Below are 72089 nucleotides of genomic sequence, written 5' to 3'. Positions count from 1 at the left end.
AGTGCCACCCACAACAACTGAGGTTCATTTGGAAACACAAGTGTATTCATCAAGGTGTTAGCATGCCATAAGGTAAAAGTGAAATGCATGTCATTCCCAGTCCTGCCTGCAGATGGTGCCCCAGGCCATTTCAAAATCCTGATGCGCTCAGTCTCTCACATATTACTGTTTTTTCTCCACAAAGACATATTATTTTACCTTTTATGAGGTAAAATGTCAATGCTGCAGTACCCAAGAGAGTGTTTTTCAAAAGTAAGTTGTTCAAAAGAAGTTTTAGCGGCCCGAATAATGCACGGGAGCTTTAATCAGAGCTGAGAGGAATGATAACACTCGCTCTGAATCACTGGGGCATTTCTGCGCGGATTTATCATTCACTTTTGAATGGAGCGTGGCAGATAAAAGATCGGTGTGTGTGATGGAATCAAGGAGCAGGGGAAAAAAAGCTTTTGAAGGGAAGAGAAGAAGGCAGGCAAACGGAAAACATCCTAAGCCAGGGAATAAATCAAGTATGAAATCTATAAAAGAAGCGAGAAGGTTAAAATGATCTGAGAAAAACGTCTTTGATTTCGAAGAGAAACTGAACTGCTCCAACGGGACGGCAGAAGGGCCTGTCCTGTTGAGTATCAAAATGATCTAGTTTCCTATAGATCATTCTGTGAAACTGACCTTTCACAGAAGCCCCGCCCCCTTAGCCAATGCAATACCAACTCAATATCACCCAGATCAAGGCACAATGTGTTGCAATGTGAAACAGAGGAATATATATATATATATATATATATATAATATGCAAAGAAGGGGACACTATTAAGCTAATTCAGAACGCTGAGCTACTTTAATGTAGCAAAACTGCTAAAGAGCTACTTGTGCTTCAGTGGTCTTAGGTGACATTTCAATGCAATTAAAGAAAATAACTTGACTTTACTGTTTATTTATAATACTGTATGTATAATTTTTTTGCAGTCTGTCTTCTGTACATTCAGAACAAAAATAAAACATTTTTATTACCCATCACACAAATTAAGGAATTAAGGACCAGTGAGAAACGCATCAACATTTCTACTTCAGGTTAATCAGTCCACGGAATATTTTGCCAGTTGCGCTGTGGACCATTCAAGAGCACTTTCACAAAGTTGAATCGTTTGGGAGGAACACACAACGTCATGTGTGTGAACATGTTTCACGTTTACGGCCAGGCCCATAAACATCTCTTTCTCTCAAGACACAACCATTGTTTAGGCCCTGATGGGGTTAATAAAGTTTATAGTTTGACCTGTGAGAGCCTAAGGCTTAAAGGAACAGGCCACAGTTTTTCCATACTGACACATGTTCTCACTGTCACTCTGCTGCTCCTCTTTCCACCCCTCTCCTGCAGTGACTTTTGTTTTGCAAAATAAGCATGCACAACTATGTGATGGCCCTCCTCCGAAGAGGAATAAAATAATAATTAAAAAATGAGCCGTGAAGCAGAGGACCTGATTAAATATGATTATAATAAATTAAATTTGTCTTAAATTTAGTCGACTAAATTTACTTGCAATTTTAGTCGACTAAAACTAGACAAAAATTGAAGATATTTTTTTGACTAAAACTGACTAAAAACTTTGACTAAAATTGAATTACATGTTCATCAAAGGACTAAGACTTAAACTAAATTAAAGTATGTTGTCAAAATTAACACTGCACTGTAAAGACTCGTTCAAAAGAGCTGGATCGTTCGCGACTGACACATCACTAGCAAAAACCTCATTTTGAGAAAACCAGCCCTGAAGTTGCACGAGTGCACATACGCCAAAACATTTCCCAGGTCTTGTGACTTCCAGAAAGAAAATGACCATATATGCATTGTAGCGTCAGCTGAGGGACCCTTCGCAGGACACATGGACACACTTATGAACGGGGTAAGTTTTTTTAAGGGAGAACGCGAGCTAATAATCTCCACATTGACCACTGCAGGGGAAAGTCATTGTTTTCACCTGCCGCGTCTCGTCTTAATGACAGTGTTGCTCCTGGTTTTGCACTGGTTGCTATAGTGATTAGCCTCGTCGGCCAGTCACAAGATAGCCGGCACGTTTGCCACGTCAAGTCCGATCTAGTGTTTCATTAAATATCTGCCCTCTAGTGAACTGCTCATGTGCGGGATCACCAACAGTGAAAAATAACTTTCAACGTGCGTTTATGAAACACAGAACTGTCCTAATTCATTGAGAGTGTACTAATATTTAACATTGTCTCTTGGTTTGGTCATTTAACGGTCAAAGACAAAGCTAAACTTGGCAGAGTTGAACAGGGCCACAACAAACCAATTTGTCTCAGCATTACAATAAAGCAGTGCATCGTGTCTGCACAGATGACGATAGCCATCCATTGTCCCAATACTTTGAGCTCCTTCCATCAGGGCAGAGATACAGACCCCCTTGTGCCAAGAAAAGTGTATACAGGAATTCTTTTGTTCCCTTTGCCATCAAGGAGCTGAACTAATGTCATTCAGTCAGTCTGTTCCTATTCTTTTGATGAAGTGAATCTGCTGCTGCTGTGTCTGCAATGAACTGATTTTATAATGAACTTTGCTGGGTAAATGTATCGAATGTGTGAGCAAGCCAAAGTTTTTCTATTCTACTCTACTCTACTCTACTCTACTCTACTCTACTCTACTCTACTCTACTCTACTCTACTCTACTCTACTCTACTCTACTCTACTCTACTCTACTCTACTCTATTCTATTCATCCAACATCAGATCACAACAGTTTTATTCCTACTGGTGCCTGCAGAGGGAGCACCAGGAGAAGTCCCAACCAGTTCTGCCCTTTCTGTCGCTGTCTTATCCCTTCAAATGCAATTTTTGAAATGTTATAATATGAAAATATAATTTTACAAAAATTTGATCAAATGCAGAATATAAACGCTGGGGCGCCCAGAACAGTAGGCCTCATTCACGACACATTCTTACGCACAAAATAGTTCGGTCTTAGGAAGGTTTTTGGCATTCACAAATCTTGTTCTTAACTGAAACGTTCGTTTGTCAGAACAAATACTAAAAGCCGTCAGGTGGACTCTGTGTGTAATCTAATCACTTCAATTACAGGTGCTCTGTGATGGTCTCAGAGGTCTGTTAAGAGACTATTGTGGAGCAGAAGCATCATGGTTATTGAGAAGTATAAAGCTGGGTTAGATTATAAAAAGATTTCCAAAGCTTTGAACATCTCTCAAAGTACAGTTAAATACATCATCCAGGAATGGAAAGAGTCTGGCATCACTGCAAACCTACCAAGACCCGGCCGTCCTCCTAAACTTACTGACCGAACAAGGACAGCACTGACCACAGCTGTTACCAAGAAGCCTCTTATGACCCTGGATGAACTGCAGAGAGCTACAGCTCAGGTGGGGGAAACTGTCCACAGAACAACTATTGGTCGTACACTGCACAAATCTGGCCTTTATGGCAGAGCGGCATTTTTGAAAGAAAACCATAAATCCCATTTGCTTTTCACCAGAAACCACATGGGGGATATAGCAAACATGTGGAAGAAGGTGCTTTGGTCAGATGAGATCAAAATTTAACTTTTTGGCCTAAATGCAAAATGCTACGTTTGGTGTAAAAGTAACACTGCACATCACCCTGAAAACACCATCCCCACTGTTAAACATGGTGGTGGAAGCATCATGCTCGGGGGGTGCTTTTCTTCAAACACAGGGCAGTCTTGGACGAAAACATGTTGGGGTCTGTGCAAGACTTGAAACTGGGGCTGAGGTTCACCTTCCAGCAAGACAACAACCCTAAACATAAAGCCAGGGCCACAATGGAATGGTTGAACACAAAAAGTATCCATGTGTAAGAATGTCCAAGTCAAAGTGCAGACATAAATTCAATCGAGAATCTGTGGAAAGATCTGAAAACAGCGGTTCACAAGCGCTCTGCATCTGATCTAACTGAGCTTGAGCTGTTTTACAAAGAAGAATGGGTAAAAAAATCCAGTCTCAAGATGTGCAGGACTGGTACAGACAAACCCCAACAGACTTGCAGCTGTAATTGCAGCAAAAGGTGGTTCCATAAAGTATTAACTCAGGGGGTGTAGATGCTTTGACAAACCCCACTTTTCAGTTATCTATTTCTAAAAAAAAATTCAAAATCATGTATACATTTCATGTCACCTCCCGATTGTGTGTCACTTAGTGTGTGTCTTTACATAACATTTCAATTATATATATGTATGTTTGTGGACCATAGTGTGGCAAAATGTTGAAAAGTTAAAGAGGGGCGGATACTTATGCAACCCATTGTATATATTTGTACATATGAGATCTGAATTATTTCCATAAAACATGTAAATATAATAGGGATGCACAGTAATGTCGGCCGACGATAATTATCTGCATTTTTGACACCATCCCCAATTAGGGCTGTCACGGTATGAAAATTTTACCTCACGGTTATTGTGACCAAAATTATCACGGTTTTTGGTACTATCGCGGTATTTTTTTTAAATGTGTGTTAATATGTTCAGAAAGCATTGATAGTCCTACACAAACTGAAATCGTTTCAAAAAAGTTTAACAGTGCTTATTACATTAATAAAAATACAGACAAAGCCTTTTCACATCAAAGTAAAGGAACTATAACGATGTGTTGTTGATCGTTTCGAGGGTGTTCCATGTACTATTTATAACGTCAGAAACGAAGATAAACCGTCTATATCAGGAAAATTGTTGTTGTCCTTTCAGTGAGCTTTCACTTTGCAGATTTGGGAAAATGCCATCATTATTAAATTCATAAAACTGCGGCGAGAGTGAATCTATTGCAATCTGCCACCGGGAGCCCCGTAACGCACTGTGCCATCGTGCGGAGGTATCCGCAACATGTTTATGTCGCGGATACCTCGACATAAACATGTCGAGGTATCCGCATAAACATGTCGAGACCCGGCCTTCGGCCGGGCCTCGCCAGTCTCCACATTTGATATTCTGAGATTGTGAGTGATTACAAAGAAATGTCCAACCCGTCACACAGTTCAGCTGTAGACCAGTGGTTCCCAACCCATTCCAAAAACTATGGCCACTACAAATGTGTAAAATAATGAATGCTAAATTTTTTTTCAAACAAACTGCAATTGGAGTGTTTGATGCACCCGTGCTCCTTTCTTATAAACTACAACGACAATATTTTCGCTAAACTCGAGGAACAGGATTGAAGAGACAGTGGAATAATTATGGATAAATATTAGGGGTTCAGCTCTAACGGTTTGGTTCACGGTGCAGGACCCGTGGTTTGGTGCATCACGGTAGTGTGCACTAAAAAAAGTAATAAGTTGGTTTTGAACTGAAATAGCCTAATGATCGTTGTTAGACAGTATTTATAACCTTACAATAAAATTGGCAATGCTTTCAAAGCTGCTTTAGAATAAAATGTACCTCTGGGCTCACAATACGTGAAAGCAAAATAGAAAACAAATGGTCCAGCAGCAACGTAAAAAAAAAAGAAAAAAACTACGCAGTGCAGGCCATGCGCTCGTTAAGTGGTAGTTTCATTTTCGCTTTTACTCACACGGAGGATAAATCAGTCGGAGCAGCACGTTTGATTAGAGGCTCGTGTTTGAGCAGGTTTTGGGCACGCACGCACACACATACACACACGCCCACACACGCACACATCGCCCTGTTTGGATGCGCGCGCACACATACATACACACACGCACGAACACACACACACATGCGTGCACACACATCGCCCTGTTTGGATGCGTGCACACGCACGGCAGTCAGATCTCGTGCACTCGCGTTTTTGTGACAGTGGGTTGTCCTCGGACAGCAGCACCGCGGTCCATATGGACCCGTGGCCAGGCGGATGTAATAATAATAATAAGAGTAATAATGCATTATAGCGCCTTTCCAGACGCTCAAAGTCGCCTAACAATTTGGTGCATTATTCATGGACAGGCAACCAGTCTGCGCACATCAGCCCCCAACACCAACCACGTACACACTCAGTACTGTCGCCAGGCTTCCTGGTGTTCCCAAACGGTCTCCCATCCCAGTCCTAACCAGGCCCTTCCCTGCTTAGCTTCCGAGGAACGGTCTCCCATCCCAGTTCTAACCAGGCACTTCCCTGCTTAGCTTCAAAGTCGGTATGGGAAATAAACATGGCGGCGCCCAGGCGGCGGCCATTGAGATTGCGTTTTCTATAATAGATAATTAATATACTTATAATTATAATTAATTATAAGCTCAAATGGCATTGAATCTGAGGCTCCAGTTCGCTGCCTTTCTCTCGGCTCCTCCGCCCCGCTTCTCCTGCAGCCTGGAGCTGGGGCCGACGAGGCTGGGGGCGGGGCCGACGAGGCCGGGGGCGGAGCCCAAGTGACTGGAGGCGGGGCCGACGAGGCCGGGGGTGGGGCCGTCGAGGCCGGGGGCAGGGCCGACGAAGCCGGGGGGCGGGCGGAGCCCAAGTGACTGGAGGCGGGGCCGACGAGGCAGGGCCGACGTCGGGGCGGAGCTGACGAGGCCGGGGGCGGAGCCCAAGTGACTGGAGGCGGAGCCAACGAGGGCGGAGGCGGGGCCGACGAGGCCGGGGGCCGGGCCGACGAGGCCGGGGCGATGAGGCTTCCGCTGAAACGGCGGAGCCCAAGCGACTGGAGGCGGGGCCGACGAGGCTGGGGGCGGTGCCGACGAGGCCGGGGGCGGAGCCCAAGTGACTGGAGGCGGGGCTGACGAGGCCGGAGGCAGGGCCGACGTCGGGGCGGGGCCGACGAGGCCGGGGGCGGAGCCCAAGTGACTGGAGGCGGAGCCGACGAGGCCGGAGGCGGGGCCGACGAGGCCGGGGGCCGATGAGGCCGGGGGCCGGGCCGACGAGGCCGGGCCGACGAGGCCGGGGGCCGGGCCGACGAGGCTTCCGCTGAAACGGCGGAGCCCAAGCGACTGGAGGCGGGGCCGACGAGGCTGGGGGCGGGGCCGACGAGGCCAGAGGCGGGGCCGACGAGGCTGACGAGGCCGGGGCGGGGCCAAAACGGCAGAGGGGGGGGGCTTCCGCTAAAATGGGCGGAGCCCAAGCGACTGGAGGCGGGGCCGACGAGGCCAGGACTGTTGAGTACGAAGTCAAGTCCAGAGAAGCGGTTCCAACCGGTAGCCAGCTTGGAGAACCACTGGATGAACCGGCGGGAGCAGCATGAGCCTTAGATGCAACGGACTGACCTGGCAACCCGGTGCCGAGAAAGGAAACCGAAGGCCTGAGGCCTGTCGGAAAAGCGGGCTGGAAATTAGCCGAGGTATCTGGCAAACCCGGGGCAGGCTAAGGCCTGCGCCGCGCCCGCTAGAATGGCCGAAAAGTGCAGAAGGTGGACCCAGCAGAGCCCAACCTTGAGAACAGAAAGAAGAAGAGGGCAACCCGGTGCCTGAGGTAGATGCAAGAGGAATAGAGCCCGACGCAGTGCCAGGTGACGAGGCACGAGGGCCGAAAGTGAAAACAAGCTGTGAAACCATAGGCAAATCCGTGGTGAAAGGGATAGGTGGAGAGATAACTGGCAACACGCAGTCTGTAGTTGCAGCGCCAGGGGCGCTGTTGACGTGGCTCCCAGAGGGAGCCGGCTGCGACCTAGAGAGAGGTCAACCCGGAAGTGGAAGCTCGGGAGCGGTGATCGCGAGGAGGCTGCTCGCTGGAGCCAAACAACAACCGAAACAGCGCGAGGCGGTCCGCAGCGCTCTCTGCAATCCCGCCACCGTGGTCTTGGCGCTTTTGACCGAGTACGAGGAGAGCTCCGAGTCGGCGGAGAGCGGCGGCTAGGCTGGCGGCTAGCCCCGGAGCTAACCCTGGAGCTTGCGCTAGAAGGAGGGGAGCCGTCATGCTGGCCTGGATGAGTGCGGCGGGGAGAACGTGCGGGAGACCTGGGAGGAACAGATTGTGGCGTGGCGGGGCTTGACGAGCCACGCCGAGGAGGAGAAGGACAGAAACGACTCCTCCGGGCAGGCCGACGCCTGCCGGTAACCGGTGTTGGCGGGACCGAGTCCGGAGCGGCGCTCCCCACGGGGGAAAACTGGGTATCCGGGACTGGCTGTAAGAATTCATCGTCCGACGGGTTGAGGGAGAGTTGATCCATACCGTGCGGAGGGGACAGCACCTGGGACTCAAACCGGAAACGGAACAGAGACGGGACGGAAGCTAGACGGCCGGAAACTCCGAACGAGAGGACGAGGTTAGTAATCGGGGGGCTTAAATAGGCCGGCGGGCGGAAGAGGCGTATGGGAGGTGTGGTCCGGCTCTCGAACCTCAGATAAATATAAATACTTATCTCCATTAAAATACGAAGAGTATTTCAGAGAAACAACGCTGTGCAGGCGCTCTCTGTGAAGGAAGAGTTTTTTTTAACTTTTTACATCAAAGTCACAACATTTTCACCAAAACAATATGTGAAAAAGACGAGAAATCGCTATAAATGAGAGAAGTTTTATTAAATGAGCCACGTACATAATGGAGGACTTTGACTTTACTCCGCAGATGTCGAATTGCTCCTAAGATATTATTTTGCCTTACAATATAGTACCCTTTTTTATCCGCTTAGAAAATTGATATGTTTAATTTGTGTAATTTAAATAGGGAAAATGTGAAACAGCTTCGTCGCTTCAAACTTCACCCCGTTTGCTAACATTTGCGTGCAGAAAGACCAGGTACACATCAACTTGTCTAAGCTCAGGTAAGCACATATCTCAGTATGTAAAAACAGTGGCCTGTTCCTTTAATGGCGAGTAAAGTACTGATGTATTACCGCTGAAACCTCTCAATGTCGCTGCTGCCACATCTGTTTAAAGGACTGACCTGCGAGAAAAGAACCCTTTTGCGATGTACAGGTTATATCTATTTAAACATTTTGTAAGAGGAGCAAAGTCGCCCAAAGAATAGGAGGATACTTGAGTACGTGGCACCGATGACATTTTGTTGTTGTTGGTTATCACTGTGGCAGTTTCCTGACACCACCTTCGTAAGTGCGGGTCTTAAGAGCTTCTTCACATGTTCATGAATGAGGCCTGTTGATTTGAAGCCTCCGTCGAGCACATTCCTTCTTTAATATCTTCTTTTCTGAACAGAGACAACTGCTGAAGTGCTAAAACAACCTTCTGGTCCGTCGCGTAGCTGCAGAATGATCACTTATTTTTACACAATTGGCAAGTCAAAGCACATATTGACCTGCTGTGGAATTGCTCCGGTGTTTTCTGATGCACTAAACAGAATCCATTTTTATTACTCGCCATTACACAGCGCAACATTTCTCTCCTGTCATCATTCTCCTGGTTTACAGTCTTTCTGTTTATTGAAGCGATATATATTTACCCTCAGCTTCACTAGGACCAAGACAAAACAATGCTTTCTAAACGCTGGACATCCTCTAAAGGGGACATATGACTCATGATCAAAATGTTTGAGCTGTAAAGTGTTCTGACATATAAAACAGACCGGAGTCGTATTCAGTCTCATTAACTTCCTTAACTCATCGACTGCCAGTCATTTTCAAACCAGAGAGCTCCCCACTGCCAGAGGTTTATCAGGATTTTGACTGTTTTTTCAAGACCCACAGAAAAGTGTGTCTACACCAAACCCACCAAAAGAAAGATCTCTCTTCTTTCATCGAGGGCTGAAACGACTAATCGATTATTGAAATAGTCGACAACAATTTTAATAATCGATTCATCACTTTCTGATTCAAATAGAGCAAAAATGATCGACTTTGTTTTTCATTGTTAGTGTAGTGTTTTGTACATTGTAAATTTCATGAATATCTGTTTGTGTCTCATCCAATCAGAAGCAGAATTAGCGCTAAGAGCCTCTAACAAACATTTACTTTAAGTTTACTCCATCAACACGTCCTTAAGCGGCCCCACTTTAGCGTTATTGGATAAAAAAATAGAAAAAAATCTACTTTTCCTACACCATTCACAGCCAATCATAAAAAATAATTGATGACAAAATAATCGTTAGTTGCAGCTCTACTTTCATCCAAAAAAAGTTTGTCTGTACCTCTTTACATTCTTTAGTAATCGTCCATAGAAAATAGGTGAAATCGCCCAAAATGCTGGTTTCTGACAAAAAGCCAAAAACAAGCTTTTTATAATCAAGCAGAACAGTCACTTTGATGCTTTTTTGCTTTAGTCACGCCTCAAACATCTGAACAGTGGATCCATCTATAAAACTGACACACACTCTCCGGTGAAGGTGCCTCTCTCTCATGTGGCTATGATGAAAGGCGCCGCCGGACGCTATGCCCGGATGTGGGTTCAGGGTTAGCATAGCAAAGCAATTTTTTTTTTTGGTTTCCTTCCTTGATCCCCGTTTTCCACCATTACTACGAAAACCGCCCCAACCAAACCTGTTCATCAGCACACATGGACGATACACAGTAATCCCTGGCACCTGCTGCAGGATCCACGTTATAGGTGTGAATGCCGCTTATTCATTTGGTCTAACCAGCATCTCGATATGCCACAGCTATGAGGGCGACGGATTCTCACTACACACATTTGTGAAGAATATTTGAGAGAAATGGGTCTATTGTGTTTATAGAGAATGTTTAATCTCTTGGAGTTCAGCACATGAAAAACGGGAGTAAAAACCAAAATGTTGAGCAAAATATTGTTACCCTCATCATAGACATACCAAAAATGGTGTTTTGTTGCTTTCAGTAACCATTAATCCTCTTCCGCGCATCAAAGGCTGGCCCACACTCCAGGAGTCAGGCTGCCTGGTCTGCCATGCTATTTCAAAGACATGTAGTCTGGGAGCGAGCGCGATCTCAGCCATTTCCCGGTGAGATTGACAGACGGGATCAACCAACTACAGGCCACCGTTTTTCCACACTGACATGTGTTCTTCCCTGAGCTTAGACGAGTTGATACACCAGTCTGGTCTTTGTGCGTGCCGAACGACCAAAGATGTTGTTAGCATTTGGACCCTCCCACTGTATTTCTATAGCTCCAAACGGGACAGGTACGCATTAACTCGTCTAAGCTCAGGTAAGAACATATATCGATCTGGAAAAAACGTGGCCTGTTCCTTTAAAGTTTTGGAAGAGTGTGGTGACCACTTCCGTCTCTTGGTGTGATGAACTCCCGCCTCTTGGTCCATGAGTGACCAATATGAGAAGGTTCTGAACGCAGCCGATGGAGGGGCGCGTGATCAGTGGAGCTCCACTTTTCCACAGGAAATGGCGTCACCTCTGCAGGAACACGCTAGCTTAAACTAATCCAAACTAAACCTAACCCTAATCCTATCCTTAAGGATAGCGGAGGTTATAAAAAGTGTTTGAATGAGATTTAGTTAAATAAATGTCGCAGGGGTCATTTCCTGTGGAGGTCTGGAGCTCCATGGAGCACGTGACACTCCGTAGCTGCGTTCAGACCCTCTTGACCGATATTGGTAAAACAGGGAAATGATTGACTGTGAGCAGCTGTCAGGACGGTTCATCAGTCAGTAGGAGACAATGCGATGTTTTGAATTGTGATTGAGCTGAGGGTTATTTTACAGGTCTGTCCTGTTCATGTTCACCAATCACTACAGGGAAAGCAACATCTATTTCTTGGCACATTGAGTTGCCTTGTGTATGAAAAGTGTGCTCTAAATAAACATGCCTTGCCTTTTCTTCTTTTAAATACAAAAAGATACACTCATGTATACAATAAATAATCAATTTGAGTGGGGAACAGATCTACTCACTTACACTTGCATTGTACTCTACAGGCTCAAGATGACAAGTTTCTCAAAGTGCAACAACATATAATCTGTGGTGGAAAGCCACAGCTGCCCCGGGGTAGACTGACGGAGCCAAAGTTTCCAGTTTGCGCCTTCGGCCCTTCCCAACAACGTCACTCGCTCGCACACTGGCCAGGCAGGTCAAGTGTCTTGCCCAAGGACACGACGATCGTCTGCACTCGCTGGGATTTCAAACCGCCGAAATAAAAGGAACAGGCCACCGTTTTTCCATACTGAGATATGTTCTTACCTGAGCTTAGACGAGTTGATACGTAACTGTCTGATCTTTATACATGCCCGTGGAAGAGCGTGTTCGCTTCTAGCTTCACCCCCATTTGGAGCCATAGGAATACACTGGGAGAGGCCAAATGCAAACAACATCTTTGTTCTTTTTGCATGACTGAGGGCACACCGTTTTTACATACTGAGATATGTTACCTATGTTACGCCGACTGTAACAAGTGAATTTCTCCTTTGTGAGATCAATAAAGGTTTATCTTATCTTATCTTATCTTATCTTATCTTACCTGAGCTTAGACGAGTTGATACGTACTTGTCTGGTCTTAGTATGGTAGCTTCCAACTTCACCCCGTTTGGAGCCATAGGAATACATTGGGGGAGGCCAAATGCTAACAACATCTTTGGTCTTTTTGCGTGATTGGGCGCACGCACAAAGACAAGAAATATACGCAACAACTCGTCTAAGCTCAGGTAAGAACATATCTCAGTGTGGAAAAACGGTGGCCTGTTCCTTTAATGCGTTTAAGTGTGACATCACTCACAATAAGAAGCTGCTTCTGGGACCAAACTGTTGAACGTTCCATAGACAAAGACAACAAAAAACACAACTTTATCTCAATCTCCTGCTGAAATAACAACAGATAAAAGACTGTTTTACACCTAATTGGAATCGTATATCTCACCATTCCTCCAGGCATAATGACGATATCTTTCATAATTAAAATAAGCCTTCATTGTTTATGGGGAAAACAAAGATAATTAATGTCAGAAAAGGCTGAGGAGAATTCAGAGTAAATGTAATTGTGTTGCAATCAGTTTAAAAAGAGCCTCGAGGTCGGCTCTACAGCAGGTTAAAATCAGCTCAATCTCATTACAGTGAATAGGGCTAAAGTTACGTTGGATCCGGTAGTAGGGTGATGACATCATCACTTAACAAACGTATAGAGAAAGCTTTGTCTTTGAGTTCACCCCATAAAATACAACAGCAAAAAACAAAAGTACTGCTGTATTTTGTTTAACCTTTTTTTCCCGCCTCTAACAAGCTAATTAAAAAACTAAACAAGATCCAAAATCTTCGTAAGTAATATATCAAAGGAAAACCACAATTATAAACTTGTCTGTCCATTATTTAGATTCCGTCGCCCTAAAGGTGCATTATGTAAAATTTTTTGGAGAAAAACTCTTGATATTTGTGCATAATTGACCTTTTAATGACCCAATGGCTATGTGGGTGGTCAGCATGGCGCCTTTACTTTGGATCATGGTGGCCTCCATATCGCTCCAGGATCAACTGCTTTGTAGGTTTTCTTGTGAGAGGGTCCGACAGCAGTGAAACCCTACCAGAAACTCTTGAAAACAATTGATCCTGGAGCGTCCTAGAGGCCACTGTGACGAAAAGTAAAGGCGGTATGTTAACCGCCCACACAGGGGTCACTGAAAGGTTAAATATACACTGACAAAAAAAAAAAAAAAATTGAAAATCACATAAAAAGTTCCATAATGCACCTTTAAGTTAGTAAAATACCAACCCGGGCTAAAGTGTCCAAAAACTAACAGGACCTTTAAACCGATCGTGACATCAGCAGGTGTCACAATCCAACATGCAAGAAACCAAACACATCCCCAGGTCTTTTTTTAGATCAGGGAACAACACGTACACGATGGTCAAAATACTAATTTTGCTCAGCGGGGACCAGAATGTGATATTTCAGTGTTCGGAATCAATTCTAATCCAACATTCCAATAATTTAAAGATTAAATGCACAAATGTGAGGACTCTGTAACAATCAGAAAAAGAAAAATGTTTTGTTGACCAATGTGAATTTTTTTTTTTATTAAGGCTCCAATTCCACATGATCGTAGCGTCGTAAATGTCACAGTATTTAAACTTTTGTACTAAAATCATTTCAGATCATAATATGTCATCTCAAATCAGAAAAAAAAAAAAAAAAAAAAACACTGGTACACAATTAGGCATCGTAACTGACCGTGCGCTGATGCTGCCGGTGCCAGTGTCCCTGAACAAATTCCACCCGCGACCCGCGTCTCCAAGAAAGTTCCCCCCCGGCTCTCCCCGTCCGCGCTGCGCCAAACCCGGTCCGTATCCGTAGAGCGGCGCGCGGCGAGGAGCATCCTCACCCTCCCGTCTCCTCTTCTCCTCTGTCCCCACATGTGTGCGCGCCGCTTTCCCCTCGCCTCCCGCTCCGCCAGGGTGAAGCGCCTGCGCACCGGAGGCGCCGCGCTTTCACGGCCGCGCTGTTTTACGCCTGCAGACACATGGATGTTTTGGCGCCACGACAGGAGCGGAAGGGGCAGTCGTTCCTACGCTTGGATCAACAGCAGTGACTAGAATCCTCTTATTTATCGAGGTGTAGTGGCGCTTAAGTTTTGCCTTCTTCATCACTGCCAGCCCTCGCCACATACCAGGCACACTGGCCGGCCGTTCACTTCTCCTTAAACAAATGAAAAAAGCATGTTGACTGATTCCCAAATATCTGACGCCTTTTCCATAACTTTAAAGTTACTTGTGTATATGTTGTTTTGTTTGACCTTCTTACAACCTCTTTCTGACAAGCCGGAGCATCTGCATCGGATTTTAAAGCTTCACCTCAACACAACCCTCACCCCAAGACAACCCTCACCCCAACACACCCCTCACTCCAAACACACCCCTCACCTCAACACAACCCTCACCCCAACACACCCCTCACTCCCAACACAACCCTCACTCCCAACACACCCCTCACCTCAACACAACCCTCACCCCAACACACCCCTCACTCCCAAAACACCCCTCACTCCAACACATCCTTCACCCCAACACAACCCTCACCCCAACACACCCCTCACCTCAACACAACCCTCACCCCAACACACCCCTCACTCCAACACATCCTTCACCCCAACACACCCCTCACTCCCAACACACCCCTCACTCCCAACACACCCCTCACCTCAACACAACCCTCACCCCAAGACAACCCTCATCCCAACACATCCCTTACTCCAACACACCCCTCACCTCAACACACTCCTCAGTCCCAACACACCCCTCACCCCAACACACCCCTCACCTCAACACAACCCTCACCTCAACACACTCCTCAGTCCCAACACACCCCTCACTCCAACACACCCCTCACCCCAACACACCCCTCACCTCAACACACTCCTCAGTCCCAACACACCCCTCACTCCAACACATCCTTCACCTCAACACAACCCTCACCCCAAGACAACCCTCACCCAAACACACCCCTCACCTCAACACACTCCTCAGTCCAACACACCCCTCACTCCAACCCACCCTTCACCCCAACACACCCCTCATCCCAACACAACCCTCACCCCAACACACCCCTCAGTCCCAACACACCCCTCAACCCAACACATTCCTCACTCCCAACACACCCCTCACCCCAACACACTCCTCACTCCAAACACAACCCTCACTCCAAACACACCCCTCACCCCAACACACCCTCACTCCCAACACACCCCTCACCTCAACACACCCCTCACTCCCAACACAACCCTCACTCCCAACACACCCCTCACCCCAACACACTCCTCACTCCCAACACACCCCTTACTCCCAACACACCCCTCACTCCCAACACACCCCTCACCTCAACACAACCCTCACCCCAACACAACCCTCACCCCAACACACCCCTCACCCCAAGACAACCCTCACCCCAACACAACCCTCACCCCAACACACCCCTCACTCCCAACACACCCCTCACCTCAACACAACCCTCAACCCAACACAACCCTCACCCCAACACACCCCTCACTCCCAACACACCCCTCAGTCCAACACATCCTTCACCTCAACACACCCATCACCCCCAACACACCCCTCACTCCCAACACACCCCTCACCCCAACACACCCATCACCCCCAACACACCCGACTCCCAACACACCCTTCACCCCAACACACCCCTCACCCCAACACACCCCAACATCTTTTTAGATTAAAAAAAGATTTCCAAAGCTTTGAACATCTCTCAAAGTACAGTTAAGAGGTCACATAGAGGCCACATGGAGACTTCTGGTAAACAATAAACGGGACTTCTTATGGTTTTCTTTTAAAAATGGCTTATTCTAGCCACTCCGCTATAAGGCCAAATTTGTGCAGTGTAAGACTAATAGTTGTTCTGTGGACAGTTTCCCCCACCTGAGCTGTAGCTCTCTGCAGTTCATCCAGGGTCATCATAGAGTTCTTGGTAACAGCTGTGGTCAGTGCTGTCCTTGTTCGGTCAGTAAGTTTAGGAGGACGGCCGGGTCTTGGCAGGTTTGCAGTGATGTCAAACTCTTTCCATTCCTGGATGGTGTATTTAACTGTACTTTGAGAGATGTTCAAAGCTTTGGAAATCCTTTTATAACCTAACCCAGCTTTATTACTTCTCAATAACTTTATCCTGGACCTGCCTGGTGTGTTCTTGGACTTCATGATTCTTCTTCTCCACAACAGTCTCTGAACAGAGACTATTGTTAAGAGAACTGACATTAGATTACACACAGGTAGACTCTAGTCATTGGGTCAACATGTGATCATTCAGAAATCATCAGGAAACTTCCGAAGGCAATTGTTTGCACTAAAAGGAAAGGGTGCCTATACTTTTGCACATCACACTTTTCAGTTTTTTATTTATAACAAAAAATCTAAATTATGTATAAATTTCATTTCACTTCACGATTGTGTGTCACTTAGTGTGTCTTTCACATAAAATGTCAATGAAATATATTTATGTTTATGGTCCATAGTATGGCAAAATGTGGAAAAGTTAAAGGGGTGCCCAAACCTTTGCATACCACTGTATGGCAGCCTCAAAACAGCAGCTCCTCCGGTCTGCAGCTTCACATTATGCTGCTGTGCGCCACAGACACCAGCACGCACAGAGGGAAGGAGGAGCCAGGCGACCAGCGCTCCAAGGAAAATCCTACAGCCAACGTGATCAATCACAGCGCCCGTCAGTCATCCTCCGGCCGAGAATGGGAAGAAATGGATTGATTTGCCATTGGCCAAATGGCTTATTGACCTGAGGCCAAGGGCCCAGGCGGCAGGCAAGATGTTCACTGACCATACAACTTTTTTATTTTTTTCCTTTAAATCATGAATTATTTGGTAGTGAACACATCAATTAATTATTGTTCTTGTAAACAGTAAAAAGTGCGCAATGTAGCGATAACTTCATAGATTTCTTGTAAACTTTCTGCTGTTGCTCTAACGCTGCATGACTGAATGAATATTTAGGACAAAGCTCATACTTTTATTGAATGAAACATCACACAGCAGTCCCGATCAAAAGTTTAAAACCAGTTGAAAAATGGCAAAAATTCAAATTTTTCTTGGTTAGATCTTGACAAGGTTCCAAGTCAATATGCAACAAGAAGAAAGGGGAGTGAGACAAAACATTTTTTGAGCAAAGCTTTTATTGAAAATAGTTTTGCAGCTGATCAAAAGTTGATTTAAAAAGCCACATTTGAGGAAAAATGTGGATTCAGTGTGTAGCATGTGGGTGACCTATTGCCCTCTTCACCGTGGTTACCGCATTCCAGAGATAACCAAAACCCCCACTTCAAGACGCGTCTTCACTCTTGTGAATGGCCTACCAGATTGAACACAGTTCGGGACAAGAAAAAGACTGTGACGATCTTTCCTTTAGACTTCACAACCAGACGAGAACTCTTTATTGACCTTCGAATTGGACTAAAGACTGAATCTCAAACATCCGATTTGAGTAATAAGCCAATTCTTTAATTCATGGACAGTGAGAATGAACTCAACCAATCTGTTCTAATGATGAATTCTTCCCCAGGTCAACAAAGACGCAATGTACAAACATACTGTCGAAATGTTGTTTGGAAAGTTGTGAAGTTGTTAATGTGTTTATCGCAATAGAAATGTATTTCTTGAATTCTCTCCCAAAGACATTCCCACTTGGGATCGTCATATCGAGTTACGGACTGAATTCGACCGATTGGTCGAATCCACGGAGAAAAAGGGGCCGCCCCCTTGGTATAAAGGAAGGAGAAATAGCCAGAAACTCCCCTTACCCTTGCTTTTCTTTTCTGAAACCGCTTCTGAGTTGAGTTGGAAGGAGGAGGAGAAAGAGACGGCAGGATGAGCACATGGCTAACATCCCCCGCTGAACTCTGACCTCTCCTTTGTCTCAGATGGACCACAAGAACTTTAAGTTTGAGCCCGTCAGTTGACGTGATTTTGTAACTACCAGTTACTTCTTTTAAGAACATTTGCATTTTTCCTACAAGACAACAACATTTTTGATCGCTGAGCTTTCAGCGAAACCAATTTGAGTCTTGCTTGACGTTCAAGGCCAGAGGAGCTGCAGACAAGGCCGCGCCGGCATCAGTTGGAGAATCACCACCCAGAACGCCGGACGCCTGACCACAGTTGGAGTGGAAAGCCTTTCTCTCACGGTCGTAAGCTCATAGACCTAGCTCAATAAGACTCACATAACTTCTCAGAAAACCACCTTATTGACTTTCAGATACAATTTTAGAACATTTTATCTGATTATTCATCCTGTTAGCCTTCTAGGTTATTCTGTTTGCACTTTAATATTTAATGCCGTCTGTTAATTGATTTTGATCATTAAACCTCCATAAACCACAGTTTGCTTTGGTAATGTCTGTGTTTATTATTCCAGAATAAGGGTCCATGTGTACGTCCAAGACCTCATTTCCTTCAGATAAATCTGTAGTTTAGCCTCCTATTCTTACTTTTATTTTGTTCGCTTTTAGAACTGGTGCCCCGTTAAATTTTAAGGCTAATCTACAACCTATTAATTAATTAATATACAAATTAATTGATTAATAAACCCTCATACCCTACATCTATTTGGCGCCCCCGTGTGAGCCGTCATAAACTCTATCTGTTATTAATGATCACTGATCATTCCAAAGCAAACTTTGAGGTTCAATCTTATCAAAAAGTTGTTGAAAAAGAAAGAAAAATGCATTTTTAAAAGTGTCCATTGGAAACAAAACTCTCTGCGCAACTCTCTCTCAATGCTACCGTTACAGGTCGCAGCACATTATTTTAAATGTGACTTTCAAACATGCATGTTCTCCTTGTGCTATCAAAAGCACAATTCTCAAAGGCCTTAAGGTAATCAAATTTTAATAGCTGCGAATTTTCCAGTATTAAAAATTACCTGTATTTTGCAGTAAGTAATATAATTTGTCTGCGAGTTTTCCAGAAATTGTAACTTGAAACTGCACTGGTGTTAAACTGTTCTCCCCTCCTGATACAGATAACACCCTAGACCCCCTCCCTACAGCTCTGGTCAAGAGGAGATGCCTCCACTGGCAGCTTTTGGCGCCAGAATGAGTCAATCATTCCCCAGAGTGGGCCGGTCTTAATGACATCACTTCCTTAGAGCCCGCCTACCGAAGGCTGTGCCACTATCTCTGCCCCCTACCGTGAAGGAGGAGACAGAGGCAGAAGTGATTTTAAGTGAGCTTTGATCACAACGCTCTCTTCCAAGTAAGTAAGCTTTACTTGAGTAACTTAGACAATAAAACTTAAACTATATACACATTCAGTTGTACCTTAGTTTACTGTTGTTTTATTGAAAATAAAGCCAAAACATTGTCCTTTTCCATCTTTAACAGTTACTGTACTGTTCTTCCTTCTCAAGACTAACACTTGTCTTCGGCTTTAACTGGTCTTTTCTGATTGGGTCTAACTTAATGACTTGTTTTGTGGCCACACTACAAGCTCTTATTTGCCTTTATCTAGACCAATGCTCAGCCTTGCAATTTAAATTGCAATCTCAAATTGTAACGCATAAAATTTTACAATCTTTAAGCTAAAGGGCTCAATTCAAATTTACCCTCTCTAAGTAAAACTTAGTGAATTTTCATCCACCTCTTGAAATCAATTTTAACTGACTGACTGCTGGACAGTCATCAATCAGTTAAGTCAAATTTTGATATTGAATTTAATTAATTAATTTGATTTTAATTCAATAATCACTCTCCAAAATGTCCATGTCCTTTCTTCTCATTCATTTTGTCCCATTCTCCTTTCATGTCTTGCTTCATTCCATCTATCAACCCTGGTTTTAGTTAAGCACAATTAAAACTGGTTTGTTTCATTGTGACCCACAGAAGGTCAAGTCAGACTTTAAAGTTGTCTGAGTTTTGATAAAGCAACATGCCTCCAGGAAACCTAGCCGCTGTCTACAGACCAGGCCAGGGAGACGTCCTTGACTGTGTAGACAAAATGCAGGGAACAGATCCCTCTGAACTTGAATCCATAATTACATCTTTAGTAAGTATAACATCACTTACAGGAAAACAAGAGGAGAATCTGACATTGTTAGCTAAAATGGCAGTTGCAATGCATTTACAACTTAAACAAACACAAGAAGCATTAACTGACACAAGGAGACAAAATGATGAACTTACATCACAAAATGCCTCTCTCCAAGAAGAGAATGCAAAGCTTATGAATGACAAAGAAACTAAACATCTAGAAAACCAACAGCAAGAGGTAGGACAAAAACTCTTCGAGCAAGAGCAAGAACTGAAATTTGCAGATTCAGAACTTGACAAAACTAGCAGAACCCTCTCGGAACGAGAAGAGGAGCTAGTGACAGCCCATGCTGAGCTAGACAGGACGACTCAGAACCTTAACAGGTCTGAGTGCCTTCTCAATAAAGCCACCCTAGAGGTAAGAGATTTAAAATCGGAAATTTTGATTCTCCAAGAAAACCAAGAAAAGGACAAAACAAAACTAACTCACATTCAGAGCCAGCTTACAGCAGCTCAGATTAAAATAGATCACACGACGCTACGGCGCACGATCAGTGAGGAAGAAAAGAGCTTTAAAAGAGAGCAAGAAGATCCTCCTGAACAAGGAGTGAGATCTCAAGTGTATCCCCTGGGAACACTTCAGGAGAAAACAAATAAGTTCTTCAGGGACTTTTCTCCTCCACCTGCTTTAACATTGAACCCCAAGCCACCGCACCTGCAGCGGTTGGACAGGCTCATCTCTGAGCCACCTGATCAATGTTATGCTTCACAGGAAACAAACGATCCCGTCAAGATCTCCACTGGTGAGTTTGAGCGTGGATATCGTGTTCCAATCAAAGATCTTGACAAAATTGCACAACATGTCATTCGCTTTGATCCCAAGTCTGATGGTGCTAACGACACAAGCACCTACTTAAATGACATTGACTTTTACCTGCGTAGATTTCCAGACTCTACGGCAGAAGATAGAATTTACCTAATCAGGTTTACTTCAAGTAGAAATGTGGGAAGTTTCATTGATAGACAGGCCCGTCACACAAAGGCAGACTATGGTCGCCTTTGCCAAGCTCTCACAAAAGAGTTCTCAAACTGCCTGACTACTGGCCTAACTGCAGCCTTAAATGTGAAGCAGACTCGACAAGAGTCTCCACAGGCTTATTACTGCAGACTGCGCGATGCCTACTTTAGTTCAAACGAACTTGAGATGGAGGAAGACCTCCACTTTAAAACACTTTTTGTTCTAAATCTTCATCCCACAACAAAGTACCACCTTGGCATCACCGCAGATCCCGCTACTCAAACAAGCTACCAGCTTCGTGAACTAGCGATGCGTGCTTTCATGAAACACAAACAATCGATGATAAAACATCCAGAACCTTCCCCAGTTCTTAATCTCGAGTTAAAGAACTCACAACAGATAAGAACTCAAAACTGCAAGTCAAGCAGTTCAAACATGCGTTCTTCTCCAGCAGAGAAACGCAAAAGTGAAGTAAAACCGGCCCAATGTCAACAGACAAATGAGAAGCATAAGCAAACGCTGCTCTCCAGCCCTGAACTTGAGTGTAGGCAAAACCCCGCCTATGGCAAACAGTGCCAAACAAAACAGCATCTCCAACAGGGGGGTCATTACACTCATCACAGTAAGAACAGAGAAAATCGGGATAGCACAAAGCATCTCCGAATACACAAACATTCTCAATTCTTCTCGTCAGGAGAACATGAAAGAAATCAGAATCATGGCTTTCAAAACCAAGTCAGTGAACTTGACAGCTCAACTGATCTGACTCACTTCAGTGATGAAAATGACACTTTTATTGAACAAACTCCAGACAATGATGGTAAAGCTGAGCTATCCTCATTAGCCTCTTTAATCCATTAGAGCTGTGATAAAATGTCAATTAAACAACCTTTCAAACGTTTTCTGTGTAATCTCACTGAAAAAGGTTTGGCTGGAAAATTTTACATGCCAACCACTATTGAGAATGCTCTCCAAGAGGAAGCAATCCTTGACACAGGTGCTGACGTCAGCATAATGTCAACCTCTCTTTTTAGTGAAATTCAGGAAGCACTACAACATAAAAGAAGAAAAATAAATCTTCACTCTTGCTTCCTTGAAATCCAGCCATATGCAGACATTCAAACTGCATTCACAGAAATGGCGTACATTCGCTTGACAATTGGACCGATGACAGTGGTCCATCCATTCTTTGTGTCTCCACTTGATATGATGCCTCTCCTTATCGGAAAGGATCTCCTCAATCGATTTGAGCCTCTTATTGATTTCAAAGAATCAATACTCTATGCACAGGTGCTGAAACCTTGGCCTTTCTCACATCCAGGAAACTATGGTGAGATCTTTCAGTGTGCCACTCTAACACATACACCTGTCCCAAAACATAAGGACTACAAACACAAGAAGTCAGGTTCTGACCCACCTCAGTCTCAGAATAACGTCTGGAGACCCCAAACCAACTTCTTGTACAAGGACACAGCTCTACCTGAGCTGAACTGTCCACAAATGCACCCAGAGAAGACTCAAGGTCACCCTTGTGACCCCAGACAAAACAATGAACTTCAAAGTTCATTGAAGATCTTATCCAAGCAGGCAGTCGTTGATGACAACGCTTTAAAGGCTAGCCTAGAACCCCAACTCACCCAGCCAGGTTCTGTTCAGCCTTTTCCCACCCTTCCCACCCTATCTTCCATTGTGGCCCCTCACGCTGCCTCATTGACCACCTCAACCCCCTCCTCCACCCTTTCTGAGCTTCCCTGCTCATTCTTATCAGACCTTGCCTCACCTCGGTCTGATGCTTTCTCCAATGTCGTCCCTAACACAGACGCTGCTTGTGAACGATCCTTACCTCATGTTTTCGGCCTTTGGTCCCGCCAACGGATCCAGCCTGGCCCGGACACACTCACTTCTCTTATGCTCATGGTGCACCCGAACCACAGGGGGGTAGCGCTGGCTCAAGTACATAAATCCTCTCTGTCGGCCCACAAAGGCACTCAGACAATGCGAGAAATAAGGCAAAAGGAATCCTGCTGCCCACATGCATGTACAAATGCATATGATAAAGGCACGATTAACAGGTCAACCTGCAGCCAATGTCAGACATCAGGTCTGAAGAAATGGGTAAAGCCCACAAACCAAATGTTTGGAGACAAACAGAACGATCTCCAAAAACAGAGACACTTAACACCTGCCATTACCAAACCAGTATGGCATGGTAAGTTATCAGGGAACAAGGTAAGTTATCGCAACTGCCTCCAAGCTCTGAAACAAAACATCTAGTCCACTGGACAGATGAACTTGGTGCTCCAGATGCACACTTGTAAATAAACAGGAAACACAGCTCCTGTTTGTAAATAGACACTAGCCAGTCTATTCAGTGTCAATAGCAATCACTAAAGTTTTTCAATAGCAATTCCTTCTCTAACCAAAGGGGGGAGCTACTTTAAACTTTTCACTAACCTCTGCTATCCTCTATGCATGCTGTCATAACTATTGAGGCTTTGTTTTCAGTTTGATTGCAGTTAAACTCTGGACAACAGAATACAATTCAATCAGCAGTCAGTTGTCAATGCTCAAGTATCGCTTAAGACTCTCCAATCCATTGTGCAAAATCTTTTGTTGTAAAGAAAATCTTGGTGAACTCGCAGCCTTAGATATCAGCAACTCTAGAGACTTTGTTTTCAATGGACCGCCTCAGTAAATTTAGCGCTTCTACCGCTTTTCCAAATTTAGGTGTCAAACCTGAACCCTTAGGACTTAAGTCGTGCATAGTTGCACACAATGCAACACATATAGCCTTTAGCTAACATTGTAGCCACAGCAACAAACACGTAAGGCTAAACCTAGTCTGTAAATAGACTAGCCTATTGCTACACACATTTAGCCTAATATTGCCACACGGTTAGCAAACTCCTGAGCCAACTCTGTGTCAATGGACATCGGGCATCGTCTTCAGTCAACGGCCATCCCATCACATCACGGAAATGGCGTGCCAACCTCCGCCGTAGGGTGGAGCCTGCCACGAAGGGGGGACTGTAGCATGTGGGTGACCTATTGCCCTCTTCACCGTGGTTACCGCATTCCAGAGATAACCAAAACCCCCACTTCAAGACGCGTCTTCACTCTTGTGAATGGCCTACCAGATTGAACACAGTTCGGGACAAGAAAAAGACTGTGACGATCTTTCCTTTAGACTTCACAACCAGACGAGAACTCTTTATTGACCTTCGAATTGGACTAAAGACTGAATCTCAAACATCCGATTTGAGTAATAAGCCAATTCTTTAATTCATGGACAGTGAGAATGAACTCAACCAATCTGTTCTAATGATGAATTCTTCCCCAGGTCAACAAAGACGCAATGTACAAACATACTGTCGAAATGTTGTTTGGAAAGTTGTGAAGTTGTTAATGTGTTTATCGCAATAGAAATGTATTTCTTGAATTCTCTCCCAAAGACATTCCCACTTGGGATCGTCATATCGAGTTACGGACTGAATTCGACCGATTGGTCGAATCCACGGAGAAAAAGGGGCCGCCCCCTTGGTATAAAGGAAGGAGAAATAGCCAGAAACTCCCCTTACCCTTGCTTTTCTTTTCTGAAACCGCTTCTGAGTTGAGTTGGAAGGAGGAGGAGAAAGAGACGGCAGGATGAGCACATGGCTAACATCCCCCGCTGAACTCTGACCTCTCCTTTGTCTCAGATGGACCACAAGAACTTTAAGTTTGAGCCCGTCAGTTGACGTGATTTTGTAACTACCAGTTACTTCTTTTAAGAACATTTGCATTTTTCCTACAAGACAACAACATTTTTGATCGCTGAGCTTTCAGCGAAACCAATTTGAGTCTTGCTTGACGCCCAAGGCCAGAGGAGCTGCAGACAAGGCCGCGCCGGCATCAGTTGGAGAATCACCACCCAGAACGCCGGACGCCTGACCACAGTTGGAGTGGAAAGCCTTTCTCTCACGGTCGTAAGCTCATAGACCTAGCTCAATAAGACTCACATAACTTCTCAGAAAACCACCTTATTGACTTTCAGATACAATTTTAGAACATTTTATCTGATTATTCATCCTGTTAGCCTTCTAGGTTATTCTGTTTGCACTTTAATATTTAATGCCGTCTGTTAATTGATTTTGATCATTAAACCTCCATAAACCACAGTTTGCTTTGGTAATGTCTGTGTTTATTATTCCAGAATAAGGGTCCATGTGTACGTCCAAGACCTCATTTCCTTCAGATAAATCTGTAGTTTAGCCTCCTATTCTTACTTTTATTTTGTTCGCTTTTAGAACTGGTGCCCCGTTAAATTTTAAGGCTAATCTACAACCTATTAATTAATTAATATACAAATTAATTGATTAATAAACCCTCATACCCTACAAGTGCCTTTTTCTGAGTATTCACACTGTCAAGACGTCCTGGTTTGGTTGTTGAGCTGCACTTTTTTGCCTTTTTCTGTGAACTGCATTAGTGGTTTCTGTGTTACATTCTTTTACTGGATGCTTTTGTACGTCTGTCTTTTTTTTGTGGGGTTTGGCTGATTATTTTTACTGCAAAAGTCCATAATGGTCTTCTGGACATTTTTTCTTCTGAAACACTGAAGAGGCACCAAGAGCCCCCACACCTGCAGCACAGTGGCCTTCATTTGGGTCGAGCATCGTCCAGTGTTTTGACGGACAACTAATCGGATCCTTTGGCTCAGTGTTGGGGACATTTTTGGGGGTCTTCCACTTGACTTTTTTTGTTTGTTTTGTCCTTTAATCTTACCAGACCATGGGCGTAGAGGTTGACTGTAACAGGGGACGTCCTGAGGCTCCTGGCCTCAATGTGTTGCTGTCATATCCCTGGCTGTTCTTCTCTCCTCCTCCCCTTCACTGTGGGTGTGTGTTGGGTGGAGTTACATGGGCAGAGTCCTTCTCTCCCAGCTGCTGGCTGATTCCCTATCACCTGCAAGTCATCTACAATCCAGACTTCATATACTCCGGTTCAACTTCCACTCCTTGCCAGTTCATCAAACTACAACTGTGATTTCAGCCAAGCCTCCAGCCCTGCTAGACACCTTGGCTCAACCAGCCCCCAGCCCATACTTACCTGCTCCCCCCGGACCTCCGGCCTGATACCTACCTGCTCCCCCCTGGACCTCCGGCCTGATACCTACCTGCTCCCCCCTGGACCTCCGGCCTGATACCTACCTGCTCCCCCCCTGGACCTCCGGCCTGACCCCTACCTGCTCCCCCCTGGACCTCCGGGCCTGACACCTACCTGCTTCCCCTTGGACCTCCGGCCTGATACCTACCTGCTTCCCCTTGGACCTCCGGGCCTGACACCTACCTGCTCTCCCCTGGACCTCTGGGCCTGATACCTACCTGCTTCCCCCTGGACCTCCGGGCCTGATACCTACCTGCTCTCCACTGGACCTCCGGGCCTGATACCTACCTGCTCCCCCCTGGACCTCCGGCCTGATACCTACCTGCTCCCCCCTGGACCTCCGGCCTGATACCTACCTGCTCCCCCCTGGACCTCCGGCCTGATACCTACCTGCTCCCCCCTGGACCTCCGGCCTGATACCTACCTGCTCCCCCCTGGACCTCCGGCCTGATACCTACCTGCTCCGCCCTGGACCTCCGGGCCTGACACCTACCTGCTCCCCCTGGACCTCCGGGCCTGACACCTACCTGCTCTGCCCCATCTTAATAATTAAAATAAATCTTCTTAAACCTTTGGCTTGGTTCTGCTCTTGAGTTCAACCCGGGTTTCGTTTCGTAACAGTTGCTCGCCTTCCACAGAGTTGGAACCCAAGACAGGGCACCTGGCCTGCATGGACCAACAATGCTTTCTTCTAGAAAACCGATACATTTAAAAAGGTAAAGCTAATGCTATGCTAACATTAGCATATCATAAATTGCATCAAAAAAGGTCACAAAACACCATTACAATGATTTTCATGACATGATAGCTGGACAGACAGAGAAAGGCAGGCTAGTAAAACCTACACTTCATTCACAAAATAGTGCTCAGCAATAGCATGAGCATTTTTTCAGATTCGTCCGGCCAGGTGTTTACCAGTGTTGGGGGTAAGGGGCAACTTAGTCATGCATTAGAGTACTATTATGTTTTCACATCAAATCAGCATGGCAGAGTTTGCAGTGAGCGTGTTCACATCGTGGAAATACTTACATTATTTTCAACTTACTGGAGACAAGGACAATACAGCGCTGGAGGCAAAGCTAAAGAGGAAAACCCCGATGAAGCTCGCCCCGGCCTCATAAACAACAACACGTAGCTTTGGGCAGTATTGGTCCTCCCAAGCTAATTGACAAACTCTCATTGGTTTTGTGGTTGAGGGAAGCTGTACAAGTAATCTAAATAACGTTGAGTATGTTTATTATTACCAATTCACACACCCTCGCCACCCCTTATCACCTCATGCCCCCCCTCGTCACCTCGTGCTGCCCCCTGGTCACCTCCTGCCACCCCCTCATCACCTCGTGCTCCCCGTCGTCATGTATGCTGCTTGGAACTTCGCATTTAATGTGTCATTTTTTTGTTCCACTGATGTAAAGGGTGTCCAGAAAGGCAGAAATGAAATGTATGATTATGATTATTTCATTGTTATTTGCTGTTTTAGTGCTATGACTCCTGTTGTCGTCGTCGTTTTGATGTGTTTGAAGTATCATTTATCTTCGTTTATATTTTGCACGTCACAGGTTTTGACCAGTGTCTCAAAGCGCGACAGTAGGCCGCTGTTCGATGACCACCCACAGCTGCCCAGGGGCTGATTGACATTAACATGGCTGCCAATCTCCGCCTCCTCTCCAATCATCACCAATCACTCTCACGCGGCGCAGAGCAGTGTCGCACCGCAGGACACCGCACAGTCATCAAAGTTAATATCTGTCCAAACTGAGTCGCACATCACTTTTAATACAGTTCATGAGCGATGACAATTTGTAATACATTCAAGATGAGACGCTGCAAGTGAAGAGGGAAAAATATATATTTAGTGATATCAATTTGAAACTTCTGCAATAGAATACTGGCATGACTATGAAACTTCTGCAATAGAATACTGGCATGAATATGACAAAAAAATGTATTGCAAGTTTTCTGTCATTTTATGTTTTCATAGACCCAGATTTTAAATGATGGTTTTGTTTTGTATGTGTATTAGTTACTAAGATTTTTGGATCGAATATCGCTTTTTTTGTGTTCAAAGCTCAATAAATCAGGTTAGGGATTAGATATAATAAAATCCCTCTGAAAAAACCTTCAAAATATTGCTAAGTCCACGACCGGACGTCTGGAGTCTGTAGGAACCACGAAAGAGGTGAAGTCGTTGCATGAATAGGGATGGGTACCGACTGAAAAGCTCCGGTTGGGGGTGGTATCGAAAAAATTCTTTCGGTGCCAACTTTCAGTTCTTTTTACTAAAGTACTAAGGACTAAAACCCAGAGCTAAACTAAGCCAGGACTAAACCAGGACTGAATAAGAAACTTGAGTTTTTAGGCAAATTGAAGAAAGGCGTCTTTACCTTTAGCGACAGACCCGGAGGCGGAGCTTATAGGCTACAAGCAGCTGCAGAGAGGGGAATGTCAAAGATTGTTTGTGGAAACGTGAGCGCTCACTCTGTATTAGACATTGTTGGTCCAGTTTTGGTAAATTATTAGTGGCAGAGTGAGCGCTCACACCATGTAACGATCTTTGTCTATGTCGGACAGAGCAGTGTGTTTAGAAAAGTTTAGCTCAGACTTATGTCACAATTTGTCCATGTTTTTGTATCTGTCCCTATCAAATAAACCAAATAAAAAAAAATAAAAAAAGCGGTGCCTGATGTGGATCTGTCTCTGCAGCTCAGGAGGTAATAATGTCCTTTCTCTCTTTTTATCACTGCTTAAGCGGAAATTGTGCTCAAAACACGAAGTTACAGGCGACGCTGCTGCGGCCTGTGTAGCCTCTGCTGTGCTGTTTTCGGTCTTTTTCCTGAACGATACTTTTTTATACACGTTATTTTAGTTGAATTAAAATAACAGAGGCATCGAAAAAAGTACCATTAACCTCTTAACTCCCGCCTGAACCGAGAGGATTTTTCTCCTCACGTCATCAGATTTTCTTTTTCATCATTTTTTGTTGGGTGTTCAACTCATTTTTGTCACATTTTAGTAATTTTTTTTGTCAAATTTTAGTATTTTTTTTGTCATATTTTTGTCACATTTTTTCTATTTTTTTTATCACATTTTTGTCATTTTTTTGTCACATTTTTTTCATTTTTTTCATCATTTTTTAATCAAATTTTTATCAAATTTTTGTCACATTTTGTCATTTTTTGTCACATTTTTGTCATTTTTTCTTCCATTTTTTGTCAATTTCTTGTGACATTTTTGTCACATTTCCATCATTGTTTTCGTCTCAGTTTTGTTCCTATTTTCACAGCTTTTTTCCAGACGCTTTTGGACTGGGGTAAAGCCAAACTGGAGAAAATGTTCAAGTGGGAGTTAAGTGGTTTAGGCACCAGTACCGAAAAAGCAGGTATCGTTAAAGTAGTGGTATTGGGGGGAAAAAACACTACTCTACACTACTATGCAAGAGTGGAGCAAAAACCTCATTTGGAGAAATTCGGCCTGAAAGTCTTTTAACTTGTGTGCGTGAGTAAATTTCTGCTCTATTTTGCCCATGGGATTTTCCCAGAAAGGAAATGACCATATTTGGATTATAGCGTCATGACACGTGGATGGAAGGTGTAGAATGAGCTCAGACCTGTTCACCACAACTGCCGTCATGCACGAGCTTAATATAGAAGCTGCAGTTACGCGTACAACCTGCGGTGGCAGTAGTGAGCATAAAATGACCAACTTGTATTTAGTCTCTTTAAAGGGGCTAGACGCAAGTTAGCCATTTTATACTCACTACTGCCACCTCAGGTCATACGTGTAACTGCAGCTTCTATATTAAGCTCGTGCATGGCGGCACTTCAGACCCGAAGTAACACAGTTTTTAGTGACAGTGCAGGATTTTAGAGGCAGTTGTGGTGAACAGGTCTGAGCTCATTCTACATATTAGGACATGGCTGGAACATGTGGGGGGAGGAAAATACTAAATTTTAACATTTTTAAACTCTGTATAGTCCCTTTAAAGGAAAAAACTAGCTAAAAATCTCAACATTGACCACTGCGTGAAAAAATGTATATTTTCACCCGCCGTGTCTCGAAAACAAGAAACTAGACCTTCAGGGTTAGGCGGGTTTAGAAGCTCCCAAGCTCCTGAATGGATCATATTTAACGTTACTTTGATGATGGGAGTGGACAAGTCTACCGAGAGCATTTTCAACAGCTTTACCCAAATCTAAAAGATTCAAAACTTTTTTTGTTGTCTTGCCGCCGCGTTTATGCCATGTGTTGTCTGCTTTTCGTAGGTTTTTTTTTTGTCTTGTTTTTGCTTTCTCATTGTTGCTTCTCCTGCACCTTTTTGTTGCTTTTTTTTGGCTCTTTTTTTTAATACATTTTTGTGTAATCACTTTTTTTCTCACTCTTTGGTTGTATTTTCATTCTCGTTTTTTGTTGCTGTTTTTCTATGTCATGACCTTTATCACCTTTATGTCGTGTTTTTGTGGCTTTTTTTTTATTGCGTTATTGTTGCTTTTCCGGCACGTTTTTGTTGTTTTTTTGTCTCTTTTTTTAATACATTTTTTTTGTAATCACTTTTATTGTCATTTTTTTCTCGCTCTTTGGTTGTATTTTTATTCTCGTTTTGTTGCTTTTTTCTGTCATAACCTTTATGTCGTGTTTTTGTAGCTCTTTTTTTATTGCGTTATTGTTGCTTTTCCGGCACGTTTTTGTTGCTCTTTGTTTGCTTCTTTGTTGTGTGTTTTTCACCCTCATTTTCACCGCTATTGTGACCCTATTTTCAACAAGCTTTTAGATTTGGGTATGGCCAAGCTGGAGAAAATGTGCTCCGTTGAGGTGGGGGTTAAGAGGTTAACTTTTCACAAAAGGTCAAGTTAAAGGCAAACCAAGGAGGAACTGGACGAGCTCGGCTAAAGAACCGGAAGAAGCAGAACAGATTCATGAGCGCGGCAGGACAGCATGACGCCCTCCAGGTGAACCCGAATTAGACGACCCCCTGTGGTCTTTAAAGAGCAGAATCTTACTATTATAAGACATGCGCTGAAACCAGGGGACCATAGTTATCAGCTGGAGTGAGATTTCAGAAGAATAGAGCAGGCATGGCTCAGTTTGCTCTTAAAGCATTCACGTGTTACAATTCCTCTCATCTCCTTTGCTTTTTTATCTTCACACAAATGCTTTTCCAGTTCAGGGTGAGGATGATGATAAGGCGCCGGATGCTCGATTACAGAAAGGGAACACTGTGATGGAGAGTATTTTTATTACTTCCATGTTACAACAGTGGGGTGTGGACAGAAGAACCCTGACAACGTTTGTGTATGGTTCGCAGACGGAATCATTTTATAAGATCCTCACCTTTAAAGCAGTACTAAGTAACGTGTTGACCTTAATAAATCCTTTTCGTAGTTTCGTAGGGTGCGGAGAAAGCAATACACACTAATGGAATCACGAAGAAGAAGCTAACAGGCTAACGGGCAAAGCTAACTGCGGGCCAACGTCACTTTAAACAGTATTTACAGCCAAGTTTGAGTGAAAAAAAATATTTCCATTGTATAATTGGATGCACAGTAACCCTCTCTCCCTTCGCCTTTCCTGTCAGCGTAGTATTTGCTCTCCAAGACGATTAATAAGTTAAAAAAATCGTAACTTGCTACTACACCTGCAGTTGCGCTTATGGCCTCTAGGGGGAAGAGTTACTTAGTACTGCTTTAACATGCTGATGTGGTGCGGTACCCGGAGCATGAGGTATAAGAGTGGACTCCAGAGAAACGTGAACATGAGCAGCCACAGAGGTCTGCACGAGGAGCGCCATAAATGAGCCTTTCCATCCGCTCAACGACCAGTTCCAACTACTGAGACACAGAGTCATATCAGCAGCTCTTCAAACCTGTGCGGCACATGCGTCAAGTAGGGATGGGCGGATCGATACCAAATGGCTACTTTTTTAAGTATCGATATTGGGCAAAAAGTATCGATACTAATTTGCAAAGGTAAAAGGAAGGAGGGGCAGCAATTATCAACACAAAAGGATGATTTATTTCTTTGTTCTGAGCCAAAACAGTCCACAACAGCAAAGGATTGAACTGAACCTGTCATATCATTCTGGTTTAGGTTCTGTTTGTAATTTAAGTATTCATTTTAAATGTTGTTAATGCATTTAATTTCACATTAACATCGTTTAATTAACCAGTTAAAGCAATATAATTTTAATGGACCACTTAATTATATAAAATAACCAGTTTTAGAAATGTATATTGATTGAAATACATTCACCCATATGAAATAACCAATATCGGTATCGACAAAAAAGACCCCAAAACTATCGGCATCGTATCGATTCAAAAAAATTAGGTGTTGCCCATCCCTAGTGTCAAGGTCAAATATGTAATTTTCTTTGAGTTAACAAATCAATGAGGTAAAGTCACTGTAGGTGCTGTAGATACAGGTGTTGTTGTTGTTTACATTTTGCACTATAATGCTGCAATTGTTAATATTCTTCTACTAAAACAAAGGTCTTGCCATAGTTAACATTTGCTTTAATATAGCATGTTATTTGCATAGATAGAATCAAATTTACACATTTTTTACATGCATTCATGACATTTCCACATGCTTCCATACGTATAGGGCTGTCACGATAATTACTATATCGACTTATCGTTCAATTTAAAAAAAACAGATACAATCCCGTTTTGGGCTTGATATTTATCGTCTGTACATTTATTAGCATTTCCCCCATTCTTTCTTTGTAAAACTTAGATTTTTCACTGAAGCAAATTGAGTTTCAGTATATTTCATGTTAATTGGAGCTTGTGTGGTATTTTAGGATATGATGATGCACTTTTAGAGCAAAGGTTTACTGTCGTTTTCATGCCTGGGAGTTGACAGTATCTAGTATCATTAGAGTCAATAATATCGTTAATCACGATACTTTCCTGCCTCAATATATTGAACTTCAAATTTGTTATCATGATAAGGCCTACATACATAATACTGTAGATAAACCCGAAAAGGAGAACTTGTAAAACTTACAAGTTCCCACCCCTGTGAGTATCATCATTTCATTAATGTTATTGGAGTTATTGGATTAGTTTTCTTCTTTTTTATTTATTTATTTTCTTCTTTCTTTATATATTTTTTCCAGTAATGCACATTGGCTTGTAGTTTTAAACAATTATGAGTACAATGCTTGAATTTGCGTTTTCTTTTCCAACTAAGTATACCAATCACATTTTTTTGTTGTCTTTCATGTGGCAACATGTCAATATAGTGGTAGAAAGATACAGCACCACCCGCACAACAACCTCACTACATCACCAGCCCCCCAGCACGCCACCGTCCCACCACACCCAGGACCAGCCACAACCATCACGCGACCGGTCACCACCCTGCCATCACCCACCGTCCCACCACACCCAGGACCAGCCACAACCATCACGCGACCGGTCACCACCCTGCCATCACCCACCGTCCCACCACACCCAGGACCAGCCACAGCCATCACACGACCGGTCACCACCCTGCCATCACCCACCGTCCCTCCACACCCAGGACCAGCCACAACCATCACGCGACCGGTCACCACCCTGCCATCACCCACCGTCCCACCACACCCAGGACCAGCCACAACCATCACACGACCGGTCACCACCCTGCCATCACCCACCGTCCCACCACACCCAGGACCAGCCACAACCATCACGCGACCGGTCACCACCCTGCCATCACCCACCGTCCCAACACACCCAGGACCAGCTACAACCATCACACGACCGGTCACCACCCTGCCATCACCCACCGTCCCACCACACCCAGGACCAGCCACAGCCATCACACGACCGGTCACCACCCTGCCATCACCCACCGTCCCACCACACCCAGGACCAGCCACAGCCATCACGCGACCGGTCACCACCCTGCCATCACCCACCGTCCCACCACACCCAGGACCAGCCACAGCCATCACGCGACCGGTCACCACCCTGCCATCACCCACCGTCCCACCACACCCAGGACCAGCCACAGCCATCACACGACCGGTCACCACCCTGCCATCACCCACCGTCCCTCCACACCCAGGACCAGCCACAACCATCACGCGACCGGTCACCACCCTGCCATCACCCACCGTCCCACCACACCCAGGACCAGCCACAACCATCACACGACCGGTCACCACCCTGCCATCACCCACCGTCCCACCACACCCAGGACCAGCCACAACCATCACGCGACCGGTCACCACCCTGCCATCACCCACCGTCCCAACACACCCAGGACCAGCTACAACCATCACACGACCGGTCACCACCCTGCCATCACCCACCGTCCCACCACACCCAGGACCAGCCACAGCCATCACACGACCGGTCACCACCCTGCCATCACCCACCGTCCCACCACACCCAGGACCAGCCACAGCCATCACGCGACCGGTCACCACCCTGCCATCACCCACCGTCCCACCACACCCAGGACCAGCCACAGCCATCACGCGACCGGTCACCACCCTGCCATCACCCACCGTCCCACCACACCCAGGACCAGCCACAGCCATCACGCGACCGGTCACCACCCTGCCATCACCCACCGTCCCACCACACCCAGGACCAGCCACAGCCATCACGCGACCGGTCACCACCCTGCCATCACCCACCGTCCCAACACACCCAGGACCAGCTACAACCACCAGCTCCTTCAGTGGTTACTTCCTTTCACAAAAACAGTTGCTATAACAGATAAACAGTTTACATACGAGAAATATACTCTAACACATCATTACATATACATATGTACAAAAAATATGATACAAAAAATGGTCATTCGTAAGTACTTCAATAGATCACAGTCTATTGTCAAGCTCTTCTGTGTATTGCCAAAAAATGCTGAGGAATGTCATCGTTTTAGGAAAAGTTGCAGAGACTATTTGAAATGCTTTCATGACAAAGCCCCGTTCACTTTTTTCGCGAAAGCATTTCCTCTTTGTGTTAGCGCCTCCTGTGAGCGGGAATTCCCCTGTTGTCAATGGAAGAGAGTGAAGAGAAAATACAGAAAGAAAGAAAGAAAGACAGAGGAGTGTGGTGCCTTTCCACTCTGGGACTTCTAAAAGGTCATTTACAGAGGCCTTGATTCACCAGCAGTCTCGCTCTAAAGCCCCCACGCACCGGGGTGGGGTGGATGGTCGCTCCCACTTTGATTACGGCCTCTTTTTGATGTCAACCTTCTGTAAATGTTTTTTTTTTCTTCTCATCAAACGCTGAATGACGTCCTTTTGTTCCTATAGCACATTAGCATTTCCACTTCAGTGTGGTTTATGGATTTTTCACCCTTTGAAATGTTTTCATCAAAGCGTGTTTTTAATTTTTAAATGAGACCCCCGGAAACGTGATATTTTATTCTCTGTATAGATTATACATAATATAACCCAATAATTGCTACCATTGCCACTTTTGCACTTAGCCAGGGAGAGCTTTTCCTTGTTTCCCCCCAGTGGCTGTAGTGAGAATTCTGGTTATTCACAAGGGCCTGATTTGAATCACGATTCAATTTAATTGATTTTCAATTCAGTTAAGGATATCACACAGTACCAATTATATTTAATGTTTTTATTTTAAATGTGTATTTTAAATATTCTCTTCTTTTCCTCTTCCTCCTCTTTTCTAGACGTTCAAAGTCACAAAAGAAAACATCATATAAATCATTAGTGAGTAGTGAGCATTGGACAAATGCATTTAAATAAACAGTTATCCACAAAAAATATAGATTTGGCACCAGTTGTGATTCTCTCAGTACTTACACTGGAGGATATTACACTGGCGTGCAGGGATTGGTACCTAGCCCTGGTATTATAACGGCCCTGGGGCCACGTGGGCCGGTCCACCCGGACTGATAAGGTCCAGCCTTATTGGTCTTAACGGGGCCGCTTCGTTTCTGATCAAGCTGGCTCAAATATTCACAAATAAAAGTCTCTCTCTGCTCTCATGGAGCTGTTGATCCCGGCTTCCCCACACGAGTGCACGGGGTCGGCCCGTCCCCGCGCTCTGGCACTGCCCTGTCCCTCCTGTGCAGCCGTGTGCGGCGAGACAGGTGCCGTGTTAGACATTCAAAACGTGCTTATTCGACTCCGAACCCCCCGAGCTGCTGCCGCTAACCCGCTGTCAAAAGCAAAACGTAACAGACGAGCCACGCGCACTTTCTTCTTTCACAAATACTCCAAGTTAAGAGTTTCGGGCAGAATCTGGTTTTCCACACACAGCGCACACAGCCGTGTGTACGTGCACACGCATGCACACTCCCACGCAGGGCTGGACTGGCAAAAAAAACGGCCCGGGACTTTTGGGTCAAGACCGGCCCTCCAAAAAAAAAAAAAACAGTCATATTCAATGCAATAGTCGAGGTGATGAGCAAAACAATAAACCCTTGGCTTGAACTAAAACAGTATAAGCTACACATCGAGGACAATAGTTGCATTTTGTTTCTGCCGAATTCAAGCTAACGCCTCATGGCATTCAACACTTTAATCTTGTCATTCATAACTTGAAGGAACTTTTGTAAAATTACTTAACAATCTTAAAATGTGCGTTCCGTTAATGAAGTTCCACTCGCGACTGCAACACAAATAAACTTCTCAAAACCAACCAAATTATCGCACTGTAGATTCAAGATGAAACGGTAAAACTCACCACAGAGTTATAGAGGTGTGGAGTGAAGATAGAAATCCCAAAAAGGCCAAACATTGTAAATCCTTTCAATGGAAACTAGAAGATTTACAAACTGCGCGCACTGACGACGAGGGGCAAGACAGAGTCACCTGACAACTCCCAGCATGCACTTCTTTGCAAACATTTGTCTAAAATGTATAAAAAAAGAGATCTGAGGTTCTGTGGGTCCTGGAGGGAGTTACAATAAACAATTTCCTCTTATATTCACAATGTGAGGGGCATGAGTGTTATGTCCCAGAGGCCCATCGCTCATTATACGAGATTATCTGGGAACCATAACTCAAGAAAGCGTGCTACTAGAGGGGTATAGAAGGCGTCACCTCCCTCTAGTGAAGGAGTTGTGTAATTGCATAAAAGTAATGATAGAGATTCTGATGGCCTTTCCCGTTAATTGTGGGCCGGCGTAAGGTATTATGGGCCTTATGTCGGTGTGATTGGCCCATCCGGCCCGAAAGTACGTCGGCCCACCGGGAAAACTCCCGAATCTCCCGATGGCCAGTCCAGCCCTGCTCCCACGTGCACGTCAGCGCGAGGCGGTGTCGACCCACTGGGCACAAGCTGGAGCTCGAGTCTAGTTCCAAATCAAATGACCGGTGTAGGAATTACAAGTGTTTTTTGGGGAGCCACCTCCTTTTCAAGCAACAATTGTCATTCAAACTTTTTTTTTAAATAATTACTGCCTGAAGTCTAGAAGGCACAGACGTCACCAGACGCTGGGTTTCATCCCTGGTCCATCTGCACTGTGAAGCAGCGTCCAAGCATTTGGCTGAATATGAGCTCATAATATTGTCCCAAACACTTCAGAATTCATCCTGCTGCTTTTGTCAACAGTCACACCGTCAATAAATACAAGGGAACAGTTCCATTGGTCCAGACAAGCCCAGGCCAGGATGCTGCACCACCATGTTTCACTGATGAGGTTTTCAATCATGAGCAGGTTCCTTTATTTTTCCTTTATTTGTCTCTTCCCATCACTCTGGTACAAGTTGATCTTTGTCTCATCTGTCCAAGGATGCTGTTTCCTGTTTTTGAGACTCACCTGTGGTTTACACCTTGTGGTTAATGGTCTGTGTTCTCTCTGGTGAAGTGTCTTCTCTTGATTGTTGACTTTGACTCACATACACACCTCCTGGAGATAGTTTTTGATCTGACCTGTTGTTGTGAAGGGGTTTTCTTCACCAGGGACAGAATTCTTCAGTCCATCACATTTGTCATCCATGGTCTTCCAGGTCTTTTGGTGTTGTTAAGCTCACCGGTGTGTTCTTTCTTTTTATAATGTTCCAAACTGTAGATTTAGCCTAATATGTTTGCATCTCTCTGATGGGTTTGTTTGGATTTTTCAGCCTAATAATGGTTTGCTTCATTGATAGTGAAAACTCTTTGGATCTCATATTGAAAATAATAGCAACAGTATCCAAAATGCAAATATCACACTTGAAATGAACTCTGGATGTCTCATCTGTTCCTTATAAATGTGATAATGAGGGAAAAGCAGACCATGAAACAGCTGAGCAGAAAAGTTGATGTTCGGGGGAGTTACTTCGATAACAGTGACTTTTAAAAGACTGATTTGCATAAACTCGATAAGTGGAAATGTGTTCTGTGTTCTGAAAAGTTGATATCCAGTTGTTTTTAGCCTGACTTAACTTTCAAACCCCCCAAAACAAAAGTTGAACCTGGTCTTCCAGTCCTGCTTTGGGTGTGAAGCGGGTACATGACAGGCTAATGAACGAGGAGATAGTATTGCCTCGACATGATTGGATTTACTTGGATGGATTTTGACAAAGCTCATCAATCTGCCCGTGCGCTCCTTCAGTAATAGCCTCCTGCCGCTCAGCCCATCCATCTCTCTGCTGTCGGCCGCACCTCATCCACTATTCCACGGGACAAATGACTTACTCTTGTACCTGAGACTATCACAGTGCATCTTTGGAGTCTTCTGAAATTGTTCTTGTCAAAGTTTATCTTAGTTGCCGCATGGTTTTGTGAACTTGAAAAAAGACGTGATTTCAAGCTGGACTCAAATGAATACGAGGCTTTGTGAACATTCTAGTCTAATGCTGAGCCTGAGCGGTAACACTTTACATTACGGGCCGGTAAGTCCTTGGTACTTACAGTGGTAATTCTAGATACTTATGGTGGTACCTACAGTGGTAAATACTAGTAACAATAGTGGTACTCCCCTCCTGGAACCGCCACCTTAACGTGGTGGAGGGGTTTGAGTGCCCGAATGATCCTGGAGCTCTGTTGTCGGGGGCTTCGTGCCCCTGGTAGGGTCTCCCATGGCAAACTGGTCCTAGGTGACGGCGTTAGACAAAGAGTGGTTCAGAAGCCCCTTATGAGAGATGAGTGCTTTGTGTGGTACTTACAGTGGTGCTTATGGTGGTACTTACAGTGGTAATTCCATGTACTTATTGTGGTACTTAAAGGATACTATAGTGAGAATTACAAGGTATGTACTTCTAGAAACAGTGGTAACTCTTAGTAATGAAGGTTGTACTTCTTGTTTTCCCTAATTCTGTTTGTAGAAGTACCTCATTTACTAACTATGAATTGCTGCTGTAGTATCCTTGAATTACCAGTAAGTACCATAGTAAATAGAAGTACAACCTTCATTACTAAGAGTTACCCCGTATCTCTTAGTAATGAGAGATACAGTGGTAACTCTGTGACTCCCTAACCCCAATTACTAGTAATTTTTAGTGCCACAATAGGTACCACTGTCATTACTCGTAATTACCACTGTAAGTACCATGGACTTACCGGCCCGTAATGTAAAGTGTTACCAGAAAGGGTCATGTGGAGGGTGCCTTGTAGGGGTCGCTAAAAGACCTTGAGATTGACTTTAGTTTATTATCAGGTCTACATTGTCTGGTACATGTTTATATTGGCCCCTCCTGGAACCGCCACCTTAACATGGTGGAGGCGTTTGAGTGCCCGAAAGATCCTGGAGCTCTGTTGTCGGGGGCTTCGTGCCCCTGGTAGGGTCTCCCAGGGCAAACAGGTCCTAGGTGACGGGTCAGACAAAGAGCGGTTCAGAAGCCCCTTATGAGAGACCAACAGGCCCGGTTAGAACCGTGAGGCCGTCCTCCCGTGGACCCACCACCTGCAGGAGGAGCCATAAGGGGCTGGTGCAATGTGATTTGGGCAGCTCCAACAGCCCACGACCCGGCAACGGACAAGTGGAAGAAAATGAATGGATGGATGGATGTTTATATTGGCATGCTGGTGTCAGTGTTAATTAGTTACAGAAAAAAAAAAAAAAACTCATACATTTTTCATGGACTGAACTCAAAGTCATGAAACATTTTGTATTAACACCCAATTCTCCTAAATATTGTTCCCAAATCTATCTAAGGCCTTGTCCACATGAGAGAAAGATATTTCCCTATGATTTGGCCGATCCACACCGAACCACTGATGTCTGTCCCTAAAAACAAAGGTTTCTGAAGGAAAAGTGAAGAGGTAGGAATACTCTGGTTTTATGCATTTGAGTGTGGACATACATAAGCAGAGTTTGAGGCTGAATGTCACTGTGAGTAAATCTGCTGACGTCACAAGTGGCCTGTGTTTACACCAGAAACAACATGGCCTCGAAACTGTGCTGGTTTTAATGATTGTTCAGGTGCTCTTTGCTCGCTTGTTTTAACAAGCACTTTACACTTGGCTACTTTCCACTAAATAACCATCCCACTTCTCAAAGACGGCCAGAGTGCTTTTGGGGCCCACAGGGACACACTGCTAGCTGCTGTTGAGATGGAAGTTGTTCTCCCTGGAGGAATGGTGAGACGAATGTCACGGTCCTATTGTGTTTGTAGGAAAAGTCTTGAGTCGTTGAGTTCAGCACATTAAAAATCACATTAATAACACAAGTGTGGAGTGTACGTCAAAGCAACACGGACTGTTGGATCAGATGATCTTGTGCTGATGTGAGTATGCAACAGTTACATGTGTATATGTGAATACATGAGCGCACACATTTGACTAATATGTATAAAGACTGTACATGAATTATTAGACAAATACATATGTGTACATGAGATGTAATACTTTTGAAAGAAAAAAATGTAAGTGTGTTCCTTTAGCCATGCAGCCGACCTGAACGCTGACGGTGTTTGTGAATGTCAGGTGTTAATGGTATGCAGCCTCTTGTGTTACGCTCTACTTGCATTGACAGAGACGAATGACCCCCCCCTGAAAGTTTCAGTACCTACCAAAGACTGAACACTTTGAAATGGACTCTCCTGGCGTTCAGCATGTGTAAAGTTTGGACCAGTGGTTCGTTTTAGGATGAGAGGATGGGCCTCCTTATCATTTTTATTTTTCAGTGTCAGTATTAATGTATGATGGGTGTCTAAAGAAAAGGAAATCATTTAATGATAGAATTAGAAACTTCTGCTGTAGATTACTGACATAAATATGAGTAAAAAAAATGATTGCAAGTTTTCTGTCATTTTTGTTTTCATTTAAAAATAAGAAATGTTTTAATTAAAATTGTCAAAATTGCCTCGCGCCGAAATCTAAATAATGGATAGACCCAGGTTTAAATTGAGTGTATGATTTTGTTTGCATATTAGTTTTAGTTAAAATCCTATTTTTATTTTTGAATAAGCTATCTATAAGTGAAAAAATCTGTAAAAAATACATTGTGATTTCACCTTGTTTGTTTGTGTTCAAAGCTCAATGAATCAGGATAGGAATCAGATATTAAAACATGTTGTTAAGTCCAAGACTTTTGAAAGTCTGTAGGAGCTGAAGTAGTGAGGGGGCTACAATGTTGTAGCCACTTTGAAAACTAAGATGTTTTGGGAGAAAACTAGATACAAATCCTTACATTGACCACCACATGATCATGTGCACAATCGACCACCTGGTCTTGCATATTGATGTAAAGTAAGTATAATATGTATGTAATAATAATAATAATAATAATAATAATAATAATAATAATAATAATAATAATAATATGTACATTTTAAAGACTAAGAAGGGCTTTCTGGTTAAAGAGGGGAGGAATTTCATTGTTCACTTTCAAATTTCACTCTATCTTTCCTCACTTTGCAAACTTACAGACTTTAAGCAGCCTGGCCCTGTAAACAGTAGCACCAGACAACAGTAAATGCTCCGCAAATAATGCTGAAGGTTAAGTATTGCACACAGGAATAAAGAACTCCATGCTTACACTGAAACTACCAACACCAACACAAAGAAGCCTGAAGTTAGTGCACATAAACTAAACTATCTTCCTTCCAAAGAGTACTAGAGCCATGGTACTGCAGTATAAATCTTAGCGCTGAACAAGTCGGCTTTCAGACAGCTCCGGATTTACAGACCCACTCTTTGGGAATGAATACATGTGCCTCTCCTCACCATTAAAGAAACACTTGAGTTTCCTCCGCTCCTCTGTTTGCCATGCACTTGCTGTTGAGAGTACGTAGTTCGTATTCAAGTATTGGCAGTGTGTACACAGACTTTCTTTCATCTCTTGAGTTGGAGCTCAAGGGCGCACTGGTCATCTGCATATTGTGCAATAATTCTTATACGATTTTGAGTTAAGTAAAGCTCAAAGTTAAAGCTTGAGTAAAAAGAAAAAGCAGGGCTAACACTTTAAACTTTCAACCCCACACAGCAGGAGTCGATTAGACGTCCTGGTTATTGATGTCATTCACATAAAAGTTCAAACCCTCTTTCAAAGAGAAATGTTGATAGAAATTTTGCAAGTCACAGAATTTCCTGGTGTAAGTGAAGTTTTCTGTTTTCAGTTCTTTGACAAGGGCCTTCCATTTCAATTAGTGTCTTTTTAATGTTTGATTGTATACACTGTAAATAATTGGATTTATTGTGTTGCGGCGTTCAGCAAGGTCTGCACTGCTATCCGTGGTTCACCGGGGGCGACTCCGCACTGACTAACAAGGGGAGCTGAACGTCCACTAAAATGTCATTAAAAACAAGCCAGGGAACCGGCCCACTACAGACCAGTCGCCCTGACCTCCCACCTGATGAAGACCATGGAGCAGCTCATCCTCACCCACCTCCGCTCTGGTGAGCTCCACCCTCGACCCGCTGCAGTTTGCTTACAGACCCAACATCGGAGTAGAGGACGCTGTCATCTACCTGTCGGAGCGGGCGCTCACGCACCTGGAGCACGCCGGGAACGCTGTGAGGGTCATGTTCTTTGACTTCTCCAGTGCCTTCAACACCATCAGGCCGGCGCTGCTGCGGGGGAAGCTGGAGGACGCGGGAGTGGATGAACATCTCACCGCATGGACCATCGACTACCTCACGGACCGACCACAGTATGTGCGGCTGCGCAGCTGTGAGTCTGAGGTGGTCGTCTGCTGCACCGGGGCCCCTCAGGGCACCGTCCTCTCACCGTTTCTCTTCACCATCTACACATCGGACAGCTGTTATCTGCAGAAGTTCTCCGACGACTCTGCCACTGTGCACTGTGTGTCTGAGAGGAACGACCTAGAGAACCGGTCAGTCATCATGGACTTTGTGGACTGGTGTGAGTGCAACCACCTGTGCTTAACACCAGTAAGACGAAGGAGATGGTGATTGACTTCAGGCACTACCGCACACACTGCTGAACATCCAGGGGGAGGACATTGAGGAGGTGAACAGTTTCAAGTACCTGGGTGTTCACCTCAACAATAAACTGGACCAACTCCCTGTACAAGAAGGGCCAAAGTGGCCTCCACCTTCTGAGGAGACTGAGGTCCTTCAGAGTGAACAGGCCTCTGCTCAGGACTTTTCATGACTCTGTTGTAGCCTCTGCTGTCCACTACGCTGCCTCGTGCTCGGCGTCAGTGTTGTTAAATTGTAGAAATGATGAAATGTTTTAAAACAAGAAGACCTTGAAGTCTAAAATTGTAATATTTGATTTCTTTTACATTCAGGGCCATCACACAAAGAGCAGCCAGAAAAAAGGCAAGAGTAAGGTGTAAAAAAGTGTTTGTGTATTTGTATTGTATTTGCTTATGAAAAGATTTGAGGCTCAGGTGGTAGAGAGGGTCGTCCAATCATTGAGAGGCTGGCGGTTCAAATCCTGTCCAAATACCTGCTGTTGTTGTGTCCTTGGGCAAAACATTTCACTCCCCTCCCTCCTGTGTCTGCATATACTGGTGTATGAGTGAGATTGTGAATGGTTGAGTGGTCTCTTTATGTAAAGCACTTTCAAAACCTAATGTCGGTGGAAAAGTGCTATGTTAACAGAGGCCTTTTACCATTTCAAAACAGTAGTAAAAAAGTTGGCTTAACAACCAGGTTGTTTTAAGTTGTCATTTAATTTATTTCTCCTACTTTCTTACAACACAGATGTGACAAAGATTGACCCAGAGCCGATCACCAGCTCAGTACTTAAATCCTAGTAGGGAATGTTTTTGCACATGGGGTCAGTTGTGTCCAAAAGTAATGTTCGTTTTCTTCTGTTGCTCAGCAGGGCCTGGATAAGCCACATCTGACCTCAAGCCAAATACAGGCTAGTGGTATTTATTTCATATGACTGGTGACATTCATGCTCATTTTACACCATAATAGAAATAGAACTTTCAACATTGCAAATTGTGTGGCAAATCCAAACAGAACTGTTGTTAATGCACCTGGGCATGTTGTAGCAGATCTACACTCCTTGGAAGTTTGGGGAGTCGTCGAAAATCAAAAACCTCTATCCATGGCGATGCTCAAGGAGGAGAAAAAGACTCAATGAAGGTCAGGGTTATTGCAGAAGATGCTGGGTGAGGAAAGACTGCAGTTCTCTGAGCACACAAGAAAAAAAAAACTCCACAATAGTTATAGAGAGTACAGTGAGGAGTATTGATGGTCTGGGAGAGTGCTTTAAGATAAGATAAGATAAGATAAGATGGTACTTTATTGATCTCACAGATGGAGAAATTGCATTTAGATTAGATACAGTAAGAGTAACGTTACTTTTAAATATTTGTACTGAAGTAGAAATAAAAAGCAGTGTCCCAAATAATTACTCAAGCAAAAAGAAAATGCAATAAAATATATAAAAATATGTAATTCTGGAAAAGACATGAATCACCAACTACATCTATTTTACGTCACTTGCAAGTTTTGCTACTTAGATTTAAAGGGGCTAGATGCAAGTCAACCATTTTAATACTCACGCAATTCGGACCACAAGTGACACCTTTCTGAGTGACAGTGCAGGATGTTAGAGGCAGTTGTGGTGAACAGGTCTGAGCTCATTCTACACATTAGGACATGGCTGGAACATGTGGGGGGAGGAAATTAGATAATTTTATTTTTAAACTCTGTATAGTCCTTTTAAGTAAGAAGATTTACCCAAAGAGGGACAAGTAACTTGTTTTTCTCTTCGCAAGTAAGAGTATAGTTACTTCATTAAAATATTACTGAAGTAGAGGTAAAAGAAAAACGCTTGCCCAATGTTTTTGTTTTACCTGTAGCTCTTGGAGCAAAGACATAAGACTACCAGGATAAGGATACGACCCCCATGTTGTCAGCGGTGCCTCCACAAGAGGGCAAGAGTGAAGACTCCGAGGATACCTCCGAATTGTTTGCATCGTCCTTCTCTGACCAGGCTAAGAAAACAGCCAAAAAGAAGCTGTCTGTGACCCTGAAGGCATCCTTCAACCCTTGGATGACCTGTTGATCTTCAAAATCTTTAAAATGAAAAGTAATATAATGTAATATAGTCACATTCCAAGTATTCCTCATACAACATGTTTGTGACATGAGGCCATTTGCATCATCTTTTCATAAATTTTAAGAAATTGCAGTTTTTGTATCACTACTTTTGACCCTACAAGTGGGGTCAAAAATGACCCCAAGCAGTTCCTATGGAATCTTCTATGAACCTTTAATTCTGACTGTCCCACTTACACACCTGATGTCAGCCGTCTCACCACACAGCGCATGTTTACACAGCAACATACATGTAAGTACTACCTCCATTTATGAACTTATTTTTCATTGACAGATCATAATGTGTGATCAAATTGATCACATGTGTGAAATGTGTGATCAGATCAGCCTCCTTCATTGTTTGCTAACAGTATTGTATTTAGCTAATACAGTTTAGTACAGCAGAGGTGGCCCATGGTGCTTTGGTACAACATGATTGATGTCGCCGCTCTGAATGCCTATTCATTTTTCAGGGCACATTACCTTGAATTTTACACAGGCTTACAATAGGCTTATTATAAAGCATTAGCGATTTTTCCCCCCAAACTTTAATTGTGTGCACAATGTGTTTCTCTGAAACTTGAATTCAAGTAGTGTGGCATAAGCTCACGTCCTAAAACACGTACAGTAGCGCACAAGAGCTCAAAGTTACATCTAAACAATGGTAAATACTCTGCACAGCTTGAGCTGCCAAAGAATGATGAGAGCTCCAAAAGTGATGTTTCAGGTGTGTAGAACCAACTCCCCCTCGAGCTCAGTTCACCATAAAGACTGAGTTATGATTTATGCAAACATGAGGCGATAATGAGCGGGTTTTACCAAGACACAGAGGGACACAATCGCTAGCATTTGGTCATGATGTAGTAAGTTATAAATGACCAGAGTTTACGAATGGCTAAGGCCAGGCTGGGTCGGATCAAAAACACTCTCCAGGAGGTGGTGTGTGTGAGTCAAAGTCAACAATCAGGAGAAGACTTCACCAGAGAGAACACAGACGATTAACCACAAGGTGTAAACCACTGGTGAGCCTCAAAAACAGGAGGCTGATTACAGTTATGCATCCTAGGACAGATGAGACAAGGATCAACTTGTACCAGAGTGATTTGAAGAGAAAAGTATGCAGAAATAAAGGATCTGCTCATGATTGAAAACCTCATCAGTGAAACATGGTGGTGCAGCATCATGGCATGGACTTGTCTGGACCAATGGAACTGTTCCCTTGTATTTATTGACGATGTGACTGTTGACAAAAGCAGCAGGATGAATTCTGAAGTGTTTCGGGCAATAGTATGAGCTCATATTCAGCCAAATGCTTGGACGCCGCTTCACAGTGCAGATGGACAATGACCCAAAGCTACTGCCAAAGCCACCAAAAAGCTTTTTAAGGCAAAGAAGTGGAGTGTTATTCAGTGGCCAAGTCAATCGCCTGATATGAATCAAATTGAGCTGCATTTCACTTGCTGAAGACAAAACTGAAGGGAAAATGTCCCAATAACAAGCAGGAACTGAAGATATTTGAAGTAGAGGCCTGGCAGAGCCTCACCATGGATGAAACCCAGTGTCTGATGACATCTGTGCCTTCTAAACTTCAGGCTGTCATTGAGTTTGATTAAAGTTTGATTATAATTGTTCATTTTCCCATTACTTTTGGTCCCTTAAAAAGTGGGAGGCTCACATATACTGTGTTCCAAATGATTCTGCACATTGTATTTCAGTGTCATAAAAGGTAAAAAAAGAAAGAAAAGAAATTCAATGAAACTCGTGTCTCAGGGCTCTTTGAATCACTGACATTAATCTCAGACATAGCTTCAAATGAAAGCTGAAAGTCTGCAGTTTACGCAGTTGTTTTTTCATTTCAAATCCATTGTGGTGGTTTATAGAGCCAGAAACATAAGAACTGAGTTGATGTCCCAATATTTATGGGCCTGACTGTATGTGCAGTTTACATGAGGACTTTCTGCCCATGTTCGGTCATTCTTCAAGGTTCGACTCTACTTTAATTCACAGCGCATGCATGAGTCATGAGTGTTGCGCTCTGATGATGTACATGCACATGAGTACGCACGACTTTCAATATCTAAATCTAAATCGTTCTCCTTGTCTTCCCGCTAAAATAAGGAAGTGTGAAAGTAATTCTTTTTATTGTACTTTCTATAGGTTTCAAAATGAAAGAAAACATAGACAAACATTTCCTTCCTGTAAAGGTTCTTTATTTGTCCTCTGCATTTACCCATTCTTGGAGGCTGCTGGGACGACCCGTGAGGAGCAGTGGGCGACCAGAGTACCACACCCGGGGACCCATCTCCAGATGTGGTGCCAGGCTGATTGTCAGAATCACCTGGTTGTTGTACATGTTTTTAGAGGTAAGGGAAACCGGAGTACCCGGAGGAAACCTACGCAGACACGGGGAGAACATGCAAACTCCACACAGAAAGACCCGCTCGGACGGGGGTCAAACCCGGGACCTTCTTGCTGTGAAGATTGAGTACTAACCTCGGCGTTACCGTGCCGTTGTGTGTGTCGCCTTTCCCACTTGCCTTCAGCCTTTGCGTAGAGCATAAGCAGGCTCAGCGCTGGCGTGGAGATAAGCAAAGTTCCAAGCCAAAGATTAGTTTTATAAATGGCACGTTGGCCGCAGAGGGCGGGGCTTGCTATGCGTAAGGCGTAAGCAAGCTTTATAAAGGAGGACCCGGGTGGTCTTTGGGTCTTTGTTCAGAGTTTACCCAGTTCCATACCTGAACTCTAAGCAGACAGTGCAGCGGGTCGTCTTGTGACCGGAGGGTTGACGGTTTGAATCCCGCAGGTGCACCCTGTCGCAGTGTCCTTGAGCAAGACACTTCACCCACCTTGCCTCCAGTGAATGAGGGTGTGAATGAGTGACTGGTTCCTTACTGTAAAGCACTTTGAGTGCCTACAGCAGGTAGAAAGGCTCTATATCTATGTGACCTGAAACTATGCGTTTCGGTTTTTCCTCGACAAGTGTTCCTCACTGCCACAGCGAGTATCATTCTTCCTCTCATCGAGAAGTACAGCATGTGATGGGATTTGTTGGTGGAAGATGTATAGAAGGGTTTCAGAGAGTCAGAAAGAACTTGCGGCTTCTTCTGTCATTGTTTGAGAAATGGAAGAATTAAAGTGCAGGCTTTCAAGTTCTAATTTGTCATTGTGGCCAAAATGAGAGCAAGGCAGAAGGACATCTGTCCGATATTTATTACAAAGGTCTGACCTTAATGTGAGTCATCTTAGACCAGTCTGGAGTTTGACGTATGACCTATGATTTAAAACCTCAATGATTTGCTTCCTCAGAACAGGCTGAAAATCGAGCGGCCAGTGATACATGTCCAGTGCTGTTCAGTCATTTCCACTTGCTTGGCTTAGATGTCTGTGCAGTGGGTGTGAAGTATAAGCAGATACATAAACCTCATAAGGGCCATTTTTAGTGCCTTCTGCTGTAGGGGTGGGACGATCATCACCAATCGCAATGACAAATATCACTTAGGAAGGCAATCTCCAAAAACATGGCCATTATGCCATGCCAACAGTCAGTCCAGCTCCAGCAGCAGCACTGTGCTTCTGCTATACAGACTGAATGATGGCGCCTATGAGGTGATTCAAATACTTCCTCTGTTAATGCTTGATCTTGGTGAATATTGATGATACTTTTCACGACAAACCAGAGGTGAAAGTAGATTTTTGTTTTCTTGACGGTACAATGTGACATTATAGTGTTTTTCATAACCAGATCTTTAGGCTATTTGTATCTTAATTCTGTGGTATATGTTTGTTGCACGTTGTCACTGAGAAAAATGTGTAGTTTGTGAACCTGTTCTCAAACCATGGCAATAAAAGCTATTCTGATTCCGAAGTATTTGCAGTATTTGAGCATTTGCATCTATGATTTTAGATGCCTTGTTTATGTCATGCCTTTCACAACAAAGGCTCTTGTAGTGCTCGTATTTTGTAAGGCCAACAAGAGCAGAAGCACTCGGTTCTCATTATACTACTTGACAAACAGGGAAACTTCAGAAAGATTGTTTTGATCAAGGATTTAACATTCCCAAGACATGGATAAACAGCACATTTGTGACGCCTTCCACAACTGTTGTTTGCTCCTTCTCCTGTGCAGGTAAACAAAGTACGTGCTGTGACGGTGTCCCCAAAGGAAAATCAGAAATGTCAGTAGAGCCGATTTAGTGGCGCCTCATGTGACAGCTTTAGATTGAGGTGCTGACGGCTCTCTCCAGTGATGCGTTAAGGCGCACAGAAGCCAAACAGGGGCCCAGGAGAGGTACGACCGTGACCGTGTGTGCAGGAAATCCAAGGACAAAGCAGATCGAGGGCAGACCAGACCCAGTATTTCATCCCTGAGTGTCATGATACTATCGTAGAGTCAAAATTTGAATATGACAGCTTCTGCCAGGGGTTTCCAAAGGGCATGATGCTCCCCCCCGTATATTTGACACTGGGGATGGTGCACTCAGGACCATTAGCAGTGTTAGGTTTGCTCCATACAAAACATTTTGCATTTGCCAAAAAGTTACATTTTTGTCACATCTGACCAAAGCTCCTTCTTCCACATGGAGCTGTGTCCTCCATATGACTTATAGTAAACTTCAGACGGGATTTCTTATGGCCTCCTTTCAATAATGGTTTTCTTCTTCCTCTCGTCCATGAAGGCCAGATTTGTGTAGATACGACTTATAGTTGTCCCATGTACAGATTCCCCCAGCTCAGCGGCAGCACTTCACAGCTCCTCCAGAGTTATCTTGAGGAACTTGGTTGTATTTCTGACCAGTGCTCTCCTTGTTCGGTCTGTTTGTATAGGTGGACGGCCGTGTCTTGGTAAGTTGGCAGTGGTGCTTTACTCTTTCCATTTCTGAATGATGGATTGAACAGTTGCTCCGTGAGATGTTTAAATCTTGGGAAATCTTTGTGTAACTTAACGCTGCTTTAAACTTCTCCACAGCTTTATCCCTGACCTCTCTGGTGCTCCTTGACCTTCATGATGTTGTTTAGTGACCAATACACTCCGACCATAGCTCTGAGGGCCTAAAAGAACAGCTGAAATTAAACTGAGAGTAAATTACACACAGGTGGCCTCTATTTAATGGTTAGGCCAAGGTGTGAACATTCTGGAGTCATTATGAATGTTATAAAGGCAATTTAATGCACTCAGAAAATGCTGTATGAATACTTATGCACGCCCCACTTTTCACTTTTCTATTTTTTGAAAAATAACAGAATCATGTATCAATTAGCTTTCACTTCACAGTTGTCTGTTACTTGTGTGTGAACGTTCAGTCAAAAATCAAAATAAAATCTTTATGTTTAGGGTTGTAAACATGACTAAATGTGCAAAAGTTCAATGTGTATGAATACTTTCGAGAGGCACTGTATATGGTTAGTCTGGTGTTATATGTGATTTGTCTCAAGTGCACTGTGGAGCGGGTCAGACTGTTTTTAATGCAGCCCAGCCTAGCGCCACGTAACTCTTCAAATATAAGAATTGCTTCAATTACAAAAAAAAATATCTCCAGAAATCAGCAACACTGGATAACTAGGAAATGAGGCCCTATGTCAAAAATCCTGAAATATCCCTTTAATATGGCATGAAAAAAAGCATTAGACTTTGCTTATCACCAGCGAGTGTGGAGAACGAATGCAAAGCCCTTAAGAGGGCTTTGTGTCATGTGAAAAGTGCTTTAAAAATATTTACTGCGACAAGGTGAATAGAAGTTGTGTATCTTCCCCAAAAACATTCTCATTAAGTTTTTTAAATGAATATATTGGACTCATGTTCATACTCACGTTCTAGTCTCCAAAAGCACTGCCATGAAAGACTACGGGTGAAACTCCTGGCTATTGAAAACGTAATCAAAGAGCACGATTTGGAGCCGAAGTGGCCCTGAGCTCAGTGCTGTTCTTGGACGGCGAGTGTAATAAAGTTATTCATTACATTCACTGACGTTGTGTTCATTCGTACGAATCTAAAAAAACTAAAACTGCTCTGTGATGGTCTCAGAGGTCTGTGAAGAGACGATTGTGGAGCAGAAGCATCATGAACACAAACACACCAGACAGGTCCGAGATAAAGTTATAAAGTTATAGAGCCGGGTTAGGTTATAAAACGCTCGAAAAGCTTTGAACATCTCTCAAAGTACATTATAAGTATTTAACAATACTTCGAGAGATGTTTAAAGCTTACGCAAAGATTACACACAATTAGACTCTATTTAGTCATTAGGTCAACATGTGATGATTCAGAAATCATCAGGTAATTTCTGAAGGCAATTGGTTGCACTAAAGGGAAAGGTGGGCCGGTGCTTATGCACATCCCACTTTCAGTTTTTATTCATAAAAAAAAATCCTGAATGAATTTCACGGTTGTGTGTCACTTAGTGTGTGCCTTTCACATAACATTTCAATATAATATATTTATGTTTATGGTCCATAGCCTGGCAAAATGTTGAAAAGTTAAAGGGGGGCGATACTTATGCAAGCCATGTATATAACCAAGCCCTCTCCAGAGCATATCGTAAGCTTTCTCAATGTCAAGGAATATACTTTCTTATTATTGAGCGCTTTTTTAACATCTCTGCCATTTCTCCCCTTTTCAGAGTCTGTTCAGGCCGTGGGACAATGCAATTAAAACTTTTCAAACCTACACTGCATAAACAATTATTATGCAAATTGTATTTCAGTGCCATAAAGATTAAAAAAAATAATAATAATAAATTAAATTAAACTCATGGATGGGGCTCTTTGAATCACTGACATCAATCTCAGAGTCCTGGGATGATTAGTTTTCAGGTTAAGCCCAGTTAAGGGAAAAACTACTGAAAAAGCATGTTCATAATTTTCAAGCAATATGGGAAAGAAAAGGGATCTCTCTGTTGATGAAAAACATGAAATAGTTGAATGCCTTAGACTAGGTATGAAAATATTTAGAGAGATCTCATTGCCCAATCCTTTTAGATCCTTTTAACAGGATCTAGCTGACAGTCACACATTTCTCCCATTTTATTCCCATCAAATTTCAAATTGAATTCTAAATTTTTGTTTTGACCTTTAGAGCGTTGCATGGTCAGGCTCCCAAATATGTCTGACCTTCTGTGCCCCTACTCCTCCGGTCGCACCCTAAGGTCCCCTGGCCAGAACCTCCTCACTGTCCCAGTGACCTGCTTTAAAACCAGTAAGATGTTGCTCCTATATAGTAGTCGCTCCGTATAGTAGTGATATGTTGGTCGAGAACGATCCAGCGGAGGTGAACGGCTCTTTTTTGAATTTTTTAAAAACATTTCTCTTCGGGAGAGGGGCGTCACTTAGTTGTGCATGCTTATTTTGCGAAACAAAAGTCACTGCTTGAGTGGGGCGGACGCAGAGAGGAGAGGCAAAGGGACAGTTTGTGAACGCACGACCGCAGGACGTGAGCGTGGCCTGCGGGGAAAGGGTTTTAGAGCACAGCTCTGGGGAAACAGAGAGAGAGAGAGAGAGAGAGCGCCTGAACGCTCCCAGCGCCTAACTTGGCTAACGCCAGACTGGTGTGTGCGCTCGAATCATTTCGAACTGCACAGCAGCCTGGGGACCATGGCCGAAATTTTCGCATGGATTTGGGAACCAATCACAGAACGAGGAGGGACGAGGAAAGACGATGATGAGCTATTCTATATACGAAAGCTTGTAGTTTATTTACAGATAAAAATAAAAGTTTATTTACGGATCCACCATGACAGCAGCAGACGCGACACGCTATTTTTCGATCAAGCTTTAGGTCGTGTTCTAAATAGTTTAGCTCGAAAGTTTGCAGCGGAGACGTCATACGTCATCTCATACAATGATACGATTGGCTGTGGCTACGTGCACTTGTGATTTTAGTCTGGCGTTAGCCAGGCTAGGTCTCCCGGGCCATGGGAGAGAAAAAGGCGTGCGGGGTCTGTAACACCCCCTCTGGGTCGATCACCAGGGTACAAGGAGACCAAGACCAGGAGAAAGTTTTATGTTCGTTTATTTCATAAAATCACTTAAAACTGAGGAGCAGGTTCGGCAAATGTTGTTCAGCTGGTGCCCGGAGGAGTAGGAGGAGCTTGGTGGAATGATTGGGCCAACTTGAGGCTAGGAGGAGCGTTGGAAGATGGCGGGCCCGTTGGTTGGGGGGTCCAGGCTTTGGTCGGCAATGTGGGGCTCTGCAGCGTAACGGCTGGCACAGCTGGTGTGGCGCTTGGTCCCCAGTGTGCCCCAGTTGGTCCTTGCAGAGGAGCCGACTCGTTAACAGCCTGGACGACCCTGAAAACCAAGGGAGACAGAGTGTGAGAGAGAGGAACAAATAACTTAACCACCCCATTTTCACTATTATTTGTGCCTTTAATGTGAATGTGAGTGCTGCTGCTGGAGGAGACTGACCTGAACACCAAGGGAGACAGAGTGTGAGAGAGAGGGAGCAGAAGGTGCACAGGTGCTTTATATAATTTGAGTCCCGCCCCTAATACTACCCACTTAACATAAAAAGCATGGCCATTGGCCCACAGCAAAGAAAAACACACCCACAAGAAAACCCACACCCAACTTAAAGTGGTAGTAAGGACGATACAGCATGACCTGTTACACCCCTCCCTGTTAAAAATGTCATTGTCCCAATGACCACTCTCCATGGTGCTAGGTTCTGAATCGGCCTGGAGGCAGGCCTTTTGTTGGCCTGGTCGAGCGCCTTGGTCCATCAGCACCGGGAGCGCCGGGAGCAGCAACAGCAGCAGGAGGATGTTGTGGAGCGGAGGCAGCGTCCCGAGGAGCAGGATTGGGGTCCGGCCAGAATCCCACCCAGGCTTGGAAATGCGAGTCCTGAGAGCCATGTTGCGATTGGGTGGGAGGTTCAGCATTTTGACGTGGAGCTTGCATGGGCGTGGATGGAGGCAAAGGGCATAATTTGAGCAGGTTGCGATGTACTACTTTCTCTCTATGTGTAGACTCTTGTTGAATCACATACACCGGGAGTTCAGGGTTTGGTTGTTTGACCACAACGTAGGGCTGCTGTTCCCACTTATCAGCCAACTTGCCCCGGTCCCTTGCTCTCATGTCCTGAAGCAAGACCCTGTCCCCTGGGGCCAGTACAGAGTCCTTGGTCCTTTGGTCATAGTGCCGCTTTTGTCTAGCCATCTCTGAGTCTCTTGTTCGACTGGCTCTGGTGAAGGCATATTGCAGACGTCTCTGATGGCATTTTACCCAGCTGTCCACAGAGGAACACGCAACAGTGTCTGTAAGGCCGAGGATACGATCTTGAGGGAGAAAACCATGTCTTCCAAACATGAGATAGTGGGGAGAGTATCCAGTGGAACTGTGTGTGGTGTTATTATATACCTGGATCATTTCCGGCAGGTGTTCACGCCAGTTCCTCCTCTCTTCTCCCAAAGTGCCCAGCAAACCTAAAAGAGTCCGATTAAGCCTCTCACACGCTCCGTTTCCTGCTGGATGATATGGTGTAGTATGATCTTTTTGTATTCCATACAATTCACACAACTCTTGTACCAGTTTGGACTCAAAATTTGGTCCCTGATCTGACAGTACTCGTTTTGGGACTCCAAATGGTTGGATTACCTGGCTCCACAGAACTTTCGCCGTTGTGAGTGCAGTTTGGTCTCTGGTCGATGAAGCCCACGCAAACTTTGTGAAGTGATCCACCATGAGCAGTACATTATGATACGGGTCGTCTGGAGGACCTATGGACAGAAAGTCTGTCGACACAAGTTCCATTGGGGCAGAAGTCTTAATAGGCACTAGAGGGGCACGAGCAGCAGCAGAGGTTTTCCGCAACACACAGTTTTGACATTGTGAACACCATTGGGCAATGGATTCACTCAGTTTTGGCCAGTAAAACCTTCTCTGGATCAATGAAGTGGTCTTTTCTGGGCCCCAGTGGCCAGCATGGTCATGGTACAACTGGTAGATGTTGTATTGCTCACCTGCAGGAACCAGGAGCTGTAGTACTGGGTCAACCTCCTTGGGGTCCCATCTTTGGCGGTGCAGCACTCCCTCAACCAGTATGAGCCTGTCCCAATGTTTCAAGATGGTTAGAACAGATTTTGACTCTTTTTGCCTCTCTTGCTTGTTGGGCCTATATTGTCTCTGTACGTATTCCACCACTTTTCTCAAGGTTAAGTCACTATGCTGGATTTCGGCCCACTGGGTTGCAGTACGTTCTGGACAAAGTGAGATACCTGGTAGCTGTGGATGCCTGGGTTGGTTCACCTCCCTTGCAGCGCCACACATTGCCCTGGCCACATAGGCACCAACGTGTCCAAAGGATGGAATCTCCACTCCGTCACCCTCATCCATGGCCTCTCCAACATTGACACCTGGTGGAAAGCGAGATAGGGCATCTGCGCTCTGATTAGTGCGTCCTGGTTTATATTTGATCTCGAACTGAAAGCTGGCAAGGCGTGCGGCCCATCTCTGTTCCAGACAGCCAAGTTTAGCAGAGTTTAAGTGTACGAGTGGGTTATTGTCCGTGTACACAATAAACGGGGAAAAATGCAAATACTCAGCAAACTTTTTTGTAATAGCCCATGTCAACGCCAGGAATTCAAGCTTGAAGGAACTGTAGTTTTTATCATTTTTCTCGCTTGGGCTTAGACTTCGACTGGCAAAGGCAATTACTCTCTCTTTACCTTGCTGGACCTGGGAAAGTACTGCACCAAGGCCTTGGTAGCTGGCATCAGTGTAGAGAATAAATGGGAGGTTAAAATCAGCAAAGGCCAGAAGGGGTGCGGAGGTAAGAGCCATTTTCAGGGTGTTAAACGCTTCATCACAAGTAGAACTCCATTTAGCAATAAAATTACTATCTGTGTACTTAGGATTACGTGTGGCACCGACCAACATTTGATTTAGAGGTTGGGCAATTTTTGCAAAGTCCTTTACAAACCTACGATAATAGCCCGCTAGACCCAAGAAGGATTGTAACTGTTTAACAGTCTTTGGAGTAGGCCAGTCCACAATACATTTCACTTTATCTGGGTCAGGAGATACTCCACTTGCTGACACCCGATGGCCCAAATACTGAACTTCACTTTTCAGGAGATGGCATTTGTTGGACTTTAATTTAAGACCATATTTTGACAACTTCTCAAATACAAAATCTAAATCTTTTAGATGAGCAGCAAAATCAGGAGAATACACCACTATGTCATCCAAATATATTAACAAGGACTGTAGGTTTTGTTCTCCCAAACAGGCATGCATCAATCTTTGAAAAGTTGCTGGTGCATTTGACAGTCCGAAGGGCATTCTCGTAAACTCAAACAAGCCCATAGGTGTAGTGAAAGCCGTTTTTTCTCTGTCTGCTTGAGCCACCGGGACCTGCCAGTATCCACTAGCGAGATCAAGTGTGGAAAATAACTTTGCATTTCCTAAGCTGGCAAGGGACTCTTCAATCCTTGGTAATGGATATGCATCTTTGTGGGTTACTGAATTAAGTTTACGGTAGTCCACACAAAATCTCAATGTGCCATCTTTTTTCCGGACTAACACAATGGGTGAAGCCCATGGACTGGAACTTGGCACTATCACTTCAGAATCCAACATACCTTGGATTAAGCCTTTGACCTCCTGGTACATTTTTGGTGGAATCTGCCTATAGCGCTCTCGCACTGGAGGGGCGATGCCTGTGGGGATCTCATGCTGGATGGTGCCCGTCAACCCATAGTCCTCGTCGTGCTGAGCAAAGACTGCTCTGTGTTTGTACAACAGGTCCTCAAGCCTTTGCCTTTGTTCTGTTGGGAGATCAGTGTTGGTTAGATCGGGGAGGACACATGGCTCAGGCTCAGGTTTTATTGGGCCTGTACTCACTCTTACAGCATTAACTCCCACACGAGTCATAGTCACATCATTTTCACGTACAATGTCAGCAGATTCAATTGTGAATGTCTTAGCTAACTTCTGATGTCTGTAAAGGTATATTGGAGAGTCATTGACGTTTCGAACCCGCAATAACACTCGTCCATTTTTAACAGTAGACAATGTGCGGGCAATAAAAAAGTCACCCACCTCCAGAGGTTCCACCAGGCACTCGTAATCTTGGTCGTTCACTCCAGACTTTGTGCGGCCCCACACTAGCACATCACTCCGGGCAGGGACCAAGATGGGATGGCGACTGATGGTGCGAACGTATCCAATGGAGCCATCTGGTGTAGAAAACTGGGCTTGTTTGGCACATATTTGAAAAGCTGAAGTCCATGCAGCCTGCTGGGTCTTGTCCATAGAGAAGCAGGCAATGGGCCTTTCTGCTTCCTCGAAGCACCGCGAAATGACATTCATGCCCAAGACCCCCTCCGAGCTTGTCAAACAATAGTCTTTAGTCACTAGAAAGCCACATTCAGGAAGTTCAACGTCACCTATTTTTACAGGCAACAGCGCATAGCCTACATATGGGATGCTTAGTCCATTAGCTGCTTCCAGGGCCAGCCAACTACTGGCATCCCTTAGCCCTATTGCACTTTCGAAATGTCTCTGATAAAAGCCTTCGGTGATCATAGACACATTAGACCCAGTGTCCAAAATGCATTTTATAGGGGCATTGTCTAGTTGCACATCTACTGTAGGAACTTCACCAATCAATTTGTCCATGTCCTGCACCTGAGGCCCATTTGCCTTTAAACAACCCACTGTTTGAGCCACAACAGCAGGATCATTTAGTTTAAAGATGCCGACCGAGCTCTAGTTTGGCAATCGGGCTATGTGTCCAGGTTGCGAGCACCTGTTGCAGATAGGATTACCCTGCTCGTCATATTTGTTTGAGTTAAAACGAGGCCTGAAACCCCCCCGGGTTGTAGGTTGGTAATCAGAAGCTGAGCCACGGGTTTGGATTAATTCAGCTCTAACTTCTTTGATTAGTGACTGGGACAGTTCATTAAACTGGTCTGTTATTTGTTTGGTCATTTCATCTTTCAGCTCCATCTTAATTTGCTCCAAATCTTTCACATTAGGTTTATTTGTGTAATTTTCCCCTCTAGCAGTAAAACATTGTAAAAGTCCAGCGGCTTCCCCATAAGCCTGTTCCCTCAAGACAAGTTCATTTTTGATAGAATCAAAAGTCAGTGTGTCATCAATTAAAATCTTGGTTCTGAACTCACCCCTCACAGATGCATCTCTAAGTCCTTCCACAAGATGGTCTCGAAGCAAAACGTCATCATTGCCAATGCCCCTCGAGTCTTTCCTTTTGAGACGTTGGAAACATTCTTGTAGTCTCAGGGCAAATGAGCCAACATCTTCATGTGGTTCTTGACGAGCGTTGAAAAACTGAGAGCGTAGGACGGAGGCAGTGGTTCGATCCCCATACACTTTTTCCAATTCATTAAAAATCAGTTGTGCAGTACTGCGTCTTTCTCTTGGCAAAATTAAAATTTCCCTCTTTGCTTTCCCCTCCAAGCAACAAAGAGTTAACTCTGCTCTGTAGTCTTGTGGTATCCCCTGCAGTACAAACATTGTTTCCAAGTTACTTTTCCACTCCCCTAAGCCGATTTCAGAGTCTTTTCCTTTAAATTTACTATTGACCATGTTAAGCATGGGAAACATTGCAACAGGTCTGAAGGCTGCCCCTGTATTTTCACCGGAAGTGGAGGCCTCCCTGTTTTGAGATGGGTCAGTCTCAGGCATGGCTCCTTGTACTTTCTGGTGATCCTGCCGACCAACGCCAAGTTGTAACACCCCCTCTGGGTCGATCACCAGGGTACAAGGAGACCAAGACCAGGAGAAAGTTTTATGTTCGTTTATTTCATAAAATCACTTAAAACTGAGGAGCAGGTTCGGCAAATGTTGTTCAGCTGGTGCCCGGAGGAGTAGGAGGAGCTTGGTGGAATGATTGGGCCAACTTGAGGCTAGGAGGAGCGTTGGAAGATGGCGGGCCCGTTGGTTGGGGGGTCCAGGCTTTGGTCGGCAATGTGGGGCTCTGCAGCGTAACGGCTGGCACAGCTGGTGTGGTGCTTGGTCCCCAGTGTGCCCCAGTTGGTCCTTGCAGAGGAGCCGACTCGTTAACAGCCTGGACGACCCTGAACACCAAGGGAAACAGAGTGTGAGAGAGAGGAACAAATAACTTAACCACCCCATTTTCACTATTATTTGTGCCTTTAATGTGAATGTGAGTGCTGCTGCTGGAGGAGACTGACCTGAACACCAAGGGAGACAGAGTGTGAGAGAGAGGGAGCAGAAGGTGCACAGGTGCTTTATATAATTTGAGTCCCGCCCCTAATACTACCCACTTAACATAAAAAGCATGGCCATTGGCCCACAGCAAAGAAAAACACACCCACAAGAAAACCCACACCCAACTTAAAGTGGTAGTAAGGACGATACAGCATGACCTGTTACAGGTCCGTGAGTTACGAGGCGGCTACAGGAGCCCCGTCACTCACATCTTCAACCTGCTAAGCTCCACTCCGCTCTTGGCCGAAGCGACATCACATTTCTGTGCCTGGCGCAGTGTCTGGCGCCAGAGCTGCCGGAACCATAGTGTCAGCCGGACTCACTGTGAGTGGTAGTTTGGGGCAAACCCGGACTGGATCAGGACCGAACCCGGACCGTAGTTAATGTGAGCCTGGGGTCAGTCCGCCCCTGTCATCTCCGCTGGCCCACGAGGAGCTCAAAGTGAGCACGCATGAAAGGCAACGAGTTTGAGAAATAAAAGTCCTAATGAAGTAATAAACAACGGTTATAGAGGAGATCGTGTTGAAGCTAGACCTCTTTCACTTAAGTTTCCCCCCCTTCTTGCGCGAGGGAGAGAGATGCAGATTAAAAGTTACATGAATGAGAGAAATAGAAGCTTAATCGGGTCGTGTGATTGTTTTTTGTGATAACAAACTCCATAGAGGGAAATATCAATGTTATATTGTGTGAAATAGTGACATTTTCGTTCAAATAAAGTCCATTTACTTAAAAAAAAAAAAGCATAATCGTTCAAAAGACTGGCTCTTTAAAGTGAACGGCTCCCGAATGAACGGCTCCTTTCCAAGAGCCATAAATCCCATCACTACCGTTATCACTATTTATACAGAGCTTATATCCCTCATTACTGAGTGTCCCTCTCCTTCTAACATGGCCTTCAGCACATACACTCCTCACAATGGACATGCTGAGTGATTGCCTCGAGCTTCTGAAAGGACAGGAATAGGGGGAAAAAAACTATTAATATAGCCATCCAATTAATCATGTTACAAACTCGCCCAAGTGAGGTCCCACAAAGTGTTTAGTATAGTTTAGTTTGTTTAGTTCCATAGGTAGAGCGCCGGGATCCCAACCACGAGATTGCGGGATTGATCCTGACCCCGTCTTTTTGTTTTATTTTGTTGTTTAGACTGGGCAGCCACAGGGAAGAACATACATCGGCGCCTGGTAGCAGCATGGTTGTTATAGAGTGTGAAGGAGGCATTGAAAATGGGTGTGTTCGTGAAGGGAAGAGGGAAAGCTATTTGTGGTGTACCTTTGTGAGTCGATGTCTTTGAAGCTGAAAGGAGTGTGTTAGGCCAGGAAGCTGACCTGAGCGAAGAATGAAAGAGAATCTTTTGAGAAAAGGGTGAGAAGGTGGGGTAGGGGGGGGGGCAAGATGTGGTTACAGTAAATATAGGCGCCGATCTACGTCAAATCTTTGAGAATCCACACAGATTTGCCCTGAATTTGCAAAATGACGCATGGCTTATAATCAATCAGTTTATTTATATAGCACCTTACAAGAACACAAGGAAGTGCTTTACACAAAGATAAAACAACTTAAAAACACACACAAAAATCATTACATGCTAGACATAGATAAGTGTGTTTTATCGCAAACACAAGCGGCCGAAATGAGTTTCCTTCGCAGGGTGTCTGGGCGCACCCTTCGAGATCGGGTGAGGAGCTCAGTTACCCGGGAGGAGCTCGGAGTAGAGTCGCTGCTCCTTCACGTCGAAAGGAGCCAGCTGAGGTGGCTAGGGCACCTGTTCTGGATACCTCCTGGTCGCCTCCCACGGGAGGTGTTTCAGGCATGTCCTATTGGGAGGAGACCTCGTGGAAGACCCAGGACACGGTGGTGGGACTATGTCTCTGAGCTGGCCTGGTGTCGCCTCGGGGTCCCCCCAGAACAGCTGGAGGAGGTGTGCGTGGATCGGGAAGTCTGGGCATCTCTGCTGAGAATGCTGCCCCCGCGACCCGGCCCCGGATAAAGCGGAAGAAAATGGATGGATGGATGTGTGTTTTAAAGGGGGGGTATTATGCAAAATCGACTTTTTCAAGCTTTACATCATGTTATGATGTCATTCCCTCATTAAAAACATGCCTGAAGTGTTGCCTTGGCACATTCACGTATTTTTGAGTAATCTGTAAAAACTCTGTTGGCAGCCATTTTAGGGATAGGTTTGCCTGAGTCCTCCAAGGAACGCCCCCACCTCCTGGAGACGCCTCTAAAATTCGTCACCAGCCGAGTAACCAACCACTGCTCCTCAGCAGAACCCCCTCCCCACTGATGCCACAGACAGAGTGTGGAGGGGGCGTGTCTGAAAGAGTCAGAGGTTCTTAAAGAGACAGAGGCCTATTTCAAGACATTCACTACAGCCATTTTGAGAGAGCAATTTTATACAAGGCAGTTATTTTAATTTACTGCATTTACAGACCAACAGAAGGTTTCGTCATCATTGTAGTGTGATATAGACTGGTGCTATGTGATTGAAAAAAGCATAATACCCCCTCTTTAAGTATTAAAGAGGGGGTGAAAAGATTGAAAGATTGAAAAGATGAGTCTTTAATCTAGACTTAGAGAGGAAGAGAGACAATTGTCACTAATCTGTCCCTTTTTAATACTACTGAATTTCTATCAGTCCATCATATACGTACAAGTGCAGAGTTATAAGCACAGGCAGTGTGGCTCAATGAAATGACCATGTTACTTTAGTGTCATATATTGAGATGGAGCGTGTGTTACTTTCCATACACAGGTTCATGGTAACTTTAATTCAAGCATCTTTTTTATTTTAAGTTATACTTTATTAATCTCTGCAGAGAAACGTGTTCTCTGCATTTGATCCATCCTCAATGTCACCGGGCGACCTGCAGGAGCAGTGAGCTCTCTCCAGCCCTCCATCTCCATGATTGCACATGTTTTTACCACTAACCTACGCAGACATGGGGAGAACATGCAAACTCCACACAGAAAGGCCCCGTTCTATGTGGGAATCGAACCCGGGACCTTCGAGCTGTGAGGCACAATCGCTAACCACTGAGCCACCATGCCTCAAGGATGAAAGGCGTATCTGGATTGTTGGAAATATCTAAACTGAGACTATACCACGCCTCACGCCTGTGCTACTGTGTGAGTGGTGACAGAGCGTGTGGCCAGGCATCCTCAATTTTTAATTCATTTAATCAACAATAAAATCGTGTATGTGTGTCCATCACTTTGGTCAAGACTAAAGGGAAAAAATGCCAATGGGCTTTAAATAAAACCACTAACAAAAACCTACCAGAACAATGGGCAGATTTGTGATTAGAAAAGCTGAAAATTCAGATAATCCATTGACGCAAAAACTAATAAAGTGTTCCTGGAGCGTGATGGCCACTCAACAGGGAGAACATCACATGGAAGTATCCTACACTCAGAGTCTATACCAGAGGTAAGTAAATTTTGCTCGGGGCCAAAATACTGTATATCGGGAGTTTCTTTCCCAGGTCCATGATCAAAAGCTCCAGTAAAATATGTTTTCATTGGGAAAATATACGATTGAGGAAACTTTTACAGATCTCTTCTTATGTGCCCTCAGTTGGACACGTGTAAAATTCTTTCCATTCTTTATCTAAGCTGCCCCCTAGTGGCTGGAGTGAGCATTCTGGTTATTCATTTAAACATGTATAACGCCGCACAGGAATGGGCTTTAAGACATACTTTTTTTTTTACATACTCAGGAATTTGTGCTCTACAAGTCCGGGGCTGGATTGAATTATCTTGCGGGCTGGATTTGGCCCGCGGGCCACCTGTTGGAGACCCTGGTCTATACAGTGTTGCATTTAAAGACTCATGTGATGATTTGGATGAATTGACTGATATCCTCAGCTGAATACAACATTCTGCATGCTTATTCCCCTGAATAAAAACAGCATCAAGGCCTGCATGGGGGAAAGGCGTGCACATAAGAGAGGCATGAGTACAATTAGGCAAATACATTTTTTTTAATAGAACTCTCCAAAGCAAATAATGGAACTATAAAAATCTATTGGTCAATGAAAAATCTGAAAAACACGGTGGGTTCAGCCTGGTCCAGGATGAAAGCCGTTAACGGGCACCCGGCTCAAGAGAATGGGAACTGTTTTAATGCTCGCTATGAAATTTTCAATCATGAGATTCAGAGTTGGCTGAAAAACATATCCTTTCTCTCTCTCACTGAAAGAGCAGCTCCGACTGCCTTGGGTTGGGCTTGTCATGCAAAAAAACAATTTGTACCTAGAAAGGAGCTGCATATTTAACATAGAAGGCAGCTCGGCCAAAACCCACAACAACAAAAAAGTCTGGCAGAATACACTGCACATCCTATTCATTTCCTGTGGGCATCAGACCCATTCCAGCAAAATCATTTTCTAAAAATGTGGAGAGTGAGTTCCTGATTGCGTATTTAATACTCAGTCGTGTGCTGTGGGGTTTCAGGCAGGGCCTACATTAGGGAGTTACCTGGGTTCACTCACTCAAACACATAATTAATTGACAATCCATATTAGAAAGCCATATGGATAAAACAGTTTCTTATGTGGCATTTGTACACCAAATGTTATTTTAACAACGCAAACCAAAGCAGCGGTGCCTCTGCCCTTCGGGAACACTCGTAATATACGGAAACACATGACAGGCGGAGACGAGCGCATTATAAATGTGGAAACAGGCGGCTGTTTTTATGAGATGCTTTGTTGACGGAGCGAGACATCAGAGATCAACTCAAATGCAAAATCCAAAGTAATAAAAAGATACTAAACTTACAGTTTGGTGCTGTGTGAGATGCTTTTGTAGCACTCATAGTCCCCCAGAAAACTCCTCTCCTGTCCAGGGCCAAACCCTTCTCCTGTCCAGGGCCAAACTCCTCTCCTGTCCAGGGACAAACACTAGTGTCAAGTGTCTGTGTCCTGCTGTCTCTCACTGCTTTGCAAAGCTCTTCATGAGGAAGATCAATATCCGTGATTAATTCATTGATTCATCTTGCCCATGCGTAGTCACATTCGCAGTTTTCCCAAGCGAGAAAAACAAAGGGAGACACAGCAGGGCCTGTGGGACGTACTGTCATTGTACGTCAAATTTTGATTGGCTGATAATGTTGTCTGTCACTAGTTGTCAAGCCTGACGACACAGCAGTAGCTCAATCTGTCTCTGTATTGAGACATGTTCAGGGCTGTCTACTCATGCTTTCACCGTGAGACACACACATTGGAGTTCATCCACATGCTCTCATGCCACACTCCTCAAATCTCACACTCAACCAAAAAATATTCCTGACTTTTAGCAGTGAGCGGCTGCAGATGCTTTCATTTCCTGTCCGTGGCTCCCCTGGTCCGAGTCAGCATGTGTGTGTATGTGAGAGCCTGCCTGTCTGTCTAACCATCTCTCGCCTGTGATTGGTCATTGTACCACTGAGCCCTGTGTTCATGGTCTGGGTGAATACTCGATTCTGATTGGCTGGAGGGTGTCCGTTAAAAAGTGATAATGTACAAATAGTCCGGCAACAGTGAAATAACAAAATAACTAAATCCCGTTCTATATAAGATAAGATAAGATGGTACTTTATTGATCTCACAGATGGAGAAATTGCATTCGATGAGAGAGCATCCGGCAGCAGCACCCATTCAGTGCGCACCACTCTTTTTTTTTCTTTGGTGAGAGATCGTTGTGTCGCGGCCGCCATCTTCACTGTTTTGGTCACAGGAGGAGCACTGGTTGATGGGAAATCCGTAGACGATGACCACGGCGGTGGAGCTCTTGCGCTTGGCCACGATGTTCTTGGCCACACAGGTGTAGTTGGCCGTGTGGGACAGACGTGCCTGCTTGATGATCAGGTTGTGGTCCACGGTGATGTAGAAGTTCCTGTCCTCGGCCGGGTCGATGATCTCGTTGTCCTTCAGCCACTCCACCCGCATGACCTTGGAGGATGGAGAAACTGCGCGGTAACACTTTATAATAATGGTACATGAGTTCATGCATGATTTTCATGAATTTATGTATGAATTAATGCATGATTTCATGAAACATTCATGCATTACTAAATCATGACTTCTCAGGAACAAACATGATCACATGTTGGTTCATGGACGACTTCATCTCTGAATTAAAGTCTCACTACTGTAATGAAGGTACATGAAAATCTTAATGATTCATCATGATCATGAGGATCACATGAGAATACCATGAATTCACTAAAACAGCAATGAAATGACAATAAAATAATCAACCAATCAGGATCATCATCATCATGACTCATGGAGGAAATCTACTTACAAATGATGAGCAAAAACACAAAATATAACTTTATAGGATACAATTTACGACAATCATAAACTTATCATTTGTTAATCCTTAACACATCATAATTTCATTAAGATTGTGTCCCCTCAACTGAAGTGCTGCATTATCCTAAACTTTTAAAGACCAGCTCTGGAGATCTTATTTGGTGATGCTGTACTTGTAATAAATTGTAATAATTTGTTATAAAAGTTTTTTAATTGTTTTTTTCACACAAAAATTCCAATTGATAAAAAAATCCAGAAATCATTGCTTCTTCTTCAGGACTAAACTGGTCTTTAACAGGTTAAAAGTTTAGGGTAATGCACCACTGTAGTTGAGGGAACATCATTTGTAAGTAGATTTCCTCCATATGAGTCATGATGTTCATGTATGATCCTCATGATCCTGATTGGTTGATTGTTTTATTGTCATTTCATTGCTGTTTTAGTGAATTCATGGTATTCTTATGTGATCCTCATGATCATGATGAATCATTAAGATTTTCATGTACATTCATTACAGTAGTGAGACGTTTAATTCAGAGATGAAGTCGTCCATGAACCTGTGAACATGTGCTCATGTTTGTTACTGAGAAGTCATGATTTAGTAAAGCATGAATCTTTCATGAAATCATGCATTAATTTATGCATAAGTTCATGAAAATCATGCATGAACTCATGTACCATTATTATAAAGTGTTACCAAAGTGAGAGAACTCTTGTAAATAGGGCCCAATGAACAGCTTCCATTATCAGACATAGCTGGACGACGTGGAGTTGTGAACCGGTTATTCTGATCAGTCTGATAATGGACACCTTGGAGTGCATTATCCCACACGTATTACAAGGAGAGCCCCATTGAGATGAACCATCTCTGTTTCATGGGGGCCCTGTTACAATACATTTTATATGTATAACCAATGTTAATTTTACAAAGCAGACATAAAACAACATAAAAATCTGATGACGTAATACATTGTACACAATTATTTATTTTCTTTTGTTTTCCCTGTGTGTGGTCATTATCCATATTGTATACACACAATAAAGCATAGCATTTTATTCTAGTTTTTTCTAGTTTACAATGCCTTTTTACTTTATATATTTTTCTTTATGTGACTCTGATTTCTCCTGAATCCTGCTCTCTGAGCAGCTGCTCCGCCCTCTCCTGGTAAATAACTGACTTGCTCTGTTGTGTGTGAGTGTAACGGAAGTGCTCGACGGCCTGATTTTTATATGTAAAACAGCTTTTACATTATTTCTGTCAAAAGAAAAAGGAAGAGAAAAAAAATAACTGCCTGACTCGTCCGCGCAGCCCCTAAAGGGAAAACAAACACACCCCCTGAGCGTCTGAACAGATCATGTTTGCTCCGCAAGCTGTGAAGGAGCTTTTTCTAACCCACTCTGGACACGCCTATTCTTTTTTCTTACCTAATGATAATGCCAGAGAAAAGAGCGTTTGGCTGTGAGACTACAGACTTTATTCAACCATAAAGAAGAGTCCGCTCGCCAGAAGTTGGAATGTCTTTCCAGGATTCAGCGACTTTCACAAAATAGTGTTTTTCTGTGACTGTCTCTGATGGATGTTGGTGAACCTTCACCAGAACAGGGCTGCCAACTCTCACGCTTTCACCGTGAGACACACGCATTTGAGTGCCTTCACACGCTCTCACGCCACACTCCTCATATCACACGCTCAACCCAAAAATATCCCTGACTTTTTGCAGTGAGGCTGCAGACGCTGTATTTTGTCTGTGTGCCTGTCCAAAGCTCCTCTGGCGTGTGTGTGTCTGTTGGCGGCTAGTGATGTGTTGGTCGTGAACAGGGGCGTCGGACTGGGGGGGGTAAAGGGTACTGAGTACCCAGGGCCCAGAGCAGGGTAGGGGCCCTCAAAAATGCTGCAAAAAGCGTTCTGTATTGTACTTTCTAAGTTTCTTCATAATTGATACTATAAGAACTGAACACAACCGGGCTAAAATACATTGGTTGCTACACAGAATTTTGCACAAACAATAATGATTGATAATATCTCAGGGCCCTGACACCCCTTTAAAAATGTGCCAAATGGTTCAGCCCACACACCGGTGTTCAGCACCGTGCGCTTCAACTCAGCAGTGACTTGATGAGGTGGACTCTGTAATGTAATGACACAGAGCTATGAGAAAAGACAGATATTAGTCTTGCCTCGCTCTTATGTGATTTTATTCAACACTAGGAGCTTTGGAGACGAGTCAACCTGGTTCTAGTGAAAGGTGGAGCTCGTGCCATTTAGCCTATTCCAACGTAACTTTTTACAACAACAATTTACTGACAATACACTTAAAGGTATAGGCTTCAAATATGGTGAGACTAAATCAGGCTGAAGCCCTTGAGTTTTTTGTTCAGGCCAAGATAGTTTGTACCCAGGGCCCAGAATTCGGTGCTACGCCCCTGGTCGTGAAAGATCTGGCTCTGAACGAGTCTTTACAGTGAACGATATGAACGGGTTCGCGGAGGTGAACAGCTCATTTCTGGTAGATCCATTATGCAGCTCCTGATGTGCTCAGTCATGAAAACGTATACTTGTTTTTGGCTTCAAAAAATGACTTCAAAATAAGATAATAATCACAAGTTTACTATGAACCTCTGAACCCCCAACTTATCCGAGCGTATTTTCTCCAGTTCGGCTTTACCCACAAAAGTGATAGTAACATTTTAGCCTGTCAGGATTGTAAGGAAATCTGAACAAGCCTCTGAAGCAGGCTTTGCTCACAGCTACAGAACAAGATGTCAGTGAGATCAGCTGATACACAATGATCAACACCATAATCCTTCTGAACATAACGTAAAGTACAGATAATCTGCAAACACATAGACACAAACAACTGACTCACAGATAGACAGTCACCCTCAGCACAGAGGAGCAAGACTGGGATAAAAGGTCAACAGAGGTCTGGACTTTCTTTCTCTGATGTCACCAGCTGGTTTTACTTCTTTGTAACTGGAACAATGGCAATAAAAGCCTTTTCTTTGAGGCAACTTATATCTCCAGTGTTTGCTTTGGCCATGTCCAAATAACTGTTCTCGCGTGATACAAAAGAACCAGATCCTAACAAACCCTAAAACACTATCGCTCAAACTCTGTTCTTTCACAGATTAATATGGACATTCAGGAAGAAAGTCTTATATAAATCTATTAACGCAGATCTGAGGGAATGAAATCTTGAATCTTTTAACTATACTGACGAAATCAAAGCACAATAACACGTAGAAATCCAAACTTTAAATGCAAATGTGAATATTTATTCAAAATTTGAGGTCACACACACAATTTAAGCATCAACATTATTAAAGTTTAATGTATAACAGGTCTTAAATGGGGTGAATGACAATTACAGTAGTGGATGGAGTATCTTTGTTACATTGGTCTAATTATCTTTAACACGGTTTGGCCTGATCGATAGATTTACGACGGGTTTTTAAAAATAATGTATTAAAAATTGTCAAAGGTAGCCTGGTTTTACCTCGTACTCATTTCATACAGAGGGTCTGGATCTTCACAGCTGAGCTCCATTTTCAGGTGGGAGGGGTGAACTCCTTTGATAGTTTGAGACGATTGGATCTGATGTCACGTAGGCGATGTAATGCGCCCAAGTGAGTGAAGCGAGCGATCAAATGCTACACCTACAAGCCCCGCCTCCCCTGCTCGCTGATTGCCAGACGAAACATGTAGGGACATAATCATTGGCCGGAGTTACGGATGGCGATGGCGAGCTCAAAGGGGACATTTTGGTCAGAGCTGGAGTAGCCTGCGCTCAACACCAAGCCGACAGACACCGCAGGATGGAGGCGATCTTTCACCTGGAGGCCATGGAGGTGGACAGCACTTGTTTTGGAGGACGGGTTTGGCACCGTGGTGGTCAGCCTGGTGGCGCCCGAGAGGAGCCAGGTGCGCCTGGTTTGACCACTTCTCTCCTTGTGTGGGTCCCCAGAGGCTCTCCAGTATACTCGCTCAGGCCCAGCGCGGGTACTCTCGTGGAGCCGCGCTGAGCTGCTCTTTAGAGCTACTGCGGCCGGCGCTTGGTCGAGCCCGTCCAGGGCTTCATTATGTTGCAAAAAGTGCTTTTAACAATTGTGATCAAAAAACAGTTTCCCCTACCACTAAAAACGGATGGAAATAAGCCCAAGGCTGCAATCCAGTGTGGCATGTTTACATGCACGAGACCCATGTATGTTAATTAACACGCACTGTCCCGACCAAATAAACCAATAGAAAAATGAACTACAAAATAAAAAGAAAATTACATTTGTAATTTTTTTTTTACCAGGATTTGCTCCAAATGGTCCATTGTCGACTTAACAGGAGCGTATACGATTATACTGAGCTCAAAAATGAATATGTTAATGAAGAAAAATAAATAAACACGAGGTTTGAAATGGAGGGTAGACGAGCGTGACCATGAGGATGGTCACCAAAACAAAGAGAAGTTTTATAAGAGAGCGAGATCAGGAGGAACGTATCTCTAAATTTGAAGGCAACATTAACACTCCATCAACTACTGATAAATATTCACCAAAGAGTAAAACATTTGTGTGACACACATAGTGAGGCAGTTAATATGTACATTAGTCACATTGTCAGTAAAGAGTCTTCGGTCTCGTCCAGAGGGTCCATGGCCAGCAGCAGCTTCAGACCTGTTTCATGAGTGTCATAAAAGAAACAAACAGTTGAATTCTGTTTCTTTCTTTGTGATAGGACAGTCTTTGCATGGAAATCCACTGTCTGTGGGGGGGAACTTTGTCTGAGCTTAAACACAAGGCCAAGATGTTGGAGATTTAGCAGAGTCAGGGCTGGCCACCTTCCTCCATTTCAATCCTGAATCCAGAGGAGTGTGGCTTTTCAGCAGATGTTAAAAGCTCAAGGAAGTTTCATCTTTGTGAATGAGTTTTAACATTAGTATCAGTTCCTGTTTTTTACTTCTAGCGGGTTCCTTGCCATCCCAGTGGGGGTCTTGCTTTTGGCAAAAGGAGAAACAAAGGAGTGCCAGTCTGGAGAGGATGGAAATCATCCATCTTGTTGATTAGATCCCTGTACAGAACTCTGTACAGTTTGGGTAAGAGGGAAGGAGTGATTAAACTCACACCAGCTGTTCCCCTTATTTCCCTCTGCAGGCCTGAGCTCTGAGGCAACACGTGGCCGTCCTAGGAGGAGAGTGTCCCAACACAGGAGACTTGAGCCTAGACCGTTGAGCTGAAGAAACAACCTAAATGCAGGTACAAAGCAATGCTGCCCGCGACAGCAGCCACAGAACGAGGTCCACTGCAGCTGCGTGGAGCCCTGCCCCGGGTCCTGCACACAGGGGGTTTGGGGACACATCTGTCCCAGAGCTGAACTCAGAAAAGCTAACTTGTCGCTGCCCAGTCTGGTTACACGCAGTACCCTCACGCCCATAATGTCACGCCCTATCTTCTCTCGCAATGTCCTAGCCCTCGCTAGTGCCCCGCACGATGTCCTAGCCCTCGCTAGTGCCCCGCGTGATGTCCTAGCCCTCGCTAAAGCCCGCGCGATGTCCTAATGCTCGCTAGTGCCCCGCGCGATGTCATAGCCCTCGCTAAAGGCTGCGCGATGTCCTAGCCCTCGCGATGTCATAGCCCTCGCTAAAGGCTGCACGATGTCCTAGCCCTCGCTAGTGCCCCGCGTGATGTCCTAGCCCTCGCGATGTCCTAACGCTCGCTAGTGCCCCGCGCGATGTCCTAGCCCTCGCTAGTGCCCCGCACGATGTCCTAGCCCTCGCTAGTGCCCCGCGTGATGTCCTAGCCCTCGCTAAAGCCCGC

This window comes from Gobius niger (assembly GCF_951799975.1).
Source record: "Gobius niger genome assembly, chromosome: 3".
Lineage (NCBI taxonomy): Eukaryota > Metazoa > Chordata > Actinopteri > Gobiiformes > Gobiidae > Gobius > Gobius niger.
This window is presented reverse-complemented; position numbering follows the sequence as displayed.